Raw genomic sequence first — 70,624 nt, forward strand, 5'->3', positions numbered from 1 at the left:
CTGCTCTGAAGAGATCACTATTTCATTTAGTCTGTCCTATCATATAGCATTTATTTATTCTTAAGAGTTTTTGTGTTGTTATTTGTTTAAGTGAGGACCATAGTTTGAATTCAGGTCTCAGACATTGGGCTTTTTAGAGAACTCCTGAGGACTCCCCACAAGGCTCCTGAGGGCATCTGGGCATGGAGTCATCACTGATGAGCCCTCCAGAAGCAAATGGAAGGGGCAAGTGTACGCCACATGGTTGGGATGCTGAGTCAGGTGAATGTCTCTCTAGGGCCTGGCTCACAGGGACAATGTCTAAATTGAGAGTGGAGTCAGTCAATATTCAAGGGTAAGGATGTGGCAACTTGTCTACCTGGAAACCCTTTATTACAGGGAGGTACAGGAAATGATAGCTGAATTCAGGCTCGTCCTGAGTCTTAGCAAATAAGCCTCCCTCCTTGAAGCTTGCCTGGAAACCGAGGAAACAGTTCTTGGATTAGATCTGACCACTGTAATGTCAACACAATTGGTGTGCTGGCTCACTGAGCTGAGGCCTTGAGAGTATTAGAGCAGTATTAGGGCAATGAGTGTTTGCCATAATAGATCAAAGAGACATAAGATGTCCTGATCCACACTTGAGATATTAAGTCTACTTCTGGGACTGAGCTACTTACCCATTTCTCTGGGGAGTGGAATGATCTGAGAGTAACTAGAAAACAGTTGAAGCATCACTTCAGTTTGAATCAAAGATGCTCATATTGCCCACTTCCATTTTATCTTTAATTTCATTTTGAAAAATCTATGGCAGCAAAGGTGTCAACTACTCTTACCAAGAATTTATTATTAGAGATGGGGTATAAGTAAATGTAAGACACATTTTCACAGAACTGACAATTTTTTTAAAGTAATCATGCAAGCAAACAAAAAACCTAAGCTTGAGAGTTAGCCTGTAGATGAACAGAGAATGAGTTCACGATGAACCTTTTAGGTTTATCCCACCAGTTCATCCAAATTATATAACATGGCAACACTCGAATGAGGAGATATAAACAAAAGCGGCAATGAACTGAAATTACCAAGTGTTGGAGCTCAGATTCTGGATGTGCAGATGGGTAGCTTCTTTTTTCCTTATCAAAACTGTCTGAGGTGTACAATGAATCAAAATGTATTCTGCTATTATATATACCTAATTAAAATAAATAAAATAATTAAAAACTGTCCAAGTAAAGCAGTAACACTTTTTTTTTGGGGTAAGAATCCATAATTATTCATCTGATTACAACAGTATTTACTTAATTCAACTCCTGGAATCACGACTGAAAAGACCTAGACATGTATCTTAAAATAGCAATTATGCAATAAATTTATCTTAGATGAAATAGCTTATGTTTTGTTGACTATGTTGTATGCAGGTTTGTTGTATATTATACTTCACCAATACCACAGAGTGAAATAAATATGATATGACTGTATCCTTTCTTATACCACTTTTTAGATGAATGGAAAAGCATTCTCACCTGTGATGCTGGGGCCACCCTACAACCACACAGTGGAAACCCCTGCCACCTTCTTCCTTGTGGGCATTCCAGGCTTGCAGTCTTCACACCTTTGGCTGGCTGTCTCACTGAGTGTCATGTACACCACAGCCCTGGTAGGAAACAGCATCATCATGATGGTAATTTGCATGGATTCCACTCTACGAGAGCCCATGTTTTGCTTCCTGTGTGTTCTGGCTGCTGTGGACATCGTCATGGCCTCCTCTGTGGTCCCCAAGATGGTGAGCATCTTCTCCTCAGGACACAGCTCCATCAGCTTCCAGGCCTGTTTCACTCAGATGTACTTTGTCCATGCAGCCACAGCTGTGGAGACAGGGCTGCTGCTGGCCATGGCTTTTGACCGCTATGTAGCCATCTGCAAGCCCCTACACTACAAGACCATTCTCACACCCAGAGTGATGCTGGGGATGAGTGTGACCATCACCATCAGGGCTGTCATATTCATGACCCCATTGAGTTGGATGATTAGTCATCTACCTTTTTGTGGCTCCCATGTGGTTCCCCATTCCTACTGTGAGCACATGGCTGTGGCCAAGTTAGCATGTGCTGACCCCATGGCCAGCTGTCTCTATAGTTTAATTGGTTCCTCCATTGTTGTAGGCGCTGATGTAGTTTTAATTGCTGCCTCCTATATCCTGATTCTCAGGGCAGTATTTGGTCTCTCCTCAAAGAATGCTCAGTGGAAGGCATTAAGCACATGTGGCTCCCATGTGGTGGTCATGGCTTTGTACTACCTACCTGGGATGGTGTCAGTCTATATATCCTGGCTAGGACAGGACTCAGTCCCTCTGCACACTCAGGTGCTGTTATCTGACTTTTATTTGGTCATTCCACCCACCTTGAACCCCATCATCTATGGCCTGAGGACTAAACAACTAAGGGAGAGAATATGGAGTTTGCTTATCTGCCCTTTTCATCATTCCAGTCAGAGTTCATGAGCCCATGAGCTGTTCTGTCCTTGAGCGTTTATGTGAACTGCCTAGTTTTAGGGATCTTCGGAGCAAGACTTGTATACCTGGCACTATAGAAATTATAACAAGAAGTTGTGAAGAGTATTCTGATCTAATTTTTCAACTTATAAAAAGAAAATAAATGGGATGATTCACCATCTCTAATGGTTTCGCTGAATTTATCTCTGAACAAGAAATAAGTATGGGCAGAGAACATAGATTTGAATTTTTTTCCTTGGCTAATGACCCATATTTCTAACACTAATATCTACCTACCATGGAAATCACTTTATAAAAAATGTATATTTTCAATGCATATTTATATCTGCATTGACATATTTATTTATTCATACATAAGTTTACATATATGTTCACATACTTATTTGTGTATTCATGCCCTAAATTTTATCTAAATGGTAACTATGTATTTTGCTCCCATATTTTCATATATAGATACACATGTTAAAAATGTTTTTGTGTATATTTTCACATGTATGTTCATATAAATATTCATGCTTATGGATACGTATGTTCTAACCCTAATCAACCCTACAATCTTACTAGTTTCAAATTCTAACACTAACAGTAGCCATGAGACCATTTTTTTAAAATATCATGTATGTTTCTATGATTATTCATACTTATATAAATATCTACATGTTAAAGTCTGTAAACAAGTCTGGATGGCGCCTGGCAAAATGCCAGAGGGAGTGGTTTGTAAAGTAACAAAAGCGAGCCATTAAGTGTGGAGATTCCTGATTGGTTGACTGCTGTATCTAGTTTATGCTAATTAAGATAAGCTGTGCAAAATGTATAAATATCTCTGTTATCCTACAATAAACGGCTCCTATTCCTGCTGCATCAATGTACACAAGTTATTCGTCACCCCCCGGTTATTTTGCCCAGCCAGCCGGGCTGCGGCAGATGGTGGCCCGTACGGGGAGCCCCGGGACACTCGGGGGTAAGTGACGAAAAAAGCTGCCCGTCCATAGATAGGACGGGAGCAATCTGCTCGTCCCTAGGCAGATAGGGCGAGAGGAAAAATGGCCATTTCAAGAAAATGGAGAAGATTGATACAGTATGTTTGTGTCTTGTTTTGTCTTGAAATGTTGTATTGTCTTTGTGATGAAAATATGGAAGGGGTGAGAAGTAAGTTGATAAGGGAAGAAGGCACCCCAGTGGAACCAAGAATAGTTAGGGCATGTGTTGATAAAAGCCCAGAAACTCTAGTCAGAAAGAAAAAGAAAGTTCAGAAGAAGAAGGATTATCAAGAAAAAAGTTGCAGCAAAAGGCTATTACTAAATACTTTTCGTTACTGGAGGGTGCGTGAATCGACAAGGCGGCTGCCACCTGCCCAAGCTGATCATGGCGCAGCAAGAATTTTCCAAGCGGCAGTTGCCGGCTCTTCCCAGCCCCCCTGCCCGGGGGAGCAGAACGCCACTGCGAGTCCAAATCTAGACCTGACCTGGAGGCACAGTCTTGCAGGCTCTTGCTCCCTGTGCCCGGAAGCAGTTTGAGTATGGGACTCTCCCCAGGGCCATCTGGGGCTGCCCGGGATGCTACAGCTGGCAGAAGACGCTACTGGCATCCCTGAAGTTTGATCATTTCCAAGGCCAGTAACTACAATGGGTCTCCCACACCTGGAGGCTGATGAGTAATGAGTACTACTAAGGCTTATTTCAAATGTAAAAAACCTTGAAATAATGTATTAAATTGTTCAGAAGGTTGTTTTCTTAGTGAAATGCTACAGGATTTTCTTCAGCTATCTGGAGTTCCTGCCTGCGTTCCAGTGTCGGTGAAAACAAAGGTGAAAGAATTTACAGTGTTGCTGAGAACTGGAGGAAACTTCTTTGGCTGAGAACCCAACGAGACCTCGGAACTGTTGCTGTTTCTGCTGCTACAACTTAAGCTAGCTGCCTGCAGAACTTACCTGGACTGTGATTTACCTGGACTGTGAGTTAATCTATTGAGACACTGCTTTATCTGGACTGAGACAACAAACTATAGTTTACAACAAATTGTAACTCAATATCTTTGCTAATAGTGTCATTGCTGGTATAATTTTTCCAAGGGCTTCTTGCATGGAGCCATCAATTAGCTTGGAATTGTAACATTTTGTATCCTCCCTTTCTGTTTCTAGCAGGTTATTTATGGTGTTTGTGTAAAAACCACTATGGTCGTTATTTAAATTAAACAAAAGGGGGATATGTTAAAGTCTGTAAACAAGTCTGGATGGCGCCTGGCAAAATGCCAGAGGGAGTGGTTTGTAAAGTAACAAAAGCGAGCCATTAAGTGTGGAGATTCCTGATTGGTTGACTGCTGTATCTAGTTTATGCTAATTAAGATAAGCTGTGCAAAATGTATAAATACCTCTGTTATCCTACAATAAACGGCTCCTATTCCTGCTGCATCAACGTACACAAGTTATTCGTCACCCCCCGGTTATTTTGCCCAGCCAGCCAGGCTGCGGCATCTACATTTATATTGTCATACAAAATGACAAACATGTCCATAAACACTCATATGCCCATATTTATGCCCTTTGAGTAGGCCAAAGCATAATTATACACCAATCATGAAGTTCATTTGTACATGAAAACACTATGTATATATGTTTTTGATTATTTTTTGCCATGCATTTTCACCCAGAAATTCATGTTTGTGGCTATATGAGCATATATATTCTAACTGAAATGGTAATGCCAGTCTTAAAATTAGTTGTAAGCCTGAATAACTCTTACCATGGAAGACTTTAAATATATATATAAATTTAAAGCATTCTTATGCATGTGTTGACATAGTTATGTGTTGGAATAACTTTCGGGCTAGTAGCTATGAACAGCTCAGAGTGCTAGGAAAACCTATGCTCATACAGGCCTGACAGGAACACCTGCAGGATGGAGTGCTCTGCCCTAGACAGCCGTCTGTGAAACCACATCCTCAGCACTTGTGAGGAAACCGTGAGTCAAGTGCTTCAGGGCATGTAACCCCCCTTAGGGACGAAGACCCTTCCAGACTGCCTTCCATCATGACAGCAATATTTAGTGCTTCCTTGTAGTGCGGTTACATTAGACATAAGATGATTGGCTTATAGATGTTAAGGTGCTTATGTGTGATTGGCAGACACGCCCTACCTGAACCCTATAACAGCTGTATGCATTCCAAAAATAAATGAGCTTGCCTGGAGGTCGACTGAGGTTGTCACCTGCCAGCTCTCACCAGCTCCCAGCGTCTGTGTGTTGGTCTGACACTGCATCTCTATCCCCCTGCGACTGAGGTTGCCGGGTGACCATCCACCACACCAGGGATGTAGGAACACATACAATTTGGCGCCACCACATGGTCTCTCACACCCTCACACCTCGGGACTGATCACCCTGTTGATTTCAGGTAGGATTTTGGGTAGTAGACCCCGTTTGAGTTCTGTGTGCTCATGGTTCCTTGAAGGTGAGCAAGGAGCCCCCTCCTTTACCCCCTTTCCTTGTCCCTGTCATATCACTGGTACCCTGAGTTGAGGCACACACCATCATAAGGACCGGCGTCACCTTATGACCTCTCCTTTCCCCTGGTTCACCCAGCGAATTCACATAAGGGACTGGTCCTCCCAGAATTCAGAACCTCGGTTTTCTCTGTTAAAGAGAACTCCGCTCCGGAGACCCCGAGTGGGCACACGACCTTGATCTAACAAGTCAAAGAAGTCCCCCACGAAGCACAAGACACTGGACCCTAAACACATCTTTTGTTTGTCCTAGTCAAGGCCCTCCATGTCAATGTCTTGGGCCCCTGTATTAGGCATCTTGTGAAGTCAAGGACATTGCTTTAAGAAGTCTTAAAAATATCAACCCCCCCAAATATGAGGAATTGTTCAGAAATATGATCCAAGGCCCCCATGAATGGTTTCCTGATTTCTTATCTAGAGTAATTGAGGCACTCAGGAAGTTCATTCAACCTGTTCCTACTCAAGGTTCATTAGTCAAGCAATTGGCATAGGAAGGGGCAACCACTGAAACCAGAGTTGCAATAGCTCCTATGGGCAGTGAGTCACTTTCTAAATGGATCTCTGTCACTAAAGAGGTGGCCCCCTGTCGGGGCCCATTCAGGCTCTAACAGCTATCATTAACAAACTAGCAATTCACAAAAATGATGGGCCTTCCCAACCAAGATCTGATCCCATTTGCTAGGGCTATAATCAGCCAGGGCACATTGAACAGTACTGTCCTAAGAATGGCAGCCTCCCTGGCCCCAAGTCTCGCTGACCTAGATGCAAAAAAAGGTCATCTCCCATCTGCTTAAACATTTTAAAATTATGGATGTTCCCATGTCTATTAATTGACAAAGGGCCAACCTATACTAACAAGACATTTCAAGAAATTTGCAATGTTGGCATATACATCACTTAATTGGGATTCCCTATAGCCCTTAGACTCAAGGCATTATAGAAAGAACACACCAGAAACTATACCAAGTCCCCTCATGATGACTTGAAAACAATCTTGTTTGCTTTAAACTTTCTATTTCAAAATTTTCTACTGAAATAGCAGCCCATAAGCATTGGGCCCCCTTCTCTGGGTCTTCCCATCTAACTATGGTCTATGAAAGGATCCCATAACAAATGCATGGGATGTTCCGGGGCCCCTCTTAACCATGAGTGGACAGTTTATAAACCGACAAGAAATGTCACACCAGCCACCAACCAATTGCCAAGCTCTGGAAATTGAGCCTGGAAGAAAGAAAGAGACCACCATACTCTCCCCACTGGAGTGCACACAAAACAACCTGGGTTGATATCATAGCCCTATCAGATCAAGCTCAGACCATGTCATCTGCTGGAGACCAGAGCCTTGGTACTATCTTCTTGCTTATGTGTGTAATCATAACCAGCAACTCACAGGTAAGTGCACAACAGGTAAGTATGGAGGATGAAAGGCCTCTGCCTACCGGTCTGCCTAACTCTAGGCCCTGTGCTGGCCTGTTAGAGCAAAACGGACACATTTCAAAGCATGACCCATATGGGAAGAATTGCTTTGCAGATGGAGATCACTTATGAATGGCTGTCTGTGAGACAGTTCTCCTCTAGTAGAGAGCCTCTAATACCATCTAGTGGCAAAAACCCTTCAGTTCTGTGAGCAAAATACTCATGCCACTGCAATTAAAAAACATGAGAGCAATCCACGCTCAAACCCCAAAGATTAAGTTTAGGGTGAGCACTAGGGCTAGGGTAAGGGCTAGAATATCCATATCCATATATATAAGTCTGTATGTAAAAACACATGTGAAAATATATACAAAAACATGTATAGGTGTTTGTTTTTATATATGGATAAATTTCTTGATATGTGTATAGTAACCATTTGATTTACTCATAGGTTATGAATATGCAAATGAACATATGCATACATATGTCATTTTATACATAAAATGTAAGTGTAGATGTCAGTATATGTATGAATATTCATATAAATATATATAATTTTTAATTAAAATTGTCTCATGGTGACTATTAGTATTAGAATTATGACCCAGTTAGAGAGTTGTGTTAGGGTTAGGGTTAGAAAATATATATCCATAAGTATAAATATTTATATAAATATACATATGAAAATATGCAGGAAAATATTTATATCACATGTGGTTCTGTATATGGAAAAATTTAGGGTAAGATCTGTGTTATGGTTTGGATGTGAGATGTTCCCCAAAAGCTCATGTATGAGACAATATGAAAGGTTCAGGGGAGAAATAATTGGATTGTAAGATCTTAACCAATCAGTGATTCAATCCCCTTATAGGGATTAACTGAGTGGTAACTGAAGTGATAGGGTGTGGCTGGAGGAGGTGGGAATTGGGGTGTGGCTTTGGGTATATATATTTGTATCTAGCAAGTGGAGTCTCTGTTTCCTGGTCACCATGATGTGAGCTGCTTTCCTCCATCATCTTCTCCTGCCATGATTTCAGCTTCACCTTGAGCCCAGGGGAATGGAACTCACCTTCTATGGACTAAGGCCTCTGAAACCATGAGCCCTCAACTTTTCCTCCTCTACAATTGTTCTGGTCAGATCCTTTAGTCACAGCAGTGAAAAAGCTGACTAAAACAATCCATATCTACCATTTGGATAAAATTTAGGGCATGCATATTCCAAGGAATGTATATGAATATATATGTAAATTATATGAAAATATATATTTATGTCAATGCATTATGAATATGCATTGAAATATATGCATTTTTGTATAAAAAGGCTTCCATGGTAGGCATTGGGTCAAGCTTTGGTCTAAGTTTAGAGCTCGCAGTAGGGTTAGGATGGTTAGAACAATCATATCTACATACATGAAATTTTGTGTGAAAATGTATACAAACATATATACAAAAACATGTGTAAGTATTTAATACACAGATGAATTTTGTGATCCATGTACAGTTATAGTTGGTATATTCACAGAATTTGAATATGCAAATGATTGTATATGAACATATATGTCATAAATCATGGAAATGGAAATGTAGACAAATATCCAAATGACTATGCATAAACATAAATGCCATTTTATACATGAAAATGTAAATGTAGATGTCAATATAAGTATGAATATTTGTATAAACATACATGATATTTAATAAAAATTGTCTCATGGTGATTATAGTGTTAGGATTAAGACCTAGTTAGAATGTAGTGGTAGGGTTAGGGCAAGGATATGGATATTTATATGGTTTTGTATATTGAAAAACTTGGGGTAAGATGCATACTTACCGTTTGTATAAAATATAAGTCATGAATGTGCTATTGAATGTATGTGAACATATAGGTAAACTATAGGTGAATAGATCAATATTTCAATGCATATAAATATGCATTGAAAATGTACATTTTTATATAAAAAAGGCTTCCATTTTAGGGGTTGTATCAGGCTTAAGCACTAAGTTTAGGGGTAGCATTAGGTTTGGGGTTGGAAATACAAATTTTTGTGTGAAAATCTATACAAAAACATGTATTTGTTTTTACATACAGATAAATTTTGTGATAAGTGTATAGGTACTATTTGTTCTATTCAAAGGGTGTGAATATGCAAATAACTGTATATGAACATGTATGCCATTTTACTCATGAAAATGTAAATGTAGATGTCAATGTGAGTATAAATATTCATATAAACATGATTTTTATTAGAAGTCATCTCATGGCTACTGTGTGTTTGGGTTTGGACCTTGTTAAAGGGTGGGGTAGTGGTAGGTTTAAGGTTAGGGTGTAAACATATATATGCATAAATATGAGTATTTTTATGAATATACCTGTGAAAATAGACAAAAACATTTAAAATGTGTGGTTCTTTTAAAAAATATTTTATTAGTTGTAGGTGGACACAATACTTTTTTTTTAATAATTTTATTTATGTGGTGCTGAGGATGGAATCCAGGACCTCACACATGTGAGAGGAGAGCTCTACTGTGAGCCACAGCCCCATCTAAAATGTGTGGTACTGAATATGAAAAAATTTAGTATAAGATGCATAGCTACTCTTTGGATAAATTATAGGGCATGCTTATGCAGATGAATGTTTATGAACATATAGGTAAATTATGTGTGAGTATATAAATACTTATGTCAATACATGTATAAATCTGTATTGAAATATGTTTTTATATAAAAATTATTCCATGGTGAGGGTTGTGACAGGCTTAAGTACTAAGTTTTGAACTCATTAAGGTTAGGAGATAGTTTATTTGAGGAGATACAAACTTGAGAACAAACATATCCACATACTTGCATTTTTGTTTGAAAAATGTGAAAATCTATACAAAAACATGTGTAAGTATTTGTCTTATATATGGATGAATTTCATGATATATGCACAGTTACAGTTTTTGGCCTACTCATAGGGTATAAACATGCAAATGACTGTATGTGAACATATACCTCATTTATTTGTAGAAATGTAAATGTAGATGTCAATGTAAGTGAATATTCATATAAACATGTATGATATTTAATAAAAGTCATCTAATGACTACTCTGTTAGAATTTGGACCTAGTTAGAGGGTAGGATTAGGGTTAGAATATACATATCCATAAATATGAATATTTATATAAATATACATGTGAAAATATACACAAGAACATTTATAACATATGGTTCTGTATATTGAAAAAATTTGTGTATATATCCCTCTGCCCAACCACTATAAATTCACCTGCCTGATTTTTTCAGAACTGTCTCTCTCCTCATGTGATTATATGGGAGAATTTTTTTCAACATGACTCTCTTCTTGGAACCTGTGGTTGGGTCCACTCAAGTTGTGTCATATGCTCACACCTAGACAAAAATCAAGCTCCAGACAAATGGATTCCAGTTTATTTGAGGAGATACAAACTTGAGAATAATCACAGTGGCCATTTTCTAACAAATGTAATTGAAAAGAGAAACCCAGACCACAGCAAGTAAGATATTTATGTAGTTAGGATGATAAGAATGTTTCTCCGGTTCTCCGATTCCAGTTCACCCTGGATACCAAGGTACACTCCATCATCAAGTTTTGTAAAATACTCTTACATGTTTTTAACTTATCCCCTATTGTTAAACTAGTTTAAGTTAGGGTGCCAATGGTAATCTTTTTGTTTTTAAGCAACAGGAGCAAGTCTATGTATGTTTGACTTTGGACATTGTTATTTTTGCTTACTAGTCCTCCTCTCTGTAGCTCAATCTCAAAACTCCTAGGTGGAAATCAAATATAACAGAGGTACTTCTCATGGCACCACTCAGGTGTATGCACTTAGATAAAAAGGTTAGCATATAAGAATATAAAGAAATGGCACTTTTCTTTTTCTGGGTCCCTGAATCCACATATATTTCTATTTTTAATTTGCTCTTTAAGAATATGTTAAACTGAGTAATCTATATATTTTAGGGGGAAAAAAACCTCACATGCGAAAGAAACATATATTCAATTGTAGTGCATTTGAAAATATTAATAAAAATAATTTCTGGTAACGTTAAAATTCGAAGTGCAAGAAGAAACTGTGTTGAAAGCAAGTGGTTCTGTCATCATTAACTTTTTTTTCTAGTGATGGTGGAAACAAAGATAACTTATAGATGGTACTTAAAGTTCAGTGAAATTGTGAATAGAGAGCACATAACACAACATTTGACACAATACATGTACTTAAAAATGCACCCCAAACATTTATATTTCCACAGATTTAAGAGGCAGTTCTAGGTCCTATTACAACTGTAGTCCTATAAACTGGTACTAATATGTTCACTCTATTCAAATAGATCTGCTGCTTAATATCTTAGCATCCATTTACTAATATTTGACTTGTTTACCTACCAAGGATGTTTTCTATTTATTAATACCAACAGAGTAGAAGCCAGCCTCTTAAAAATCTTATAATGATGTACCAAAGAGCAATGAAAAGAAACTCTTTTCTTGCAACCCATAAACAAGAATGAAACAAGATTATAAATTTATTCCATAGTTAAGATTTTTATTTTGAAAGTCATACTATTCTTTCTGCATAAGCAACCTGAAGAATTGAATATATTTATTAGATCAAAGAATATGTGATGGATTAAATGATATGATGTAAAGCAACAAAGTTCCAGTCCCACTTGCAAGTAAAACAGAAATTTCTACCCAGCATTTCCATCTGGACAGTTGCCCTAACAGCTTTGTGTTTCATTCGGGTTGGCATTCTCTGAAATTATGGTGACCCATGTGACTACTCAAATATTTTCTGAACTATGCACTTCTCAAAGTGTACTGGTTTCTTGCTCTGGCTACCTCCAAACAGAATATCCTGTGCTTCTTACAGTACATGCAGACACTGCCTTGTCCCATTGCATGAAGTGATGTGTCCCCATTTAACTAGTATCTGGGACCCATAGTAAACACTGTTTGGATTTTAAGAGATTATCAATCTTATTTGAAAAAAAGGTAGACTGCATTTACTGTGGAGAGTTTGAAACCCAAGAATTTGTCCTGGTGTCTCCTCCTTTTGTAGGACTCAAACATTTTTACATTTTTAACAACTATCTCCTCAAAGCTCAGCTATGGCATCCCTGTCTATTAGTAAAACAAGGCTGGGAAAAGCAGGCCATGCATTATAGGGATTGAACACACTGAGCTGGAAGTGTCAACCTAGGCATAACAGGGAGCAGTGCAGGCACTTTACCCCCATTACAACTACTTGTCTCTTTCCAGTTGAAGTCACTTTTGAGAATTACAATGAAAGAAATTATCCATCAAATTAGTATTGAACAGAAGTATCATTATCATCTAGTTTTACTTTTCCTTGGAGTACTATCTAGCTTTTATTACCTCTTTGAGGCAGGAAGAACTTATTTTTATTAAATTTTAGGCACTTGAATAAAAATTCCCTCACTTAGATATTTAAATATTTAACACGCACATGTGTAAACACAGGTGCATGCGCACGCATGTGTACACGCATACACACACAGTACTAGACTGATTTGTAATGCTAAACCAAACAAATAAGGTTCTCATCTTTATGGAATACTTAAAAAGGAAGTATAAGCAAATACCCTATAGAGAAGGGTTTTCATGCATGAAAAAATTTATCTTTTTGTCTGGTCTTAAAAATTAGACAATGTGAGATAACAATGTTATTTAATTCATTTAACAAATAGCCAATGCATACAAATCAATGTTAAATTGTAGCAAACAACCAACAAACCCCAGATAGTAAATTACACTTGAGGTCATTTCATTTCTTAATTTACTCTAGGTTTGAATAAATTTATCACCTAATCATCCTTTTTATTTCTAGGAACCTTCTAAGCAACGTTGATTTGCCCCCATCTTCTTTTGCTAAGTGTCCTTGGATATAACTGGAAGCACTTTCTAAGAACCTATTTCTCAATTCTATTTCCCAGGGAGTCCCCACACAAACACACATGATCCTTCTAATGTAACTCGGCTCAACCTTTTGTCAGGATCAGGTCTTTGACTTACCAGATCATTTCCTGATATTAATATCCACCCCTCACCCCTTTTTCCCCTTAATTCCTGAGAAGCAACTTGGACACATGGTGGTAGAATGAGTTTATTTCTTTACTGTGGCCTGTTTGACCTTCTTCATATGTAAACAACCAATACAATTAACACAGAAAGGCGATTTTTATTATTCCTTATTATGACCAATTGGAAGCAGCTATGTGTCTGTGTACACCAAATGTAGTATCAATTTTACTCTCCAATCCTAAATTAACCCTATAGATAAGGGTTTTCATGCAAGGATAAACTGTGCCAGAGGTTGTGTTATATTGCCTCACAGAGACAACATGCAATTTTGTAAACATTGTAGCATTCACAATAGGGCCAATAATTCTCAAATACTTGGCTTGCCTTGAAATTTGTTTCTAGCCATAGTTACTTCCACATCATAATATTATGACTTGTAGTGAACTATTTTTGTACAACCTTTCCCGCTAAAGTCAACCTTTCTCTCTAAGGCTAACAATAATCTCTCTAAGGTCTAAGACCAATATGTGGTCTTAATTCCCTTTCATTATAATATCTGATCTCAAACTCACTTTTTGTGTCTAGTCCTGTTCTTTCTCTGCACATTTCCCTCCCCTATAGATCCAGAGAAAAGAAAGAATACAATAGAAGTAAAAAGAAGAATGAAGATTCCCTTGATGACATCGAAAGATCCAAATTTTAGCCTAACTCGCAGGTAGATGAGGTTTCCTTCCTGTTTTCTTGTTTTGTTTCCTTTTTCTTTTCATTATCTTTTTTTTGGAATAGAGTAGGGTCTGCGACCTCAGCTTACAAAGATAAACACAGACATGGTACCTTTCTGTCTAAATGGCTACAGAGTGTCACAAGAAGTCCTCAGAAACAAAGGCACTGCTATGTAGATGCTGACTGCACCATAGGCAGGTGAGAAGGTCACCATATGCCAAATCCATGGTTTGCCTTCCTTTATCCCTGAGAAAGGAACAATGGCATGACTGGGATCTGGGATCTTTACAGCTACCCTATGGAGTAGGCAAATAAGTTGTTTTGAGCCAAATTATGCCCATTTTTCCAATGAGGACACTTAATACTTCTCAAATATGTGAGAATTTTCAGACCCAAATGTAGTGAATGATATGATGACAAGTGACCTTAGAAGTGAGTTTGTCACTTGTTTCATTTGTATGTGAAAAATAACTTTATAATTTTTAAAGTGATTTAAAAATTATTTGTAGGGCTGGGGCTGTAGCTCAGTGGTAAAGTGCTTGCTTCTCATGTGTGAGGCACTGGGTTCAATCCTCAGCACCACATAAAAATAAATAAAAATACTGTGTTTCCATCTAAAAAAATATTTTAAATAAATTATTTATAGCTTTGTAAGAAATAACTTGCTTCAAGGCCATTTCAGTTTTCTCATCCACAAAGTGAAAATAAAACACTAAGGCTCATAGGTTTTCTGATACTGCCATTTAGAGAAAAAGGCAGGTCTAAGAATCTGAGGGACAATGATTTGCTCAGCTCATGCTCGGGAGGGGGATGGCAATTCTTTAGGCTCAATGGTAAACCCTGTTTAAAAGGTTTCCTGAGATTGGAACCACTTTGTCATGCTCACTGACTTAACTATGGCATTAAACAGAGACCAGGCAAGCGGGTTGTGAGCTACAGAATCGACAAAGTCCTGATCCTTACACCAACAAAGTATCTGAGCACTGCTGAGCCTCACCATTGGCCATGCTACTTTTCCCTCATGGATCACAGTGATCATCTGACTGACACTCCACTCTTTCACATGAGTGGTTTAGTGCTCAACTTTGGCCCAGTACCAAGAGACCACAGGGTTGGGCAGAGGAGTCCTTGGATTCTAGGCTTGGTTCAAGAGGACACTTCTCAGTGGCAGGATCCTCCAACACCCCTGTGGGCCGGGCCAAATTCCAAGGGCTCTAGGGTAGACAGTGGCTCTACTAGTCCTCACCATCCAGGGAGCAGATGGTCAGAGGAGCAGTGTTGTTTGCACCAATGCTGTAGCAAGGACTAAAATAGGGCAGGAGGCGTCCAGGGAAGGGATGAGGGGGGAAAGTGAAAATGTGGGAGCCATTGTCAGTCACATTATAGAAGGAGATATCATGGGCCTCATAATCTAGGAAGACCCCCACGCGCCGAGGAGGAACTGGCAAGGACAGAAGCAGGTAGTTATTAGCGCCTGCCCGGTACTCAGTTCCCTTCCTCAGCCTTATCACCCAGAATCCAAACTGGGGGGATAAACAGACTACCTCCTTCCGGTCTACATTTTCTGTACACACTCCAAGACCCCATTCAGACCTGTCTCCCACCTCTACCTCCCAGTAGTGCCGGCCTGAGGAGATGCACTGGCTGCCAAGGACAATATTATAGAGGTAAAATCTTTCAGGATTGTCAGGGAGTTCCTGTTGAATGTCTCCATAGTGCACACATTTTCTGTCCTCTGACACGATCAGTCGGGAGTAAGCAGTATCTGGATCCAGGCGCACATCAGCTAGGGAAAAAGATCCTGGTTGGTAACACTAATATAGAGCAAGGGCCACCAGGGAGATTTCTCTGATAAATCCAGCCACAGATTTCTCACTGATGGGCATCTAGAGGGCAATGAGTTATTTCACTTCTGTAGGAGGGAGGGATCCCTCAAACTGCTATTGCAATCATCCCAGCATCCATTACCTGCAAATGTCTTCAGGATCTCTCTCAGCCCCAGGACACGGCAATCTGTCTTCAGTTCCAGGCAGACTGGTTCTGGCTGCTGCAGGCTCCAAGACTTGCTCCTGGTAGAGGAGGGCTAATGTTGGGGCCAAGAATTCTGGCTCTGCCATATAAGCCTTTCCTTAGAATATGGAAGAAGGGCATGGCCAGGGACAGTCAGCAAGGTGCCCCTCCTTAGCAAAGCAGAGATGTGATGATGATTTGGCTGAGTCTCAAACTATGACATAGAAATGAGAACTCTCAGATCTCCATGCTGTGGAAAAGTTTAGGTATGTATTTGGCACCAGAAGAGGAAAAAGTGTCCTGCAAAGGAGAAAGGCTGGAACCTCTATGCAGTCTTTCCCTGCCCTTGGGTAATTTACTGGAAACCACCTATTTTATAAACTTTACCTAAAATTCTCATTGGTAATACCTGAAATGAATTCAATCAAGTACCAAGAAGAAAAAGGAAATATCAACAATTTTTCTTTAGCCAATATAAGGGAAGAGGGAAGAGATTATGGATCAGTGTCTACTTTCTGTTGCATCATTTTCTTTTCCCATTTGTGGGTCTGGCTTCTCTTTCCCCTACAAGGCTGCCTAGAGGCTCCAAGGATGGGAACATACCTGTTTAAGACTTCCTGAATACCCTAGAAGGAGAAAAAAAAATGCAGCACATGAGTGCTTTGGAGGGAACAGACAAAACACTGAACTCTGGAAGGGGTTTCTCAGAGTGAAATGGAGAAAAGCTGAGCAGTGCTACAGCAGGAGAACCTGTGAGAGGGCAGCAGAGCAGAGTTGGCTGCATTGGCCAACATTAGGCTCCATCCAAGATTCCCAGTGTGGAGGGCAGGAACTGGAATGATGCCAGGCTGCCTGAGTACCTGCTGACCTATTCCTGGTTTGGAGAATGAGCTGGTCTATGGTCTAACCAGGGAAAGGAGAACAGCATGTATTAGTTAGGGACACACAGGGTCCCTAACTGGCAGGCAGAGTGCTGACAGGCTGCAAGGAAGATCAGCTAATCCTCTCTCCTGGAATCTCAGTCTATCTTCTGCTCTCACTTAGGCCTCCCAAGAAAAGGTGGTACTCACCTGCAGCATCCAACGGACAGGTCTCTGATACCTCTCTTCCAACTCTGCAACCATCTTCCATAAGACCTGGCTCTGCTGTCTGAGTTCCTTGTAACTCAACTTCAGCTTATGTACAGTCTCTCCTTTCTCCTGTTCTAGGCTGGCCAGAGCTGCAGCTTCCTCCACCTCTAGCTGCCGACCTGGTGGCTGTTGATTATTTAGTAATTGACGATACTTCTCAAACTCCCACATGATACTTCGCTTTCGGATTTCCACCTGTATCTATGGAGCCAAGATTGGAATCAGCACTGCTATTTTTTTGGTATAAGGGTCACTCTGAATTGGGGACACTGACAGGTATGTATGCATATACTGTGGAATGTTTGGTACAACCATATACTAGGCACCGTAGAGACAAAGATAAAGGATACTAACTGTTCCTACCTTTATGCTTCCCTAACCCTAACCCTAACCCTAACCCTAACCCTAACCCTAACCCTAACCTTCAGGGCATTCTTCTGGGTCTCTTTTATATGTTGAATATCCTTTATCTGAAATACCTGGTACCTGGTACAAAGGTGTTTTAGATTTGGGATCTTTTTGAGTTTTGGAGTATTTTCTTATATGCAAAGTGATATTTTGGGAATTGGACCCAAATTTAAACAAAAACATTCATTTATGTCTCATATATACCTTATACACATAACATGAAGGTAATTTTATATAATAATTTTTAATGTTCTTATATTTTGAATGCAATCTATCATGTTGGTGTTCAAAAAATTTGGGATATTAGTACACTTTGGATTTCAGATTTTTTAGATAAGGGGTATTCAACCTGTACCACTATTATTGACCCCAGTAGGATCCATGATACTATACTAGTACCGTAAGAGCTAGAATATTTTCCATTTTCAGAATAATAACCAGATATACTTGCTAAAGCAGTGTAAATGAAATATATGGATAGATGGTGTTTCTTCTTGCTGGTGTTATACCTGTTCAATGTGCTACTTTAGATCACTTTCTTGATCAACATTTCGGACAGTTTCATATTTATCAGCTTCAAGTGTATGTCAGAGATTATTTTCTGATATTTTAATAATTAAACTCATAGCAACTATTCTTTAACTGGGAAAGTGAAATGGAAACTATGATTTACTAGCATTAGACAAGCCACACTACCATGAGCTACCATGTATATGAGGCACATACTTTTCCTTTCTAATATATGAGGGCATGAGATCAGAGGTATCCCTAACCATAATCAAGCAATGGGTGGAAAAGCCTATGGCCTGAGGTAAAAGGAAAGCTGGTATTGGGACTCCAGGCTCTCTGACTTCAAGCCCCACATTCTGCTACACAAAGATGAGAAGCTACCACAGCCAGCTCCAGAACAACATGGGGATGACAGCAACCTACCATCCAAAAGGCAGTTCGAATCTTCTGACTAACTGCCAGCTTCCAGGCCTCCTCTTGTTCTTTCCTCAGATGTTCCAGAGCCTCGTGGAGTTTCCACTGTAAGAGATAAATAAAGAAACTGTTAAAGCCACCTCACACTGATTTAAACAAAAAAATAAAAAAGCTTTTTAACACTGGAAGGTAATGGGAAAACTAGGGAACCTCAGACAACAAGAATCTGAATAGATGCTGGGAGGAAATGCAGTAGAAGGAGTGGACTTGGCCAGATGACATGCAGTGTAGCTCTCTGAGCTAAAAATCACTTCAATTCCCACAATGCCTAAGTGTCTGTAAAGCAGAAGAAAAGGCCCATTATAACTTTTCTAGAAAAAACATCCTGGATTTTCCTGTTCATGCCTAATTTTATTCTTATCTGTCTTGTTATTCTGTGGTATCCCAGAACCCTGCTACTCAAAGTGTGGTCCAGAGTCAACAATACTAGCATTCCTTGGATGGTTGTTAGAAATGCAGACTCTTGTGCTGCATCACATACCTTTCAAATGGGAATTTGAACTTCAGCAAGATCGCTGAGTGATTTGTATGCACATAAAGGGCAAGAAGCACTTTCTTAGAACAGTAATACAAGGGATTTCTACTGGAAAGAATTAAGTATTTTAATATGAGTTTAAATTCTGATGATTTTGTTAAAGATTTACCAAATGCCACATATGGCTTAAGCACCAAACATGCACTAATACTTTGGCATTATCCCCATTTTATAAATAAGAAAACTGAGGTTAATCCAAAGTCATCCAGCTAATAAATGGCTGGGCTGGGATTTAGCTCAGCTCTTAATTCCTATGTTATAATGTTATACCTCATCCTTATGCTAATATTCTCAAAAAGAAAGAAAAAGGAAAAGAAAGTATATACTTCTGATGTTTTAGAAATTCTTCCCAGATAGAAAAAAATAAATGGTTCTGATAAAGAATCATCAGCATAGGCCTGAGAGAAGAGCAAGGAGCAGCCTGAAGACTGGAAGCTGACGAGGGTGCCTACAAAAAAGGAGCAGATGTGACAGAGGTGACTCCAGCCCATACATAAGTAAACAATAGGAGCTGGGAAATGAGAAAGAATCCTGGCCAAAGAGCAAAAAACCTAAGACTAGCCTTTGATCTTCCTTTAACTAACTTAAAGTCAGAAAGGATCTGAAAACAGATGCTGTGAGCATTAATACATATTAAGTGCTTAAACCAAAACTGGCACTGGCAAATCCGTTCCAAGTGTCTTACCATGGTTCTTTTCAGCTCTAAAATCAACTATTAAGATCCTAAATTTCTAAGCTTCATTTTTGTCTATAAAATGAAGGAGTTAAAGTGATTCACTCAATTTCAAGTGATTTCTTATGGCACTGCTAGAAGTTTACAGATTCTGATAACTATAGCTGTGACTACTAAATAACAGCCTCCTATCTAAACTCACCCAAGCCACACAGAACTGAAGTTAAAGGTATCCTTCAAACTATCAGTATTGAAAATATACTTGTTTGGACATTAAGCCATGTTGGGCTTGGGGTAGGAAGTGGAAGAAGTGGGAGGGAAGAAAATCAAAGAAGTTCATGAATACAAGGAAAGTTCAATGTACCAGATTCTAAGGAAATGTGGATGGATGTCAGGAGCCAAAGGAATCGGCTCTCAGTCTCTTGGGCTGGCCCTCGTTGTGGAGATGGCCAAATGAGGGGCCAGTCAGATCTGTGATATGGAATGGCCAGGCTCTATCTCCCACCTTGTACTCCCAGGCAACATCCTCCATGGGCAGGACACAGTGGGCTTCATGCTCTGGGGACTGGCTGCAGGCCTCACATATCATCAGTCCATCCTCTTTGCAGAACATTTTTAACTCTTCCCTGTGGAGCTCACACACATCGCCTTTCAGCTCCATTCCTGGACAAAGCTGTAACAAACGAACTTTTTCTGCAACACTGGCCAGCTGCCAATTAGGACGTAGGTTTCTCGGCTGGACAGGAGCTCGACAAAGGGGACAGGTGTAACCCCAGTTCTCAGATTCTGCTTGGACATGCCAGAGTCCAAAGAGACAGCTATGGCAGAAGGTGTGGCCACAGTCAATGCTCACAGGCTCCTTCAGAAAGCTCATGCAGATGGGACAGGCCACTTCTTCCATAATGGCTTCCACCAAGGTTATGAGATCCATGGTTCCTTCTCATGTCCTCCTCAGAACATGAATAAAACTTGAATAAAACTAGGGAGAAGTACTGAAACCTACAAGAATAAAAGAAAAACAATTAAGAGAAAAAGGTAAAAGAACAGAGAGATCAATAAAAATGATAAGTGACCAAAAAAGATCTCTTTCCTTTGGATCCTTTACTGACTTTATTTAACTTCTCAGCTGAAGTTCTGACTAGGCCACATTACTCATATCACATTAGGGATAGGCAGGGATGTCTAAGCTGATGGAATTTGTGAGTTCTCAGTTTTCGTTCATTTGATCAACTTTGATTCTTCTCTGGGTTTTGTACTATTAGACCATCTCACTGCAGTCATGCTCTATACAGCAGCAGTTTCTCTTGAAGTTGGGTAAGAACACATAACATGTGGTATTTCAGTTGTCAGAGTAAGGTCATAAATACTTCCAGCCTCACTCTGGTCTGTGTGTACATTTATATACTTCAAGGTGCAAAAGGCCTATGTTGGAAGCCCATCGCTTTTATGCATAATTTGTTTTCTTATGCTGCACACTGTGAGAGGCCCTGGGTTTGACCTCAGCACCACATAAAAATAAATAAAATAAAGGTATTGTGTCCAACTACAATTTAAAAATAAATATTTAAAAAAAATATAAGAAAAACAGCAGTTCTTTCCTTCTGCCCTGTGAATCCCTGCACTAACATAACTTTTCATTCACTAACATGCCAAGACTCAACCTTTTGTTTTTTATAACTCTTTAATTTGTTTTAATTAGCTATACATGACAGTAGACTGATAAAGCCATCATTACAGGAAAAAACAAAACAAAACAAAACAACAAAACCCTGAGATTTTTGCCAGGGCCACATATGGATATGGAACTTGCATGGTCAATGGTAGGCTCTTGGCTCACTGGGCATTATTTATTTACTTTGCAAGTTTGTGTTATGCGATAAAGTCTGTAAAAGGAAGGATCATGCTGGTTTATGCACCTAAATGGTACCTGCCATGCAGATATTGCCCAATAAATATTTGTTGAATAAACCAGCTTGGCATAGAGTAGTTTTTTGGTTTTTTTTTTTTGGTACCAGGAATCGAACCCAAAGGAGCTTAACCACTGAGGCAAATTTCCAGCCCCTTTTATTTTGACACACAGTCTCACTAGGTTGTTTACACCTTTGCTAATAAGGCTGGCTTTGAACCTGTGATCCTCCAGCCTCAGCCTCCTGAGCTGCTGGGATTACAGGAGTGTGCCACCACATCTGGAAAAAAATAGTTTCTAAATGAAAAATGCTTTTATAATTATAGGTAATTGAGAGCATAAATTAATAATAATAGCAAGTACTCCTTGAACACTTACACTATGTTCCAGGTACTGTTCTGTGCACTTTACACAGATTAACTGTTTATTTCACAACTCTAGATAGAAATCATTATTGTTCTCATTTTACAGATGGTTGACCCAGGGTTCCACTATTCTATTTTAGGCAAATTACCTAACCTCTCTGATTTCAAGGTATAATACAAATTCAAGACAAAAGAGAGAAATCACTGTGGTTCAGGCTCATCCAGGAGGGCTTCCTGGATGAAGCAGGTTAGTAAATCATGCAGGACTCTGTTAGAAGATATCAGCAGGTCATATCTTCCTGCCTCCTGCTTTTTCTTCATCCACTATCGGTACCAAACTATGGAATCCAGTTTTGCTAAACTACTAACCAACTCAAGAGCTTCTCAGTTCCAGCTCAAAACAAGCTGTATCAAAGGGATCCTGTCAAAAATGCTCTTCCCTCAATCTTGAAACAGCACCAGTGGCAGGACAGCAAATGGATAAACTTCCATACTGTCCTGCAGATTCCATGTCCATTCATTATTAGTGTTTGGGTTCATGCTGTTCTCCTAGCTGGAATGATGTCTCCATGATCCTACTCTTAACATCATTGTCAAATATTTATTGATTGTCTTACTTTGTACACTAAAGGTTTTATGTGAATAGGGATATTGTCTGTTTTGTTCACTACTATTTTTCCAGTGCCAAGAACAGTGCTTAATATTGTTGAATGCATGAGAATTAAATGTAACTGTTGAAGTTCAGCTGATAGTAGGTTAGAAGTAGAGCAAATATTAAATCCTCATCTAAGCCAGTGGAGGGGGTGGCACTAAATGGCACTGCCTGAAGCTGACAGAACATGAAAAAGAGGTTGACATCTATTATCTAGAGCTAGAAAGGTTAACAGAAAAACTAAAATAGCAACTGAAAATTGAGAAGACAGTGACAGTAGGAAATTGAGGCAAATAAATATCAAAATAAATCAAGAAATGAGATGAGTGAAAGCATATTATTTTGACTTAAAGTCATAAAAAGATATAACCGTGGAAACATTAATAGTGGTGACCTCTGCAAAGATTTAGGGATGGATAATTATTGCTCTTCGGTAGAAGATTTTTTTTTTATTATTATAGGTAAAATACTTCGTCAAATTAAATAATTAAACGTTTAGTTGTTTCAATTGTGCCTCTGGCAGAGTAGGACACTGGTCTGAGAAGACATTTGAGGGGAGGGGACAGAGACTGGAAAAGACTTTGGAGGCAGAAGGCCAGTGGGAGAAGGGAGAGGGGAAGGCGGGAACCTCGGGGTTGAGGAGCAGTGGGGTACAGTAATCTTCTGGCTTTAGGGCGCTGGGCAGGTCCCGAGGGCAGCTGGCTGCTGGGGGCTGACTAAGGTGAGCTTGCAGGATTCCTGACTTCAAAAGGGGCACGGTTGTCTACCCACCTCCCTCCTTCACCTGGATTAGCGTTTCGCAGGATAAATCGAAAGTGGAAAAGTCCAGGTCCGGCGGTCCAGTGTCCTTTGCGTGACAAGGGACACGTCCCGCACCAGTGCAGGACTTACACTCAGTACTTACCCGCCCGTCCAGTGCCCTAGGTTCAGGGACTTGAACCCCGCGACCAAGCCCAGGCGATCCACAGCTCCCAGGTGGCACCCCACAGCGCAGTGGGCCCGACCCTGAATGCCAGCGCCAATGAGAGCAGGGAGGGTCCAGGCGCCGGCTCCGCCCGGCTGGTGACGCTTCCTCAGGAGCAACCAATCACAGACAGGAATCTGAGAATCCTAGCCTATCGGAGCGGGGAACCGGAGTTCTGGCCGCCTCTAGGCGTGTCTATCTCCACAGTTTTCCTCACTCAGAGCCACTTCAAAGGTTTACTTAAAAAAAAAAAAAGAAAGAAAAAAGTCTTCCAGGACTCACATCATAGGATTGAGATCATCCAAGGAAGGTTCAGGTTCTGCATTAAGAGACGCCCAGTTCATTTGCCGGTTTTTCATGTTAAACTGAGCAGCCTATGAGATCAGCCAGATCTGGTTTTGTGACTCAATCTAGCACAGGGCTGGGCACACATATTTAGTGGACTCTGAAGTTCCCTGCAAGATCTGCAACCTCTCATAGCTCCGGAGTCACGTGCTGGGTTCTTCATTTAAAAACCCTCCCGTTTTCCCTGGCAAACTCTTATCCTTGAATGTTTACAAAGGAAGTTTCTCATCACAATTTCAATAATCCAGCTCAGGAATTAGGAGCAAATATTGGGAAATTATATTTCCCAATATAATGGAGTAGGAGAAGTGGAATCTTTGGTTACAAACTTCCATTTTAAAAACTTTCCCCGCCCACACACAACAGATACCCCCTTCCTCACCTAAACACACACACAACATACTACTTGAGACAATGACCTGGGTTTTTCTTTGTATTTCTAGGGCTTTGTCTTTTTTAAAACTACTTAGGTCCATACCAAATAAACAAGTGAAGGTACGTCCAATATGGACGTAACCAGGAAATCCTTTAATTGAAGCCCAGTTCCAAATGATATCTCACTAAGACTGACACTCTTTGAATCCTCATGCCATTGTTGGAGCTCAGGCCATGATTGAAATTCTGAAAGGTGAGACCCAGAAAATTCCTGAAACAAATGGAATTATTAACAAAAAGAAGAAAAGAGGTAACTGAGGTCTGAGATGGATTGTCACCTGGTCTGGATAAATGGCTACCCTAATGGAATAGTGAGTGAATTAATTGAAACCAGCCATTTATTTGTTTTTATTAATTAATTAATTAATTTTTGAAAACAGTCATTTAAAACACTTATTGAGCATCACTTAGGTAGAGGAAAGAGATTGAGGATGGAGGTGAGTTTAGAGCTGAGACTTAGGATTTCCATCTAAAGGAGGTAGAGAACCTTTCCAAAAGTGCTTCTGGGTTGGGGGGCGGTCACCAAGAGTGTGTATTAGGCTGTAAGAGTCCCAATAGTCAGAGAGTAGAAAGGAGAGGACCTTTACAAGAATGTGCTGGGAAGTTTCAGTGTGAGATGCCACAGATGGGAATATAGTAGCATATGTGTATGTTGTGTTTGATGTAACAATAAATAAATTATAAATATGTATTGGAACATAGTCAAATATTACAATAGCAACTATTACTAATTATAGATTACTAACAGCAAGATATTTGGAGGGTTGGCTTCAGAACAAGCCAGAAAAATCCTGTTACTAGTTTTGATATCAATGTTATATCAGATTAAAGCAAGAAAAAAATAGCTTCAGGATTCATTGTATTAATGTTTAGTTATATTTATTTTAACTTTAAATCTGTTTCAGTAAGCTATTTTTTCTTCAAGTGCCAATGTCTCCATCAATAATGATTGAATTACACAAAGTAGTACCTTTATTTTCATTTCCCTTGATTTCTGAGTGTTTTTTTTTCTTTCTGGATTTTAGTCCCAATATTATGTGTCTGCCAACATTTTATTATATTTTTCTGAAAGAATTATCTTTTTCCCCCCAGAGATCTATTTGATTGTCCCATTTAAAAACTCTGTTAATTGTTTATTATTTTAACTTATTCATTCCAATTTTATCTTTATTATTTGCGTTTGATACATTTTACTTATGTTAATTGTCTTATTTTTTTGGCTTCTTGTAGTGTTTTTTAATTTCTCTACTGGGGAGTATAAAATTTTCTTTAAATATGTCAGGCTACCTTCCATAAATCACATTGGTACTTTTATTTCAATAGTTACTAAAAGAACCATAAGAATTACAGGCATGTGCCACTGTGCCTGGCTAAATATCATTTAATTGAATTTTTAAATATACAATTTTTTAGGTTTGCTATATGACCACAATGCAAAAAATTAAAAAAAAACTTTAAAAATGTCATTATAAATTCTACTGTGAGAATATGTTATGTACCAACAATGTAATTGCGTTATATAATTATTCACAAGGTGTGGACAAAAAACATAGGCTCTATAGTGTTAAAGACTATATAGTGCCCTCATACCAGTATAGTGTGTGATTTTATTGACCCATTGCTATGGATGTGGACAGCTGAAAATTGAGGCAGGAGGCAAGGGACTGAAGCCAACCAAAATGCTGACCAAAAATAACAATAAAATGTGACAGGAACCTGTTTTAAATAGGAAAATGACATATTAAAAAATATTTAGTGCTGGGAGCCACATGATGATACAGCCAGCAACATCATCAAACTACCCTGCAGTTCCACTCCAGTGGAGTTTTTCACTCCAACTTCAGATCTTACTCCCAAACCTGCCACTAGAAGCTAACTAGAAGCTAACTCTAGAATCTCTACCTTTGCTATGTTTGTTATCAGACCTCTTCATCATAATGATTCAGTGTGGCATCTCTTCTTTATATTCCTATTCCTAGTATCTGAATTGGCATCCTAAATCTAAGAAGGATATTTAAACAGATAAATGAAAGTAAGAATGAATCAGAACAAGGAAGAGATGAGTGTTCTTACCATGAGGAGAATGTACATGAAGGCAGAGGATGACAGAGTATGCCATATTTAGGTGGTTGGACTTTTTTGGTACATCTTGGACTTAGCATACAAAAAAGGAGGTAGAATGGTTAGAGATGGGGATGAGTAATTTGCACTAAGATAGCTCATGGAGTTCTAATGAGCTGGGTTATGGAGTATGAACTTCCAGCTTCCATTCCTAAAGCAGTGGGAAATTTCTATGAACTGAATTTGTGTTTGGAAACTTTCGCTGCCATAGTATAGACAAAGGATTGGTAGGAAAGCTCTTCTGGGAGACTGACCAGTGAATAAACTGTTCTGATGATTTAGGCAACAGATTATCTTGTCTTGGACTGGAGAAAAGTTGAAGGAGATAGAGAAAAATAATCTGATTCACAATATTTCTAGTACATAAAAAAAGAGGACTTAATGACTAATTGGATATGGTGGGGAGGGAGGTGAGAGAGAGGGAGCATGCCAGAATGATGACTTGAACATTTCTGGCTTGGGCAACTGTGTTAGTCAAGTTTGTGTTGCTGCAACAAAACGCCTGAAAAAAAATCAACTTACAGGAGGAAAGATTTATTTTGGCTCATGGTTTTATAAGTTTATGTGAATGGTCACTCAATTCCATTGGTTCTTGGGGTGAGGCCGAATGTCATAGGGGAGGGAAAGGCCTGGCACAGCAAAATCGCTCACCTCATGGCATCTGGAAAGAGGAGAAGAAGAGAAGGAAAAGACAGGAAACAGAGAACAAGGTTCAGACTGGGGCATCAGAAATAATAAGCTTAGTTGATAATGAGAAGGAGCTTAGAGATAAGGAGTTAAGTATTGAGTTTAAAGTGCTTGAGGGACTTCAATGTCCAACACACACTATTATATCTTAAGTTTAAGGGAGTGGTCTGGCCTGTTTGGGTGATGGAAACTATGGGATCAAGTAGAATTGCTCATGGTTGCTATACAGAGGGTCTACCTGGGTCATAGCCTAGAAGAACCCCACCAATAGTGTGAAATGTGAAGGACAGGTGACCTCCCTATTAACTCCATTCTGCTGACATTTACTTGTGTTCAACCTCTGTGGAGCTATTAATTCTTCAAGTCTTGCCCATTTCACTTCCTTCTGTTCACATACAAATGTCTTAAAGAGTCATCTTCAACTACTTTCTCCATTTGCTCCCAACCCACTCACTCTGCTGCCTTCAAGCCTCTGTCCCCACCCAACACTTGTTAAGGGAACCAGGGACCTTTTGACCTTTTGTTCTCTGGCCTCACACTCCTCCTTCTTAACTTCAGGCAGTTGTAACACTATCTCAATGGGTTTCCTCTGACTCCTTTAGCAGTTGTTTCAACTGATAATAAACAAAAACATTCACTGGAGAATTGCTATTATCTTATTTTTCACATCAAACTGAGCTTTAGGGTGGCCATATCATTCATGAGTGTTTTAGCCCCATATTCAAACCACACACTACACTGTCTCTTTTTGGAGGGACAGGTGAGCAATGAATGGTGACCCAAAAAAGAAAAGGTTGGCATGAGAGGTAAGGGAGGAAGAGCTGAAGTGCAAGGTAGTGCTGGGAGGAGGAGCTCAGACTCCCAAGTCCTTGAGTCTTGAGTCTTGGCCCTTGAGGTTTCATCCTAAGAGGCCTTGCCCAGAGTCAGCTACGAGATTGTAACTCCCCCCTGTGACCATAAGAGGGCAGCATCAAGACGCGCGAGAGTCCCTGTTGCAGCTTGGTATCCCCTTGGATAGTGCCTTCAAAGCCAAGCGCGGGATCCCCGTTGCGCTTTCTGGTGCGTCCACATTCCCATTCCATTAACTCCTCTCTTCCATCCTGACCATTCCTCCTCTCCCCGCTCCCCCCATCCTACGCAACTACTACTCCCCTTAGTCTCCTACACTGGCCTCAGAAGAATTAGGTTAGGAGTCAGGGCTCAGCTGCCCTTAGGCGTCTGTCGGTCCCAGTTCACTCCTCATCATTGCTTGCACTCTTGAGGGTCCCCAGAGAAGCTATATATACGTGGCGCCCTTGGGCAGAGAGACATTGATGGTGAATGTGCCAGGCTTAGACCAGATGGAGGAGGCAAGGCGAGGCTTGCTTGGCTTTGGGAAATATGCGCAGATTGAGCACTGCACAGAGGTCTCATTACATGAAGGAGCCCGACCTCTGAGCAGTCTGGCTGCTCTGCTTGGCAAGGTCTGACAGTAAGCAGCCTTTCCAGATTACAGTAGCCCAGACCCTACCCTGTGTTCAGTGACCTAGCCAAAGAAGAATTTCTTCAAACCTCTGTGAGGCCAGTTCCAAGCTTTGAACAGGACTCTGAGTTGCCTCCTACCCTTCACTTAAGAAGCAAGGCAAGGGGAATTAATTTCCAGGGAAAATGTCAAGTGTTCTCTGTGTGTGTGTGGGGGGGGAGGGGGTTGTGTTGTTGTTGTTGTTTGCATTGGTAATTGGTAACAAAGAAGGAAACCCAGAAGCCGTGCTGCAAAGTTAAGTTGGAGCCACACTGGGAAGAGGTTTGTGTGCAGACTATGGAATTCCCACTTTGTCTCAAAGTCTCCGGAATCACTCAATATGTTGTCCTGCTGTTTAGAGGCAGTGGTGTGGAAGGAGGATTGCAATAGGCTGGTTTGGAGGCAGGGAGGTGAGTTAGAAGGCTCTTTTCATAATCAGGACAAAGGGATTGATTTAATGAGATTGGAAGCAGGAAACTTATGTCAAACAAGAGGAAAAGCCCTAACAGATTAATTGCAAAAGTAAAGTCACATGTAGGAGTGAAAGGACAGGTAAGTGGAGATGGGGCTAGCTGCCTTGACCTTGGTGACTTGGGTGCTGGGTGGTCTACTCACTGAGCTCAGGACCAGAGCTGAGGCACTGGTTTGAAAATGATCTTATTGGGGGCAAATGAGCATGAGACCAATTAGGTTATTTGGGAAGAAAGCAGGTGTTAGGTTATATGGCTGAATCTCAGGACAGAGGCTTAGAACAGAGTGGTCTGTGTAGAAAGAGAAGTTGAGCCTGGGTGATGCAAGATCACCATGCAGAGAGGGAGAAAGATAGGGTGTGCCTGTGACCTCCAGATGATAATGGCAGCAGCAGTGAAAGATTCTCTTTCTGGGTCCAGGCTGCATCTAGTTTCCATGTCATACCCCAGCCAAGTACAATTTTTGACTTGAGAGATCTCAATGGCAGATTCTGTTCTCTTGTTTGTTAGGGCTGGAATTACAATTCCTTTTTACCCCTACCTTACCACTCTCCAGAGAGAAAAACTTCCCCCAATTTTCTCTGATTGAAAAAATAATCATGTAGGGGAAAGGAACTAAATGTTTTTTCCAAACATATTTCTGGGCCCTTCCCCTGGAAATTCTGTTTCTCTTGGAGCAAGTCCTTGGGGGGAACGGTGTTTGCTGCTACTTTTGATGATTCTATCAGAGAAGCTTGAGAAAAAACACACAGAGGTAAACATAAGTCCATCTTTAAATACTGCCCTAAATCTGGTTATAGTGGGTCTTAGAGGCAATCACAAACTGGACTCTCAGACTTCGGACCTAAACCCACCTTAACACTGACATGCCCCAGAAGTGGAAGGTTAGTGGAAACCTTTTAACTCTCTTGGGGAGTGGACAAGAGCAATGGCCTGGTGAGACACATCAGCTTTGAAAATGAAAATTGTTTTATATGTCTTATGAGTGGACGTTCACATGCTGAGACTAATAGGACAGGATTAAAATTTGCTTGTGCAGTGCTGGGACCTTGGAGGGTAAAGATAAGGTTTGGAATGTTCAGGGAAGCTTGTATAAGGAGAGTCAGAGCAGAGAGAGGCAGAGGTATAGAATTGCTAGATGTACTGAGTCCTGTTTGCAACTGTCACTGCTCCAATGCCTTTTGTGTACAAGTTTTTTCTCTTCTTTGAGCCATGACTGAACCATGTTTTTCCATTTTTTTTTAAATTTTATTTCCTAGACTCTGAAGTTAGGATGCAGAAGGCATAGCTCTTGGTCCCTTGGTCCCTGTCATGGCTTTCTCAAATGGAACTCTGGTCCACCCAGCCTACTTCCTACTGGTGGGAATTCCTGGTGTGGGGCCTGATGTACACTTTTGGCTGGCTTTCCCACTGTGTTTTATGTATGCCTTGGCTACTGTGGGCAACCTGACCATCATCCTCATCATTCGCATGGAGAGGCGTCTGCATCAGCCCATGTATCTCTTCCTGGCCATGCTTTCCACCATCGACCTTGTTCTCTCCTCTGTCACCATGCCCAAGATGACCATCCTTTTCCTGATGGGCATTCAGGAGATTGAGTTCAGTGTTTGCCTGGCCCAGATGTTTCTTATCCATGCTCTGTCAGCCATGGAATCAGCTGTCTTGCTGGCCATGGCTTTTGACCGCTTTGTGGCCATCTGCCACCCATTGCGACATGCTTCTGTGCTGACAGGGCCTACTGTGGCCAAGATTGGATTAGCTGCCCTAACCAGGGGATTCGTTTTCTTCTTCCCACTGCCCTTCATCCTGAAGCGGTTGTCATACTGCAGAACGCATACTGTCACACACTCCTTCTGTCTGCACCAAGACATTATGAAGCTGTCCTGTACTGACACCACCGTCAATGTGGTTTATGGACTCTTCATCATCCTTTCAGTCATGGGTGTGGACTCCCTCTTCATTGGCTTCTCCTACATCCTCATTCTGCGGGCTGTGTTGGAGCTGTCCTCTCAAGGGGCAGCACTCAAGGCTTTCAACACCTGTATCTCCCATCTCTGTGCTGTCCTGGTCTTCTATGTGCCCCTCATTGGGCTCTCAGTGGTTCACAGGCTGGGTGGTCCCACCACCCTACTTCATGTGGTTATGGCTAATATCTATCTACTGCTACCACCCGTAGTCAACCCCATTGTCTATGGAGCCAAGACCCAGGAGATCCGTTCAAGGGTCGTCCATATGTTCTCACAAGGTGGCAGATGAAAAAGAATCTCACCTGAGAGTCCAGAACACTACCAGAGAAGAGAGGATGAGAATCTGTAAAATGTCTTGGTGACTGGAGTAACCAACCCACTGGGATCACTGCTTCCAGTTACCTAAATAGACCTTATATTTCTGCCTCTAGGGATTTATCAATATAGAAGAATTTATGACCCAGTCTGGACAGGCTATTCTAGAAAATGACCGCTCTAATCTCTGTTATGATGACCTTGACTTCCCCCTCTTTTCCAACTAGAAAATACACATGGTTTTGGCTTGGAAAGACTATAAATGCTATATCTCATGATTCATTCTGGACTTGATATATGGTTTTTAATTTTGTTTGCCAAAATATATTCACATCAGCTAATCTGTGTTGGCTATAAAATTTATTGCTTGTACCCTGTAGTGGTTACACAGTCATAATTAAGAGTTAGTGAAGGTAATGGGGGGACAGTAATTGGAGGGAAACTGTATTAAGAGAGGAGGCAAGTTGACACAAAGTTTAAAGTTTTTTTTTTTTATGCATGTGTGTGTATGTGTTGAATCTGCCAATATTCATCTGTGTAAGTTCATAAGGACACCATGTATTCTGGTTGTGGGTGTGATTGTGTGGTATATATGGACATATGTATTTTGTGTTTGTGTGTGTGTTTGTGTGTGTGTGTGTACATGTGCATTCACAAGAGAGAGAAAGAAAGAAAGAGGGGAAAAGGAGAGAGAGAATATGTATTCTAGTGAGTGTAGTAGCTGTATCTTGGAATATAGGTTTCGTGAATAATGTCTCTGATTGTGCCTTTCCTGTGTTTATGTACTATATGGCAGTTGGTATGTGTTGTGTATTTATATGAGAATACTGATATATGCATCTGTATGGTGGGAAATGTCTTTATGTGTGCCTGGTGAGAATGTCACCTCTGTCTTTTCCTCATATTTGTAAAATGTGGGATGCGGTGCACAATCTTGTGGAATGTGTAGTGTTGGGATGGCTGTGCCTTTTAGCATGTGTGCTGTTTATCCTTGGGTATATGTGTGTTGTGCATAGCATTTTTGATATAAATTCATTTTATGACACACACAAATACATCACAAAAATATGGGTTTTTTTGATTTATTGCATTGACCAGGAATACCAGGACACAGAGAAGGTGACTATGAACTGCCTTTATTATTTATCATAGTAAGGGAAAAAAATTCAGTCTTTTACTATTAGGCATGTTCTATCAATTATTGAGAAAAGTATTGAAATTTCTTTACTATAATTTTGAATTTGTTTATTTTTTATTGTAATTATGTCACTTGTTTTTAGTTGTGTCACTATTCTTTGCTCTGAAATCTACTGTCTTGTATGAATAAAATCACTTCAGATGTCTTATGATTGGTGTAACCAAGATCTATCTTTTCTTATTTATTTTAATCTATTTGTGTTTTTATGTTTGAAGTATTTTTCTCATAGACAGCACATTGTTAGTCTTGTGGGTTTTTTTGTTTTTTGTTTTTTGGTTTTTTTGGTACCAAGGATTGAACTCAGGGGCACTTAATCACTGAGCTATATGTTCAGCCTTTTTTATTTTTTATTTTGAGGCAGGATCTCACTAAGTTGCTTAGGGCCTACTAAATTCCTAAGGCTGGCTTTGAACTTGCAATCCTCCTGCCTGAGCCTCCTGAGCTTCTGGGATTACAGTGGTACACCACTGTGCCTGGCAGTCTTACATTTTTATCTAAAATGATGATGCCTACTTTTAAGTTAGGTTTAAGATATCTTTCATGTCTGTTTTTAACTTTTTGAACCTATTTATTACAGTAATAAAAATCATCTTAATGTCTGTGTCTTCTAGTTTTAACATCTGTTTTAATTCTTGCTAGGTTTGGATGGGTAATTACTATCTTCATTATGGGTCATGTTTTTTGCATACCTAATAATTGATCCATTTACAGACACTGTAAATTTTACATCTAAATATTTTACTCTCCCTATAGATATTCTTGTGATTTTTTTCAAGAGGCTTTTAAGTAGCTTGGAACTAGTTTGGTTATTTTGGGTCTCATTCTGAGATTTGTTAGGTGGAACTTGGTTACCACTGAGGCATGATCCTTCTATATTCTCAGTACTGAAGTATGCCCTGTGATCTTGAGGTTTTTCTAGTGTGACAGGTAGAAAGTCACTACCCTTGAGCACTGGACAATGTTAGCACTGATCTTTTTATGAGATTCTTCCCCTCACTTTAGGTAACTCACTCACCTGATGAGGTGATTATTACTCAGATGAATTCTGAAGGAAGAGCCTCTGCTTATCTCTCTCTATGTATCTCTCTATGTGTTCTTTCTCTATGAAGATCTCTCATCTCTGATACTTTACCTTCAAATTCTAACTGGCTTGGTCTTAAACCCTTACTCCACCTTCCGTTCTCAGAGAGCCCTGTAGACAGCCTGGTTCCCTTTTTCTGATGCAGCATGAAAACTCTCTTAAGTTCATAAACAGGTAAGCTGTAGAGGTTACCTCACTCGATTACCTTGTCTCGTGTCCCACTGTCCTTTGTTGCCTGATGTTTAGTGTCTTGCAAACCATCGTTTTATGGTTATTCTATTCTTTTTCATTCCTTCAGGTGGATGAGATTCTTGTTTCTTCATCTTGGTTGGAAGTAGAGTCCCTAGGTCTTTTCACCATCTAAGCCTGGGGGGTGGTTAATGGAGGCAGCAGAGGTGGCTCTAGGGTGATGACAGGGGCTATCAGGCTACAAGTTCTGCAGACACTGGGAAGACTTTGTGATTGGTAATTTTGATAAAATCTGAGACAGAATGGCCTGGTTTCACATGATTTATTTTGGCATAGTTTGAGTTTACATGCCCTCTGTTGTGAATTAAAATGTTCAACTATGACATTGATCAGTGAAAAATAACGAGAAACAAAATAAAAAACATGTTGCTTTATTTATAAACAGTTTTAACTTACTTCAAAATTTAAGATATTATTTTCATATTCAAATTACTCTCTAACTTTCTAAAATATGTTCTTACTACTTTTGCCTTTAAGAGAGACACCAGAGGGCATTGGTCTTACATGGCTGGTATTGCAGGTAGGAGATGGTTAAAAAACCATATCTTCCTGCCTTGGCCAGTAGTTCAGTAGACCAAGGCCAGGGAGTGGTAGACAGAGGCACTGTCTCTGGGGATCCCTGGTATGAGTTAGTCAGACACAGAAGCCAGAACCTGGGAGACAAAGGAGTTCCTAGCACTTTGGGGAAGGGAGGATGGACCCCTTAGGTTCCATGGTCCACAAAAGGAAAGAAGGCAGAGGGTAAAGAAAGTTTCAGGGTGGAAATGGGTGTCAATCATAGGGTTTTCCTGCAAATTAATTTTGCCTTTCTTCTGGCTGAGTTTGATAAGCCTGTGAAGAAATTGGCAGAAGGATTCTCAAGACCACCCTGGGCATAAAAATGAGTTTCTTCTAACCTTTTCTTGCTTTCATTGCACACTGAGAGCTGACATAAGTATCCAAACTGGCAGAAGCCCATTTGGGGAGGACTCTAGAGACCCATTCTACACATTGCCCCTCCTTCTCTATACCCCCAGGCACATCCTCCTAGGACTTAGAAGCTGGGAAAGAAACTCACACCAAAACTGGCTAGTGAGGTGCATATGCTGATGGACCCTCTGGACATAACCTTGCACCCCCAGCAGGCAGGAGCAGAAGGAGGAAGGAGGGAAGAGAGAGAATAAATAATCCCTGCAAGAGAGGTCTAGAGGAGGAGGTGGAGACAGGGAGAGGGCAGGGCTTCAGTGCAATTTCCCAGACCTCTTTAGAAAGAGTTCCGGGGGGGAAAAGGCACACATTCCATCCCTTCAGGACAGCTGAGGTGAGTAGAGACCAGGGGCTGTAGGGGTGTGTGGGTTACTTGTGGCTAGAGATCATTTGTTAGTCCTTCCGAGAGACCGAGAAACCAGGCTGAAGAACCAGATGTACAAGGGTGGGGCTGGGGATGTGGGAAAAGCCATCCACTTCGAGGACAGACAGTAATTTCTTTTTGTGTGATGAAAGGAAGTAGGCAGGTGATAAATGTTGCCTAAGCATAGTTTTCAACCAATTTTTCAATAATCAGTGTACTGGTGTACCTGTCCAGAGGCTGGCAAGAGTATAAATGTCAGTAGGGACAAAGAACAGATTGGGGTGGGGTTAGATTGGGGTTGATTTGGGTTAGATTGTGTTTTGATGTGTGGACAGGGCCATCCCTAATTTTAAGAATGAAGTTCAGTGTGTGACTGGGGATCAGGCTGCAGCTAGGGGCATATGGGGAACTCTGAGTGGGAACAGGGCTCATTCTATACTCTGTACCAGGAGTCAGGCTGTGGCTGAAACTGATTTAATAATCTTTCTGGGGCTTCATTGCTGGCTCAGTCTGTGTCTAGGATCAGGGTTCATCTTTCAGTCCATTTAAAAAGCAGCTCAGCATCCACACTGCAACCTTCCCTGCCTTGCACTTTTACCCCAACCACACTAGAGCCTTGCAGCTTTCCAAACAAGGTCTGGTTTCTTTTACATTGAGTCTTCGCCTTTGCCAGAGGATGCTTTCAAAAACAAAGTAGACAAAGGCTGTTGCTTAAATTCCTTTCAGTCACTCATAATTAAGCTCCTTATCATGTCTTGCAAATCATAGTGACACAAGCTGGCCCCTGTCTCCTCTGGCTCCTCTTAAACTCTCCTGTGCTGTTGGTGTTCTGGCCATCTTGAGCTTCTCTCTGTTCCCCGAGCTCCCCAAGATATTCTGACCTTAATACCATTTTCTTCTATTGTCTCCTTTGCCTGGAAAATGCTTTCCCTAGATCTCAGAGTGGTGGGCATTTTCTCACCACAGGGCTCTCAGTCATTTGTCACCTCTTTAGAGAAGCTTTCTATTGTGTCTTGATCCTATCTTTCTCTATCCATCTCTCTGTCTGGTCCTTAATGCACTTTTTGATTGCTGACTAAATAATGTATATGAAATGTTCTTTCCGGTTTCTATATTTACTTTTAGTTGTTGTCCTCCTGGTATATGAGGTGCATGAGCATGATCTCATCTGTTGTATATGCTCTTTGATCTCCAGCTTCAACAGTATGTTTTTGTTAACTGAATCCTACTATCTCTGCCCTCCCCCACCCCAGCTCCCTGATTAAATGCAACCGGTCCTGCAAGCCATGGTTCAGTGTCACCTCTTTATGGAACCCTCTGAGCCTAAATATGGTGAGCCATGGTTGTCTTTGCTTCCAAGATCCTGATGCTTACCCTTGTCCTAGCACTTATCAGAATGTGTTGTGAGAACTGTATGTTTGCCTCAATCTCTCCCCACACCTAAAGGGCTGGAGCTGTGCTTTGTTTCCCCTGTACCTCAGTGTCCCCAGTGCTTAATGAGTTGCCTGGAACATAGTAGTTAGCAATCAAAAATTGCTGAAAACAATGTGTACTGACCCAAATCCCAAATCAGGTGCTTCTCCTGCTCCACATTTGCCTTCAGTTAGGCACAAGGTAGCCTAACTCCATGGGGCATTGATAGATAACTAGGTCAAACTTCGCAAGACTGATCCTACTTATGAGGAGAATGGAAATGGAAGGGGACCAGTTTGACTTGAGTGAGTAGGATAAGGTGGAAATTTCACTCAACTTTTTGTAGTTATCAGTTTCACTATTTCATCTTTCCAGTCTCATATTGGCTATTTAAAAAATAATGGCCTTGGGCTGGGGATGTGGCTCAAGCGGTAGCACGCTCGCCTGGCATGCGTGAAGCCCAGGTTCGATCCTCAGCACCACATACAAACAGGGATGTTGTGTCCGCCGAAAACTAAAAAATAAAATAAAATAAAATAAATATTAAAAAATTCTCTCTCTCTCTCTAAAAAAAAAAAATAAATAAATAATGGCCAAACTCCTTCAAGGGTTTATCTGCACCATCAAATCTAAGCAAGGTATGGAGCACATTGGGTGCAGATAATTTAGGTGGATGTGATCTGGCAAGACTGTCCTCATGAAGAGTTAGGATAAAGTCTCCTCCAATAATTGTGAAAAGACCCTGCAGTCTTTGCCAGCCACAGCATTGCTTCTGAGATCTGCCTTCCTTCCCTGGGTTGGAAGTGGGAATCAGAGGCTCCCAGGTATGTCTAAGATTCCCTCCAAAAAAATTTGCTTCCAAATATTCCCATTAAATCTGGAAGTAGCACCAGTGTCCCCATACTCTAGGCATGAGACATTGTGTATCCAGATAATGACAGACACCATAAACCCCCTCTCCCATTACCCCTTGTTTTCCTTTCACATTGAACCTAAGTGGGGAGAGCTAGCTGGAGGTCTTGAATTCTAGAAAGGCATCTGGACTCAAGGTCCTGAATTTTGGATTCAATGGAGAACATGAAATAGCTCTTACAAATCACCTATTTATTCTTTTTTTTTTTTTTAAACAATGCCTTTATTTTTAAGTGGAGATGAGGATTGAACCCGGGTCCCGCCCATGCTAGGCGAGTGCTCTACCTCTGAGGCACAATCCCAGCCCCCGTCTATTTATTCTTAAGGACACTGGGTTATGAGCAGGGCAGTAGCCTGGCATTTTGGAAAACATGTAGATTTGCCACTCTGTGCTCTAACCTTCAATGTTTTATCTGCCAAATGGGACTAATAATACTAACTTGATGGGTTGATGAGAAGTTCTAATTAGATAGCAAGGAGATACTTGGCGGAGGACAAATCTTTTAATCTCCTCTATGGTTCCTCCCTGTGTCACAGACAGTAGAGTTGGGGCTGGAAGAGGAGGATGCCGCCTCAAGTCCCTGTCCAGGAGAGTCCTCTTTCTGCCCTCCTGGTTTCCCTCTGAGATTATACCTGGGCCAGGTATTACACCTATCAAGTTATTCTTTTACCTAACCTCCTGGGAAGATTTTTTTAGCTTTCAGAGGGTGTAGCACAGTTAAAGGGAGCCTGGATCAGGCAACGTGTACAGGTCTTGGAGTTAGTCTAGGTCAAGTTTCTGCTTTACTAATCAACTGTTAAACCCTGAGAATGCTGTTTAACTCCTTGGAACCTCAGTTTTTTCATCTACAATGTAGAAAGGACACACAAAACTCCTCTCATGCAGAGTTGCTCTTGGATTAGAGATAATATTATACAGTAGGTACTGTATAGTGTCTGGCATTTTGTAGGTATATAATGAAATCTGCTCAAGTATTATTAAAAACAACAGAATCAGTGTTGTGGGTGATTTCATTGTTTCCTTGGGTCAGAAGAGAGGGTGAAGAGTGCCATCTTCCTCTCTGTGTGCTTTTCCATGGATCTATGAGAAGTGGTTGGATAGGGGATGAGTGCTAAGCTGGCTCTAGCTGGCAGAGTTCTGAAGGCCAGAGGGAAAGAAGGAAGGAAGAGAATTGAGGGCCTCAAAGTGAATCTCTACTCCGTAGCTGGGGACTCCCTTGTTCCCCATTCTGAGAAAGGGCTAAGATATTCTTCATGGTTCTCCAAGAAACATTCCTGGGACTTGCTAAGATAGTTTGACTTTTTAGAGAAGATTTCAAGGGCAGAGTTATTCCTTGGGGGTTAGGGCAGTGTGTGGGCTTTCTAAAAAAAGAAAGAAAGAAAAAGAAAAAAAAATGATTTCTTTGTTTATTTTTCCTTAATTCTGCTTTTTTTTTTCATAACAGAGTGATTTAGTTCCAACTTCCTTCTGAGCTCAAAGCATCTTTTGAGTGCATGCAAATGGTTTTAATTACTAACAGATGCTCAGGCTGGAAGGCTACCTGGGAGTTCTCTTTGCCCTCTGCTACCTCTTGGGGAGACTGTGAGATTGAGATGCTTTAGGGCTGGCAGCCTGAAGAGCACTACTTGGGCTCTCTGGCTGGCTCCCTCTCTGTTCTTCTTTTTCTATTGCTGTAGTCTTCTTGGGTCCAGATTGGTATTCAACTTCCAGCAATAGCAGCCCATTTTGTGCTACTTATGCATATCCCTCTTCAAGGTCAGCTGACTCTTCCCTTTTAGATTTTGGGCATCTGTACATCAGTGCCCATTCTTGCCATTGTGAGAGATTAACTGTTATCACTGTGTGTGTCTATTGGTGAAAAAATGAGTGTGCCAGAGGTTGAGTGGTAATTAAGATAACAAATTGGGCAAAATGAAAAATTCTTGGAAACTTCAAACATCTTCATAGATCTTGTTTTCCATTTTTTTTTGATGGAAAAAAGTGCTTGCACGCTGTGATTGTTTTTACAACACCTTTTGATATGCCATATAATATAATTTCATAGCAGCACTATGAGGTTATTATTATTCTCTGCATTCTTTAGGGAGAAGATTCTTAGCTCCAAGATTTTGCTTACCACATTACTCTACCCACCATGGTAATGGAGGGGAGGTGGTTATTGAATCCAAGGACACTCTACCATTGAACTGTACCCCCAGCCCTCATTATTTTTTACGTTGAGACAGAGTCTTGTTAAGTTTCCAGGGCTGGCCTCAAACTGTGATCCTCCTGCCTCAGCCTCCCAGTTAGCTTGGATTATAGGCATGAGCCACTGCACCAGACCACCAATACGTTTTTTTTAAAAAATTTCTTTTCTTTCTTTCTTTCTTTCTTTCTTTTTTGAGAGAGAGAGGGGGGGGGGAATCTTTTTTTTTTTTTTTTTTTGGTAGACGGACACAACACAATGCCTTTATTTTAGCATGGGTCCCGCCCATGCTAAGCAAGTGCTCTACCACTGAGCCACAATCCCAGCCCCACCAATACATTCCCCCCCCCCCATGTAAACAGCAAAGAGGTGTTTATTGCGAGCTAGCTCAGTCCTCCACACACACACACAGCAACTGGTGACGCTGAGAGGCCCCGAGTCCAGGGTTTGCAGAAGTTTTATACAATCTTTAGAGAAGGCAGGGATCCCCACATACATCATAGCATCTCTTAGCAAATCATCACACACCGCGGGGGAAAATCAAACAACAACTCTAAAACTTGATTAGCACATTCACTGGCGGGAACAAGTTGGGTAGGGGTGATTGGTTACTACAAGAGGGTGATTCATTTGAACTGATTGGTTTAAGCCAAGAGGGGGTGTTTATGCTGAACTACATGGTTTTCCAACACCATAAACTACTGGGAGGGTCATTTGGCATCCCAGGTATTTCCCTGTCTCATGCAGATTGTTGGCTGCTAGGGGATTGCTAGCCTGACTGAGTCAGGGACACCTGGTGCAGCAGATCTTTCCTGTTATTTGTAGATAAACAACTTAGCAGGGTGGAAATGTGCCTAGGCCCACCAATATGTTTTCAATGCAGCACATTTTTATTATGGGGATCTGTTTGCTCTACCATGTCTGTTCATGTGAAACTGGTGGATGGCATGGATACTTGGCCCTCTGGAGCATCAGAACCTTCTTGCTAATATTTTCAGGTGAGGGATCCTAGGTTTTCTATCAGGTGCAAACTATGCTTCATATCCTCTTTGCATTTATTAAAGCCAAGGCATTGCAGTTACTCTGTTTTCTGCATGTCCTCTTGTGCCCTCTGGCTCCCTGAGTAAGAAAGGCCTCTTCTGTTTGACCCTAAAGATTCTTGTTCTAAACTTAAGACCACCCTGCTCTGACCTTGCAAACATTCTTTCCTCCCTCTCAAAAGTTTCTAATGTTCCTACATTTGGCAGACCAATCTCCCTCTTAACCGTGTTAACCTCAGATGCTCATTGGGGGATTCTTTTGTTGATAAAATTTATTTTTATAGTCAATAAACACTGACTTAACACTAATAAATATAGTAGGATGCCTGCTTGGCATTCAGCAGTTTAAAATTCACGGAAAAATGAATATAGCAATAATTAGATTTCTTATTATCAGAAGGGTAAATGCATAAAAAGAGACCTAAGTAAAGTTCTTTTGGAGCACAGAGCAGGAAACATTTAATTATGCCCAGGGGAAAGAAGCTTAGGAAAAGTAACATAGGAGAGAGAAAGTAAGCTAGGACATAAAAAATGAGTGTGGGAAGTTGGAGGGAGGTCTGGGAGGAACCGTTTCTCTTGATCAAAGGATGAGAAATAAAACAGGCAAAATGAAACAGTCACGAGAATCAGTTTTACTTTTATGAAGCAGCATGTATTCCAATGTGGCTGGAGCACAGGGGCCATGGTGAGAGGCCTAAGGCCAGATTCTGAAAGGCAGTTCTTTAGCCACATCCTAAGGAGTTTTGTCTTTATTCTACAATCCATTTGGAATTTTCAAGCACATTTTTAAAATAATTGGCAGTTATATTACGAAGATTGTGCTGATGAGGAAGGCTATCCTAGAGGCAGGGAAGTCAGGATCAGAGTGTGTAGCTGGTGTGACTGGCGAGGCCACCACAATAGGAGAAAGACATACTGGAGGAAAACATTAAATAATAGTTATGCGTTTTTTTATGCTTCTTCTGTCATGTATTGAGTTAAATGCTTTTCACTCTTCTTCTCATTTAATTCTCACATTGACCCCATGAGGCAGGGGCTGTTATCATTTTAAAGATCAGGAAACTGAGACTTAGAAAGTTTAAATGACTTATTTGAGGTCACACAGGTCATGCCTGGGATTGGAATGTAGGATTGACTTCAAAGTTCATTCTCTGAATGGACATGGAAGAGGTTATTTTTGAACAGAAAGAGTTTGAAGTGCTTGAGAGATAGTCAGGTAGACACTTTTAATAAGACTTTGGAATTAGGAATTTGAACCACAAAAGAGAATTCAATACACACTGAATAGATTTTGGAATTCAGAGTTTATATATAGAAAAATGGATGTGTACAAAGTCCCTTCCCAACACTTAAGGGCCAAATCCTAAAGCTCTGACCACATGTATCATAGTCACACACACACACACACACACACACACACACACACCTGGCCCTCTGTGTCCATGAGTTCTACATCTGGGGACCTGACCAACTATGGATCAAAAATGATAGAAAATACTGAACTTTTGGGCCATTGAGTAAAATAAAGGTTTCCTGAGCACAAGCACTTTGAAGCCATGGTAGTAGAGGCAGTAGATCTGATAACCAAGAAGGCTACTAAGTGACTAATGGGTGAGTAAGATAAATAGTGTGGATACACCAGGTAAAAGGAAGATTCATGTCCCAGGTACACCAGAGTATGGTGGCACATTTCATCATAGTACTTTGTATCACATACAATGTAAAGCTTGTAAATTGCTTATTTCTGAAATTTTCCATTTAATATTTTTAGATCTCAGTTGACCATGAATGATTGAAATCATGGAAAGAGCAACTATGAATCATCGCATTGAGGGAAAGATGATGTGAAAAGCATGAGGAAAGCAGGATAGAGCAGGGAAGAAAGCTAAGTAAGGCTGAGGCTTCAGCTGCAGACCAGCCTCAGCCTGTTTCCAGGGGAACTGATGCACTAATTATGTTGAGTGTTGGTATACTAGAGGTGCTGTATTGTTTAATGACTCTTTACAGAGCAGTTACATTGTATTAGGTACTGTAAGTAATCTAGAGATTATTGAAAGTATTTGGCAGGATATGCAGAGGTTATATGCAAATATTAGGTCATTTTATATAAGTAGATTGATCGATCACTCATGGGTTTTCATACTTGTAGGGGTCTTGGAAACAATTTGCTGTGTGATGGCATTCTATCTATCTGTCTGTCTATCTATCTATCTATCTATCTATCTATCTCCGATGTGTGTGTGTAAATATATTTGAAAACTACAATGTATTTAGTCTAAATAATCTAATAAATAGTAAGTATACATGAATATTTGCTCTACAAAGAAGCGCAGGTTGGTTAACTTATTAGAGATGCAATCTGAGATAACCCAAGTGTCTGACATCTCCTCCCTCAGAAAAGTATCTATCTCTATCTCCACCTCTATCACCATCTCTCTTATCTCTACCTCTATATAACTTTGATAGCCAGGTTCAGTTCAGAGTCAGCCTGAACTCCACTATAAGATTGATTATCTAATGCCATCAGCTCTGGACTAGTGTTCTAATTGTGTCAATTCCTCTGTTTTAGACTGAGTGAGTCTACTGGAAACAGAAAAGGGGTTTCTGCTCAAATGACATACAGTAGTCCCCCTTTATATGTGGGCAATATAGTCAAAGACCACTAATGAATACCTGAAACTGAACCATACATATACTATGTCTTTTTGGACACATACATAACTAGTGTAAGCCTTTATCTTTTCACTTAAAGGGAGCCTTTGTGGATTCTGTTTGGCAATTCTAAATTACCAGCATCACTATCTTTACCACCTGGAGACAAGGAGGCTGACCTTTAGTACCCTTATGTCAGACAGTCACTGGCCTCTAGATAAGCCTCTTTTGGGCCTTGTGAAATCTTCTGGAGGAAGTGCCTCCCATTTGATCAAGGACAAGTCTGTGGATAAAGGGGGAATTGTGAGCCCTTAGCATTTAACATCCACTGCATATTGGAGCTGGTGCTTTGGCTTTGTAAATGGGATCTGATAAAATACCAGTGGTATCTACTGTAGATAATCTGAGTGGTCTGGACAAGTTTAAAACTTTGATTGAACATTTGGGCAAAGTTGAAATGCATAGTTAGAGTTCAGAGTAAAGTTAATTGGGGTATTTATTACAGTAGGATTTATCATAGTAAAATGGATGTTATTAATATTAGGCTAAAATTGAAACAGTTATTATGATTAAGTATTGGGTTAATGTTAACAGGGTTAAGGCTGGAATGGGGGATGTCATCAGATTAGTGATGAGGTTAAATTTTAATGTGATTCTTTGTTAATACTAATATTGCTACATTTGGTTTGGAATTTATTAGTCTAATGATATGGTAAGAATCACAGTCAGTATTAAGCATAAAAAAGCATAAGGCTGAACAGGATAGAGGAACTGATGGTATTTTTAAAAATCATCTGAGACCAATGTATGTATACTCAGTTAGTAACCTTTCTTTTAAAACTATTTAACTTAAAATATGATTAGAATTTTGTCCTAGTATTTTACTTGTTATTAAGATTGATTATATAGGTGAGGTTAGTAAGTAGGACTGGGTGAATTTGCATATAATTCTTTTCTATTGGATTGAGTTTAGAACGGGATCGAGTTTGGGTAGGCAATGGAATTAGAATTTGGTTCTAATAGGACATCAGGATTAAGGGAGGTGTGCCTTGGGATTCTGGAAGATCTGACGATGGCTTATCTTTGCATTCCAGCCTCTACCTGCCTGGCATTGGTCACTGCTCAGTTTCTTCACTATGGTGGTCTCCAATGGCAATGAATCTAGTGCCACATATTTCATCCTAATAGGCCTCCCGGGCTTGGAAGAGGCTCAGTTCTGGTTGGCCTTTCCGTTGTGCTCCCTCTACCTTATTGCTGTGCTAGGTAACTTGACCATCATCTACATTGTACGGACCGAGCACAGCCTACATGAGCCCATGTATATCTTTCTTTGCATGCTTTCTGGCCTTGACATCCTCATCTCCACCTCATCCATGCCCAAAATGATGGACATCTTCTGGTTCAATTCTACTACCATCCAGTTCGATGCTTGTCTGCTACAGATGTTTGCCATCCACTCCTTATCGGGCATGGAGTCCACAGTGCTGCTGGCCATGGCCTTTGACCGCTATGTAGCCATCTGTCATCCACTACGCCATGCCACTGTGCTTACATTGCCTCGTGTTGCCAAGATTGGCATGGCTGCTGTGGTACGGGGTGCTGCACTAATGGCACCCCTACCTGTCTTTATCAAACAGCTGCCCTTCTGCCACTCCAACAAACTTTCCCATTCCTACTGCCTACACCAGGATGTCATGAAGCTGGCCTGTGCTGATATCAGTGTCAATGTCATCTATGGCCTCATTGTCATCATCTCTGCCATTGGCTTGGATTCACTTCTCATCTCATTCTCATATCTGCTTATCCTTAAGACTGTGTTGGGCTTGACACGTGAAGCCCAGGCAAAGGCATTTAGCACATGTGTCTCTCATGTATGTGCTGTTTTCATCTTCTATGTGCCTTTCATCGGATTGTCTATGGTGCACCGTTTTAGCAAGCGGCGTGACTCTCTCCTGCCCGTCATCATGGCCAACATCTACCTGCTGGTCCCTCCTGTGCTCAACCCCATCGTGTATGGAGTGAAGACAAAGCAGATCCGACAGCGCATCCTTCGTCTTCTCCATGTGAACATGCATACTTCAGATCCCTAGGAGTCAGTGATCACATTTTTTTTTCATTCAAAATCCTCCAATTCTGATTTTAATAGAAATATTTTGAAAGACAGTATTAAGGAAAAAGATCTTCTTTAACAACAACAACAACAAAAAAATACAACTCAGATCCTTTGAAGATGAAACTGGTGGAGGAGTCTTCATGTGGAAAGAGATGACAGGACCATATATCGCCATTCCCCATTTTCCAATATTATCATCCTGTTTGTTTTTCACTTTATAATGAACACCCTGAGGTAGTCGTGAGCGAGTTATTACTTCCCATTTTGCCATCCAGCAAATTGCTTCCATTGATAGTCTGCTGCATCCTGAAACAAGGATAGTTCATCTAAAGAATACTTGCTAAAGGCTTAAGCCTGACAAAAGAAAATAAACCCAAGAATAAAATAAGGTTAGATAATTTGGCTCAAAAAGATGACTTCCTCTTCAGAATTCCCAATCATTTCACATGCAGGAAAAAGATATACCTGGATTTCCCTCTTCAAAACAAACTCCATGGAGAAGAAATAATTGCTTTTCTTTTGAGTATGAGGCTCTAAGGGGAATATTGAAAGTAAAACCTTGAAAAGACTACATTTGCCTATATTAAAGAGAGAGGACACACGTTGTTCTGAGAGTTTTCATTTTCTTTCTTTCAGCTTCTGATTCAGGCAGGGATATTATTAGTACTCTCATTGTATCAATGGGGAAATTGATGTTCTATGGGGACTGGAAAATTGCATAAGACACAAAAACTAAACTAAACTAAACTAAAATAAAATAAAAAAGGAATTTTCATGCCCAGTCCTACATTTTGTGAAAGGACTGTTTGACCAGTCGGACAAGGAGTAAGGTATTTCCAGAGTCTTGCATTTTCTAGAGGAAGTATTTATTCCTGTCTGTCACTAACCCCAATGATTTATGGAGGAAACTCCTGTCAATTGAGTTCATGGGTTTAATTCTAATAACTCTTGCTCACTGTCCTGGTCCAGTTGCCACTGTACCTGTGTGGGGGAAGCAGGAGTCTGTGTGGGGAGTTCCCAAAGAGTGGCTTATTTGGGAATGGTATGACTAACAATGGAGGCACTAGGATATCTGAGAGACGCTTTAGGAAGAGAAGCAGCTGAGAACATCCAGGAGCCTGTGACGTAACATCAGGATTTGTTACCACAGACCAGAGTCAAGAGCAAATGGGACCATGAGACTGAGTAGGGCCAGTGGCTCATATGGTGGGCCAGGAAGCAAGGTTAGGGGAAAAAATGAGTCCTCAGAGAGTGAGGAGAGCACATAGGTGGATACAACACATCCCTAGGACTTTGAGTTGTCCCGCAGGAGAAGTTTGTCAGATGATTATATAACACCACCATGAAAGAGGCCAGTAAAAATCCTACAGCTTGGATATGGCCTTGATGTCCACCCAAGAAGCCTACAAGCCAAGCACAGCAGTTCTAGAAATGGGTTGGGCACTGTACAGTTGCAATAGTGGCCTGGGCAGGATTTGAGATCAACACCTAAAGGGAGAGTCCTAGTCAGATCCAAAGAGGAGCAGGCAAGTTTGGGGGGCAGGGAGCATAGTGGGGAGCAGGGCACATGGCCACTCATAATTTTCTGGCTATATTGAGTAGCACAGAGGCCTACCTCATAGAGAGAGCATAGAGGCGGCATATCCAACTTCTTGTTCAAGAACTCAGAAGAATGAGGATTTGGGGCACTTTGGAATTAGCTAAGTCCAGGTGAGTGGTGGTTAATAGAAATGAGAGCATAAGCTGGGGTTATTGCAAGCTATGGTCACTTTGAACTGTATAGAGGATCAGCTGTTGTCCAGAAGGGCCTTGGCATTGGAGTTGAGAAAAAGAATGAAAAGAAGAGAAAAGAGATTTTTTTTTAAAATGAGAAAAACAATAAAAATCTCTGTAAACAAAAATTGTAGACACTCTGAAAATATAAAAGAAATAAAAATGTAATGAAAATCTTCAATAAAATTGTCACCTTTGAATATTTTAAAAACACTTTATTAGCACTTTGGTGTTAATTCTTCTGGATTTTTAGTATGCATTTGTGTGAGTGCTTCTCCATGGGCACATGATAACTGTATGTGTCTGTTTTGTATTTGGAATCCTTTTGGAGGCAAACATAGATGGATAATAGATGAATCAGACAGACACATTTAAAAACTTTTCTAAGGAATTCCTAGTCTATGATAGCGAATATGCCCACGACAAAGACTCATGGCTATGATCCTGAATGACTTTACTGTTCTGTGAATGTAAATATACCCACCACCACCACTCCCACCCCTTTCTCATTTTTCCCAACAAGTACTAAATTCCAGATACTGGCAAAACGAGACCAGATTTCTGGTGATTTACTTTATAAATACTTTCTGGGGTTCCTTGGAAGGGTCTGGAGAAAGAAGTAGGATGAAGGAGAATGTTGCTTCTTTTAGGAGATTTGGTTGGAAAGTTGGGATATGTTCTGGACAATTCTTCATTATATGCCTTTCCCATGGACATCCTTTTAACCTTCGCTGGGTCCTTTGTTCAGATCTTCCTGCCTCTGGCCCTATAATCTCAGAAATTTTGGGGTCCTGGAGAAGTCAGAATAATACTAAAACTTAGTATCTAAGTCATTTCTAGGATTTTTTTCAGGTTTAATCCAGAAATGATTCTTAAGGTGTCTTATGTTCTCCATTCTGACTGTCAACACTGGGGACAGATGCTCATCTTCTACAGTGGCAGTTGCCACAGCCTGCACACTGCTCTCCTGATCTTCAACATCTTTGCTTCAGTCCTAAATCCCATGTAGATTACACATGTTTTTCTAAACACATCTCTGATTATCTTACTGTCCTGTTTGGAATCCATTAAAGATTGCCTCTCAAATAGTATACAAATTTCTTAGAATAACAATAGGTTATCATACATACATAGTTCCTCTTCCTTTCCATATCTGTTCTTATCCTATTTTTTGGTATATTTTTTCAACATATCATGCATTCTGATACTTTACAATACTTGCTGTCTCTCAATGTTTCACATACTTTAAAGTCTCTGATTCACTGTTTCTTTGTCTGAATTGACTGCTGCTAATTTTCTTTTAGTAATACCAAAAATAAATAAATAAATAAATAAATAAATAAATAAATAAAATAAAGCTCTTGGTGATTCATTAGGACCCCAAAGCCTTCATACTATAGCGTTCCCAGATCTCTTTGTTCAACTTTACAACTGGACCATTTCTAGTTCACACGAATTGGAGAAAGCCTGTCATCGCTGAGTCTACTCAGGTTAATAAACTGCCTTATTCCACTCCTCAAATTGAAATAAGACCCCCTTGGATGTGATGAGCACACCTGAGGAGTGCTATCCCCCTCCATTGTATCTGGGTTTCTGGTTACAGGCAGACCTGAATTTGGGAAAGAGCTATGTTATACCATCGATTTAGGGTTTCAGTGCTGATGTGTGTGATCTCTCTCTTGCATATGAAACCCTCAAAGTTGGTCTTGCCTGGAATTGTACGGGTTTTTATTTTAGACTTGATTCAAAAAAGGTGAATCTGATACAGAATAAAATTGTGGTCTTGCCTTTTATACTGCAGGGTTTTCAACTCTAGGTAAGTTAAAGTGAATGATGTGGGTGTGGAGAATCTAGACATCTGAGATAAGGACCCATAAGAGAGAACAATCTTCAATATCAGCCTTCACTGTGGAAGCTGAAAGGCAAGGGAGTCTTTTGGAGAAATGGACATTCCCGAAAGAAATTTCAAGAAGAATCAGTGATAAGGGATATGAAACCATATCATCTGATCAACACATTTATTTATCCACTTATTCAATAAACATGTCTGGAAGAAAAAGCTAATAAGGTGAGGCAATGAGTCAGAGCGGCAAGGGCTAAGGAGCATAAGACAGAGAACCTAACCTTAGGAGAATTTTAGCTACTACATAGTCTCTTAATAGTAAATAGTAATCTTGTGAGCTAGCTTCCTGACTCCAAAGCATCTCTTAATTTCTTCCACTGAAGTTGTAGGGTGGAGTGGTGGTATTAGATAAAGATTGTTTCTCCTGGATCCAGTTTTGTGCATATGTCCAACAAACTTCTAATATACAAACTTCTTAATACAAAATACTAACTTATTTTACAATAAAATATCTGATAAGTGATTTTTTATGTACTAGGTACAAGCCAAATTATTTAACTTAGTCTGTGCAATTCTGTACAACCTGGTCACCTACCTTTCGGGCTTTACCTCCTTCCATAAGATTATAAGCTCTGGAGGTATTGTTTAGTCTTTAATCCTCCTTACTTCTTTGCAAAGTAAATGCTAGACATGGATTTATAACATAACTGAACTTTATAGTATTCCCACTGTCTTAGCATGGACTAGGTATTTTCAGTGCTTGCTGAGCCTAACAGGTTCCCATGAGTCTATAGGAGGGTCTTCTTAGTCTTTCTCTGTTATTGGTGCATATTAATTATAAATAATAGTAGGTTTCACTGTGTCATATTTGTATATGAGCATGTCATCATTTGATTAATTTTACTCCCTAGTACCTCCCCTTGCCTTCTTCCTTCCTCTGCCTAGTCTTCTTTCTCTACTTTCTACTTACTCTCCTAAGGGAACAAAAGCGTATACAGGGTTTTTAACTTTAGGTCTTTCTTCTATTTTCATGAGATCCTTTCCCCCCTTGCTCTAGCTTCCACATTTGAGAGAAAAGAGATGATACTTATCTGAGTCTGGTAATTTCACTTAATAAATTGTTCCATCCATTTTCTTGCAAATAACATAATTTCATCCTCCTTTATGCTGAGTAAAACTCCATTGTGTGTATATACCAGATTTTCTTTATCCATTCACTTGCTGACTGATGCATAGGTTAGTTCTATAACTTGGATATTGTGAATTGTGCTACTATAAACATGAAAATGCATGTATCTGCTATCTTTAATTATTTAGATAAATGTGGAGAAATGCAATAGCTGGATCATACGGTGGTTCTATTTTTAGTTTTTTTTGAGGAACTTCCATACTGATTTCTAAAGTGGCTATACTTTACATGCCCAACAAAATGGTGTAAGGATTCTTCCCTGCTCCCACATCCACAACAGTGTTTCTGGCTATTTGTGTTCTTGATGATTACCATTCTGATGGAATGAGATGGAACCTCAGTATAGTTTTGATTCCTGTTTCCCTAATGACTAAAGAGGTTCAATATTTTTTTTTCATATAATTCTTGGCCATTTGCACTTCTTTTTGAAAAGTGTCTGTTTATTTCATTTGCCCAGAAATTGAATGAGTTATTTGGTATGTGGGTGTGTGCTGAGTTTTTTGAGTTTTTTGAAAAATATATTTTAGAAGTTAATCCTCTGTTGGAAGAGTAGTTTGCAAAGATTTTCTCCCAATCAGCTCTAATTTCAGCCTATCATTTCCTTTGTATAATAGTCTTTCATTTAACAAAAAATCTATTATATCTTAAGTTTTATCACCCTTGGTCTTTCTTCCTCAGAACCCTGAGCATGGCCCCCCGGATGGGCTTGGACTTGACACTGTAGATGATGGGGTTGAGCACAGGAGGCACCACCAGGTACACATAGGCAACAAGAGCATGTACAATGGGGGGCAGGTGCCTCCCAAAACGGTGGATCATGGACACACCTATGACTGGGATGTAGAAAACCAATACGGCTAAGATATGAGAAACACAAGTGTTGAGGGCCCGGGCACGCTCCTTGGGAGAGGCCAGCCCCATCACTGTATGAAGAATAAGGGTGTAGGACAGGACAATAAGCAAGGAGTCCACACCCACTGTGGACAGAACCACGTAGAGCCCATACAGGATGTTGACAGTGATGTCATCACAGGCCCTTTTCATGACATCTGCATGGAAACAAAATGAGTGGGACAGAAGGATCTTGCCAGGGCAGTAGTTTAGTCTTTTCAGCAAGAAGGGGCCTGGGAAGAGGGACAGAGTGGCTCGAGCCACAATGGCCATCCCAATCCTGATGATGACATTATTTGTGAGGATAGCTGCATAGCGCAAGGGGTTAGAGATGGCCACAAAGCGGTCAAATGACATGGCCAGGAGCACTGAGGACTCCACTACAGAAAAGGAGTGCAGGAAGAACATCTGGACCAGACATGCATCGAAACCAATGAACCGATGGTCAAACCAGAGCACAGCCAGGGTTGTGGGCAGTGTGGACAAGGTGAGGCCCACATCAGTGAGAGCCAGCATGGACAGGAAGTAGTACATGGGCTGATGCAGGCTGGGTGTGCTTCTCACAGCCAGGAGGATGAGGCAGTTTCCAGTGAGTGCCACAGTGTACATGGAGGAGAAGGGGATGGAGATCCAACCATGAAAGTCCTCCAGTCCTGGGATGCCAATCATGAGGAAAGCAGGTGGCTGAAAGAAGGAGATGTTGCCATAGGACTGGGAAGGGAGCATCCTTAGAAGGCAGCTGAGGGCTCCTTAGAGATTGTGCCCTCTCCAATCTGAATAGACACTGAGATGATCTTAGATGACAAAAAAAGAACAAGCTAGTGCTAAATCTAAAGTTTAAAAAATCAAGTTTCAGAGCTGGTTCTACCATTTACTGATATGTGTAAGAAAGCATAATAATGATTCAAATCCTCGTAGACAATCTGATTTTATAAACTCTTATTTTGAAGATCTGGCTCCTTTCAAACACAAGATTGGGCCCTCATAGCCATGTCAATGCTACTTCCAAAATCTTATTTTGCAAGGATTATTATCTCTAAGGTTGACACTGGGTCTGAACTGGTGGGATGATATTCATTCTGCCAGAAATAGTAACTAGAGTTCAGAGAACGTAGTTGGTATGCACTTTTTGCTCAAATTGAGGATGCGTTATTTTCACATGCATAGATGGAAATGAGGAATTCCTGTTTGGAAAGAGACAAAGACAATTGATTCAAATCAATAGAGAGGAATGAAGAAGGGTAAGAATTCATGCAGGGTATAAGCAGAATCTGAGAGAGTGAGGGGTTGCCGTGCTTTTTCTAAAGTCAGTTATTCCTGAGATCATCTGTTTATCTTGCCCTTGTTTTTTCTATAATACACTTTTGATATGTAATAAGTTACATGATTTATTATTAAACATTTTGGGTCAAATTTCTTCATACTCAGAATCAACAGAGACTTTCTGTAAGGCAATTTTTTTTTAATGATATAAGGCTGTAGTGACTGACCAATGGTGAGTGACTCCTGTGTTATAGTCTTGGAGTTTGAATACATGTGTGTCTGATTCCAAATTTAATATTCTTTCCTCTGATGATGGCCTCTTCTGATGTTACAAAGTATGAGAAAAATCTCCTGGAGTGCAAAACATCCCAAACATGATTTTTTAAATTGTACTAACACTTTGTATTTCTCAAGTTCTTTCATTGCATATAATTCATTTAATTCTCACAGTTACTCTTAAATGCAGAACTGAAAGATTATTGTTCCTACTTCAGGGATGATGTAACTAAGGTTCAAGGAAACACTTGTCTGTGTTACTCCTCTACTTTAAATCCTTCAAGGGTTCCCTTGTGCTCTCTAGCAAAATGCTTAGGATATGACCCATACACTCCAATGATCTAGGGCCTGCCTAGTCTCCACTCTCGTTGTAAGCTAGACTCTCTTGCTCAGTAATCTTTAGCCATGCTGATCTTATTTCAGTTTTTTGGATAGGCCAAATTACTTCAGTTTGGAATTTTGTGCTATCTCTACTCACCTCTTGCTTTTGATGTGGCTGGCTCCTCATTCTTTTAGATCTTAAACATTGTCTTCTCAGAGCCATTTAGGTAACACCAAGTAGATGCTCTGAGCCATACACCCATTTATTATGTTCACTAAATATTCTTAATTTTCTTTATACCACTCAGTTCATTTTTAATTTTATGATTATTTCTTTCTGTAATGTTTTTCTACTTCTCTTACATTAGATTGTAAGATCCATGAATACAGGAACCATATGGTTTTGTTTGCTAACACATAATTCTTGTATAGTGCTGTACCTGGAACAAAGGAAATTCTCAGTCAACATTTGCTTGTTTGAATGAATAAATAATAGAACGAATAACCAATACTATAAACACATGAAGGAAAAGGAAGTCAGGATAAATTGTGAGTCCCTAGGCTTTAAATACTAGGTTCAGCGCTGGCTTAGAAGATGAGGGGAAATGAGGCCCTGTCTCTGAAGATCATGAGTTATTATACATTTGGGATGAAGCTTACATATGTTAAATTGATAGGTGATTTCACACAGAAGAAATTTCCAAAAATGGGCTTAGTTAAATTTCTGAAAAAATGGATTTTTATCAAGCAACAAGGAATCTCAAGTATTTGATGAAACCATACCCTACTCTGAGATGCCTGGTGGGGATGCCCACAATAAAAAGCATCCTTACATAAAAAAATTTTGGTATGTATACACAATGGAGTATTACTCAGCCATAAAGAAAAATGACATTATGACATTTGCTGGTAAATGGATGGATCTGGAGATTATCACAAAAGGTTGAATGTTTTCAAGTATATGTGGAAGCTAACCCAAAATAAGGGGGAGGGATAGAAGTTCAGTGGAGTAACAATGGGGATTGAAAGGAAGGGAGGGGGAAGCGGAAAGGAAAGACAGTGCAATGAATCTGACAGAACTTTCCAATGTACATACATGAATACACCATGGTGAGTTTCACCATCAAGTACATCCACAAGAAATTAATTAAAAAACAACTATAGGTAAATGGCAGAAAGATCAATAGAAGGAAGGGTGCTGAGGGTGGGGAAAGGGAAGAGGAAAGAGAGGTACTGGGGTCTGAAATAGATATGATATATTCCATGCTTTTATCATTATGCCAAGGTGAATTCTACTGTCATGCATAACTAAAAAGAACCAATTAAAAAGAGCTTCCTTAGGGCTTGCTATCAGATTATCTGTGTAGGGTTAAGGCTGATGGACATCTTCTTAGCAATTCATTTTCTCTGACCAATATGCCTTGCATCTATGCTCTCCTTCCCCTTGTTCAATCCCTAAGTAAAATGCTCATAATTTCATCGTTTCTTTCAGTTTCTTAAGCAGTTGCTTTACTGTTATAATTTTTATCATCAATTTCTATGCCAGGCCAACAGTGTCTTCAGTTGGAGCTCAGAACTGGCACTTGCATGCACTTCTTTGCATGACTCTGGAACTGGGATATTTGGGGTGACTGCAGCTGAAGAATCCCTGAGGCTTTCTCTTCATGTCTGACTATGGTTGAGAAACACTAACAGACAGTATGAAGCAGATGAAATGAAATTAACACTTTTTACAATGTTGAGAGAGAAGAGGCTGCTGATTCAGTACTCTATTGTAACATTGTTATGGTGGGTATATATATTAAGAATCCAGTCAAGCTTTGAGGAACAATAAATTCAGTGATGCTACTTTCTTTTCAGTGATTTTCATGTGCTACACATGTGCAACATACTGCTACAATAACTTCAATATACTGTCCCTCAGCTTCAACGCAGCACTGTATGGTAGATATATCTATGGTAGATATAACTTTCTTTATTTGCACATATGAAGACAAAGATATCAAATCTAGGGAATCAAATGTCTTATTGAATTTCAATCTTGGTTCTTTTTGATAAAAATTACCTTGTTTTTTCAAATGAACTGTACTGTTTGTTGCAGATGGTGCTAGATGCCAGGATCACTTTCTCCTTATGGTTCTCAATTTCCTTATCTGTAAAAATAGAACTAGGTTTTTCTTTCAAACCCTGGCATTTGGTGATTGCAATATCCTGTGTTCCTAAAATACAATTCTATTTTACTTTCCTACCTCTTCACTTAGCTCTTAATTTTATCCTCTGAGTCTCTTCCTCCTAAGATTTCTTTGCTCATTCATTCATTTATCCATTTTCTTTTCTGTTTATTTTGACACAAACATATGAGCATTTTTTCCCTTCTGTTCATCAGTTCATGACTTTAGAAAACCCTGCATATACATTTTCTCAATAATTTGTGATTTCTCTTTCTTCTCAACAGTTTGAATTTTCTAAAACTAGTATGTCTGTTTCTTATTGATAAAGCTCTGCTTAACAGCATATGGTACAGGTGATGATTGATTTTGTGTCAATTTGGCTAAGTGATGCTACCCAGCTTTTGGTCAAATACCAGTCTAGATGTTGTTGTGAAGTTCTTTTTAAATATGTGATTATCATATTGTCTCCATTTTTTAGCTTCTGTAGAAGGAACAATTGTGTTCATCCATAAAACAGAATAGTTTGGAAGGTAAATATTTTGTCTGGTAATGATAGTTGGTATTTCACTGGTATGTGGAGTGGTAGTCAGGAAGGGCCACACTTGTTCAATGTTCCCCATTTACCCTTCCCAAAGCCACACACTAATGGAGGGTAGGACCTTTCCTGGTGGGTAAAGGAATTGTTCTGTAATAAAAGTTAAATAAGGCCCTGTCCTTCTTTTTTAATTTTTTATTTATATATGACAGCAGAAGATGTTATAATTCTTATTATACATATAGAGCACAACAATACAAATACAGATTATGGATAATCTTAGTATATTTATTACTTGTTACAAATAATAACTAACACTTAACATATGCATATGGAATTTGCCAAGCATATATTTGTATGTATTCATTAACTGAATATTAAAAATAATAATTGTTTGTCTATTATATGCATACAAAATTTGCCAGATGCTTATCATCTGAAATTGGGATTATTATTATTATTGTATGAAAATCTACAGGAAGTTATCCAGTATGTTTTTCTTCAATAATTCAGCTCAAGTCAATGAGTTAAGGTTACTGTTCCCATTAGTTTGACTATACAGAGTCTACATGATGTGTGTATGTTTAAGATAATCAGAAAGAAACAGGGTCCCATGATTAAGGTGAGATAGTTGAAATAGGTCATATTTGTTAAAAGTGAAAAATAATTGTATAATTTTTCCCTGTCTCTATATAGAATTCACATAGTTAGGATGTGAATTTAATTTCAAAAAAATTAATTTAATTAAAAAAATCACAATAGTATTTGAACATAATTGGAAGACATAGAGTGGACAATTATAGACCTTGTTTGAACTATTGAATTCCTACAGAATCATACAACTCAACTTAGAAACTATTTCATAATTATTGACAATTGCAAATGAAAGAATTCATGGATGGACTTGAAAACATCATTAATGCCAAATAATTACCTTCTTCAAATAAGTCTTGCTATTTTTATTCATGGCAACTTTGTCCAGAAGCCACTGGACATATGCAGAATCACACAAACCTCTTTTCCCAATGTTGTGGCTTGTAAATATTTGTGGATGGATGAAGAGGAGGGAGAAGGAAGTGAAAAACTCTGTATTCTTCAGATGAATAATTTACTTGTTTGGGTTAAATAAAACACATTGAAGATTATGAAAAAATATGTGATTATCATACAGGCAATTACTCTCTCTAATGTGAGTGGACATCATCTAATCATTTAAGGGAAATTCTGCACCAAATTGCTTTCAGACTCCAGACTGTAACATCAACTCTTCTCTGAGTTTCTAGCCTGCCCAACATATTTAAGATGTCAGCCCACACAGCTGCACAAGCCAATTCATAAAAGCCCATTCAACCTCTCTCTCTGCACCATTTATTGGTTCTGTTTTTCTGGAGAGCTTTAATTAATACACCACACCTATCAAAAATTTAATCATTTAAATGAAAGCATAAAAAATCCATGGAGAAATCTATGGACCAAACTTATGTGTTGCCAATCATATACAATTATATTTTTTCTAGAACACAAGTCCATGTGTATAGACTTTGAGTAGCCCCTCAGCCTAACTACTTTGGGTCATCAACATAGGCATCTTGCTTTGAAGCATTGTCAGGGCTTCTGAGCACTTGCCTGAGCTACTTTATCCATGGGCCACAGAAAGGGAGCTAGTCTTCTTGGTATTTTTTATTTTTCTCTTATGCAAAGTATGTAACTGCAAACTGGAGATATTCAATACTTAGGTCTCTTTATATCCCTGATATTTCTGCTTTTTGGCTTTTCTTTTCCTGTGGCTATTCTTTTGAGGGAGGGGAAGAGGATCCCTCCAGCAATCTGGAAAGTAGAGAACAGCCTAAGTGTGGGCTGGGATTACTTACCCCAGCTGCTGGTCTAAGCTGTTCTGTTGTATCACATCTATAGAGGCCAAGGAACCCTGGACAGCTAAGATGCTATTTTATTCTGCAACAGGAAAATGCATCCAGTCTCCAGGGAAAACAGGCTTTGGGTCACAGAGAAATTGCTCTCTGCTCAGCTTTACTCTTGGGATGGCAATACTTGAGGAGAGGGTAAGGTGGCTTGAGGGAGCAGTGAGGAGAAAAGAAAGCTAAGAGGTATCAGAAATGAGAGCAATCAGAACTGTCTCGCCCAGCCTTCTCCAAGACACACTTCTTACAGGTTTTGATTCTTTGGTGGCCCAGTTACACTTCTTACCTTGGTTTTTAGAAAGTATATCTTTCTATTTACTGGAAGAAGGCAGACTTAGCTGACCCTAGAATCAGACTGCATAGGACTAACAATAGAATACAGATTCAATAGGAGTCTGAGGAAGGAAATAATGGATATGTCACAGATGGAAAAAACATGATGCACCAAAAGAGCTTCAAAACCCAAAGAAACATGATATATCAGTATGGACAGGGAGATTGCTGAACAAGGTGTCAGAAATCACTAAGTAGCAAATGTCTAAATGTCCCAGTAAGACACTGTTTTGAGGAACTCCTCGAAAATTCAGCAGCTTATCACATTAGTGAAGTTCTTATGGGTTCAGTGGTCTTTGTCCTGGTGGTGCACCTTCAACACCAGGGGTGGTGAAGGGGAGGTTATTGCTCCTTATACTTCTTACCATCAGGAAAGAGGCCAGGGAGGAGGCACTGGCACATACCTTTAAACCCAGCTACTCAGGAGGCTGAGGCAGGAAAATCATAAGTTTGAGGTCAGCCTGGGCAACTTAGCAAGCCCCTATCTCAAAATAAAAAGTATAAAACAAAAACCAATCAATCAACCAAACAACAACAACAACAACAACAACAAAACCAAACAAAACAAAGCAAAACAACAACAACAACAAAACTGAGAATGTAGTTCAGTGTTAGAACTACATTCTCAGTTTTGTACCCCTGGAGTACTGCAAGAAAAGAAAATGAAAGAAAAAAAAGAGGCTTAGCCCTTGATAGTTTGTAGTAAGCCATTGTTGTAAATTGTGGCCGCCATTAGAAGATGGCGCCGGCTTCCACTGTGGCCTGTGATAAATCAAATTCCTTTGTGGAGAGTTGGCACGCTATCTCTTGCCACCCTATAAGAAAGACCCACGCGGCAGCTTAAGATTGGTACGTGGGAGGCTTTATTAGGCTGTGCTTGGGCCCTCAGAGGGAGGAAGAAGAAAGAAAGTGAGTCACTATAAGATACTTAAATCAAGGCCTGAATAAACTGCTGAAAGAAGATTCCTGAGTTGCGTCTTCCTTGCGGGCAAGGGGTCGCGACAAGTGGTGCCGAGAGACCCGGGAACCAGAACTTTCAGCAGTCAAGGGTGGTGCACCGGTTAGTCCCAGGTAAGGCGGGACCTGCGGTTAAAGCAGAGATTAGTCCTAGGTAATTTAGGACCCGCTGTCAAGGCGGCAGCTCCTCTGTAAAGCCAGAGAGAGCATTAAATCTTATTGCAGCTGCATTGTGTACTTTTGCTCTTACTTTCACTCTTGTTTGTTGTGTGTCTTTTGTTGTGTCATGGGTGCCGTATCTTCAAGTCCGCTTCTCCTGGCCCTAGATAACCTGTTACATTCCAAGGGCCTAGAAGTGAAACGTAGTACTTTACAGAGATTTTTACAGAAGACAGATATTGCTGCATCGTGGTTTCCGTTCTGGGGCAGCTTTACTCTGCCTAGCTGGGATAAGTTAGGCACAGACCTTGACTTTGCTTCTGAGCAGGGCATATTAGAGGGTGGGGTGATACCCCTTTGGAAGATGATTCGTAGTTGCCTCACAGATAGCAGATGTCAGGAAGCACTTACTAAAGGACAAGAAATTTTAGAGCAATTACATGAAGAAAAATCAGAAATGGCAGGCAGTGAGGTATTTCAGGAGGGTGGGAGTGTGCGGAGAGAGAAACAGGGGAGGAAACAATTATCTCCGGCAGGCAGTGACGTATTTCAGGAGGATGGCAGTGTGCGAAGCGAGAAACAGGGGAGGAGGCGATTGTCTCTGGCACGGAGTGAAATATTTCAGGAGGAAAGGAATGTGCAGAGCGAGAAACGGGGGAGGAAACGCTTGTATCCAGATCTCAGTACACTGCACACACTCCCATGCAAAAGTGGGTCAGAAGAGGAGGAGGAAGAACAGGAGGAGCTCGGGAGACTGTCTCGGCAGCTAGGGAATTTAACTATGGGAGAAGGGAATAAAAATAAACAGGAGCTCAAGAAAAATGATCCTCCGGACCCGCCACCATACGGTGAGGGTGTTTCGAGGAGAGCTTTCCATGCCCAAACATGGAGGGCTGTTAATGCTGAGATGGGTCTTGCTTATCCAGTTTTCCAGGATGACAATAGGGGAAGATTCCATGAGCCCTTAGATTTCAAAATTGTGAAGACCCTGGCAGAGTCTGTGCGTACTTATGGGGTGGATGCCGCCTTCACATTAACTCAGGTGGAGAGTCTGTCTAGATACTGTATGACTCCCTCTGATTGGGCTAGCCTTGTTCGGGCTTGTGTTTCTCCAGGCAAATATTTGGACTGGAGAGCCTTTGTGCTAGAGGGTGCTGTAGAGCAGGCTGCCCAAAACTATGCGGCGGGACACCCCCATTGGGACAAGGAAATGCTTTTGGGACAAGGCAGATATGCTAATCAACAAACAGGATATCCCCCTGAGGTATATGAACAGATCAATAACATTTGTATCCGTGCATGGAAATCACTCCCAAATAGAGGAGAAGTGTCTGGCAATTTAACAAAAATCATGCAAGGCCCCACAGAACCTTTCTCGGACTTTGTTGCTAGGATGGTGGATGCCGCAGGAAAAATCTTTGGTGACCCTGATAGAGCAATGCCCTTGATTAAACAACTTGTTTTTGAGCAATGCACCAAAGAATGTAAAGCAGCAATCGCTCCTTATAAAAACAAGGGCATAGAATCTTGGATGAAAGTGTGTAGAGAGCTTGGAGGACCTTTAACTAATGCAGGTCTTGCAGCTGCTGTCCTTCGGATTGCAAAAGGGGGCGGTCCTGGTGCCGGAACATGCTTCCATTGTGGTCAATCCGGCCATTTCAAACGTGACTGTCCCAAAAAAGGCAATTTTACTGGACCTCCTCGCGGTGGCCCTTCTAATGGCCCTCGTCAACCGGGGCTGTGTCCAAAATGCAAAAAGGGGAAGCATTGGGCAAGGGAGTGTAGATCAGTGAGGGACACCCATGGACAGCCTACTTCAGCTGGGCCAAAAAACGGCCAAAGGGGCCCCCGACCCCAGGGCCCACGAATATATGGGGCAATGGAGAATGTCACACCCGAACCCGAAACATGGCCTTCTCTGCGCCATCCCACGAGATGCGGAGAGCCACTACAGGTGCCGCGGGATTGGACCTCTGTTCCACCTCCAGACTCGTATTAACACCTAAGATGGGAGTCCAATTGGTGGAAACTGAGTTCAAAGGGCCTTTACCCCCTGGCACTGTAGGTTTGTTAATTGGACGTGCATCCTCTATCCTACAAGGTCTTCATGTTTTCCCCGGAGTTGTAAACCCTGATACTGTAGGGGCAGTAAAGGTTATGGTGGAAGCCCCAAGGGGCATTGTGTCTATCTCCCCAGGGGATCGGATTGCTCAATTGCTAATTTTGCCTAGTTTGCATAATCACTTCCCTGCTAACTCAAGGTCACGGGCAGGAAATCAGATTGGTACCACCGGAGGAAATTGTGCCTATTTGTCACTGGATATGAGCAATCGCCCCACTTTGGAATTAAGCATAGAGGGTAAATCTATTGTGGGACTGCTGGACACAGGAGCAGATCGTAGTATCATAGCCCTTAAGGACTGGTCTAGGGGATGGCCAGTGCAGGCTTCTGATCAATCCTTAAGAGGACTTGGATATGCCCAAGCCCTTCAAATCAGCTGTAGACATCTATCTTGGAAGGACTCGGAAGGACACGATGGTACCTTTCAGCCTTATGTACTTGATTTACCTATTTCTTTATGGGGCCGTGATCTGATGAAAGACATGGGGTTCACTCTTAGTAATGACTATTCCCCAGTGTCTCAACATATCATGCAAGATATGGGGTATAAGCCAGGTCTAGGACTAGGAAGGCACCTACAGGGACGTAAGCATCCTGTGCAAGGTCATCAAAAGCTTAACAGGTTTGGTCTGGGTTTTTCCTAGGGGCCACTGGGGCTCAAATACCCATAACATGGCTCACCGAGGAGCCTGTTTGGGTGCCTCAGTGGCCTCTTCCCTCGGTTAAGCTGGCAGCAGCCCATGATCTAGTCAAAGAACAACTTGATTTGGGTCACATCCAACCTTCTACTTCTCCATGGAATACTCCCATATTTGTCATTAAGAAAAAATCAGGGAAGTGGCGCCTACTGCATGATCTACGAGCAGTTAATGCTCAGATGCAGCTTATGGGGCCCATTCAAAGAGGGCTGCCTCTACTCTCTTCTGTTCCTCAAGGCTGGCATATAATTGTTATTGACATTAAAGACTGTTTCTTTTCCATTCCTTTGCATCCTAAAGATTCCCAACGTTTTGCTTTCACCCTTCCCTCGTGTAATCATGAGGAACCAGATCAAAGGTTTGAGTGGGTGGTGTTGCCACAGGGGATGGCTAACAGTCCCACGATGTGCCAGATGTATGTGGGAAAGGCACTCGCACCTCTCAGACATAAGTATTCCTCCACCAAGATCATTCACTATATGGATGATGTGTTATTGGCCGCAAAATTAGAACAGACAGTTTATGAGGCTTATAAAGAACTCGTGATGCTGTTGGCTCAACATGGACTGCACATCGCACCTGAAAAGGTTCAAACGGGGGATTCTATCAGGTTTTTGGGAGCAACAATTGGGTATGACAAATTAAAACCACAAAAAATTACCATCAGGACTCAAGATCTCCGAACTTTAAATGATTTTCAAAAATTGCTGGGAGATATTAATTGGATAAGAGGATATTTACATATTCCTAATATTGTGCTCCAGCCTTTGTATGCTACTCTTAAGGGTGATCCAGATCTTGCTTCCCCTTGTAGCCTCACTACTGAGGCTAGAGCGGCCCTTATAAAAGTAGAACAAGCTATACAGCATGCCACTCTATGCAGGCTCCAGAGTGATAAACCTTTCCAGTTATGTGTGCTTGCCACTATGCGGCAGCCTACTGGAGTACTGTGGCAAGATGGGCCTTTACTATGGATCCACCCACATGTATCCCCAGGAAAATCCTTAGAATATTATCCTGATGCTGTTGCAGCATTGGCACTTAAAGGGATTCAACAAAGCATTCAATTTTTCGGCCAATCACCTTCTTCTCTTATCATACCCTACACTAAAGCTCAACTTAATGTTTTATGTGCTACTCTAGACAACTGGGCTATTCTGTGTTGTTCGTTTCAAGGGAGTATTGATAATCACTACCCTTCTCATCCATTACTCCATTTTGTTAAAGAACATCCCATCATTTTCCCTAAGGTAACTTCATCCAGTCCAATTCCGGGGGCTGTTAACATTTTTACTGATGGTTCCAAGTCTGGAATGGGAGCCTACGTAATTAATGACTCTCCCCCTATCCAGCATCAATTTGCTCCTGGAAATCCACAATGGGTAGAACTACAAATTGTTATTGAAGTTTTTAAACAGTGTTCTTTTCCTTTTAATCTTATTTCGGACTCCAGTTATGTGGTACAAGCACTAAAAGTCCTGGAGGCCGTGGGAACTATTAGTGATGCCCACAATGTGTCTGTTTACTTTACTCAGCTTCAACAGCTTATCTCTAACCGCACTGCTTCTTTTTATCCAATGCACATCAGGGCTCACACCTCTCTTCCTGGTCCGTTATCCCAAGGTAATGCCTGTGCGGACTTAGCCACTAGAAGTCAATTGATATGCTTGGCTTCCTCCTTAGAGAGGGCTAAGTTGTTTCACCAAAACTTCCATGTTAATGCATTAACGCTGCGCAGGCGTTTTTCCATTTCAAGAGCGGATGCTCGGCAGATAGTATTGCAATGTCCCCATTGTGTCACATTTCTTCATCCCCCTAATTATGGAGTAAACCCACGGGGATTAAAGCCATTGGTTGTTTGGCAAATGGATGTGACACATATACCTGACTTTGGTAACCTTAAGTATGTGCATGTTTCCGTTGATACGTGCTCTGGAATTATCCATGCTTCTGCTTTATCAGGAGAAAAGGCACGTAATGTCATTACTCACTGTTTAGAGGCATGGGCAGCATGGGGTGCACCTGCATCCCTTAAGACTGATAATGGACCTGCTTATACTGGCAGACAATTTACAGCTTTTTGTTCTACTATGGGAGTGCAACTTACTCATGGTTTGCCTTATAATCCTCAAGGACAAGGCATTGTTGAGCGTGCTCATCGCACCTTAAAGGAAACTTTACAAAAACAAAAAGGGGGAATAGGAGCTGAACACACTCCTAAAGAACGCCTGTCCTTAGCTCTCTTTACCATTAATTTTTTGAATTTGGATATTCATGGTCGCTCTGCGGCCGATAGACATGTGTCCCCTCAGCCCTCTGTGATTGGCTATGTTAAGTGGAAGGATGTTCTTACGGGCCAATGGAATGGCCCTGACCCCGTGCTGACATGGGCACGAGGATCTGTATGTGTTTTTCCCCAGGATCGTACGGAACCGTTGTGGGTCCCTGAACGCTTGACAAGAAGAGTCTCGACATCAGCTGACCAGCAACAAGAGATACCACAACAATCCTGTGATGAGGATCTTCATTTGCTAAGTGCTCTGGCTCTGGTGCTGGTGCCGATGGCACAGGCGACACCAATGTGGTGGTGGGCAGTGGCACGGGCATGGCCAATGCCGATGCCGGTTCATGGTAATTCTAATGTCCTCCCCACTCTTTTTTCTACCTCATGTGAGATGTCTGCTCCCTGTGCCTCTCCTAGAGGGGACATGGAGAGAATTTTTAATCAATCTCAAGTTAATCTTACAGGAGTTTTTTGTTTCAGCCTTAAAAACGCTAATTGCATTAGCCTTAAGACCAAAAATTTGACTAACTGGGAGGAACCATTGCGGTCCAATCAGGTCTCAGGAAGCATTATCAGTGCTGTATTGAGCAAAGTAGCTTCGGGGAAGCAATCAGGCTCAGGGACCCCCGCAAACAGCAGCTCTGCTCTTAACATAACTACCTTGGCTATTATCTCCGAGGTACTAATCCCAGTGCCTCCTTCTTCTAGTAGTATTTATAAGGCCACTCATTTTAAGGCCTCTCCTTACTGTTCCCCTAATCTTGGTTTCCCCCCAACATTTACGCCTTGTCAGGATCATTCTTGGGAGAAACATCAAGTTGCTAAAGGTTTCTCCCTTTCCCCCTCTCTTAAGAGGTATCTTTATAACTTTAACAATAGTGCCAGCTCCTCTACAGGAGTAGGTTGGTCCTGGTTTCAGTGGCTGATTTCCAATGAAAAGGGGGCTTCAGCCGATATTTCTGCATTGGCTCAGTTGCTAGGAGCCAAAAGTTGGCTGGCTAATATTTCTGGTACTGTTAGGGAAAGTGAACAAGGTAATAGACTTACATCTGTTTCATTCAACTCTCTGTTGTATAATGCCGCATTGCCTCCTGCAATGGTCTGTGTCCAATCCCCTTTCTTATTCCTTTTGGCTGAGGCCACCTCATCGGAGATGCTGGATTGTTCTCATACTACCTGTCTCTTATCTGAGTGTTGGAATGGTTCCTGGACTATAGCAGTGGTTATGAAAATTCCAACTTTCGTCCCAATCCCGGTCACTGCGGATCCTGATAAATTCCCTATTGTTGAGCTACTTAGAGTCCGCAGAGATTTTGGGATCACAGCGGCTATAGTGACAGCCGTAGCGATATCTGCTGCTGCAGCGATTACAGCCGGAATGGCTATGGCCAATCAAGTACAAACTGCTGCCACCATTAATCAAGTTGTCCAACAAACTTCCACTATACTTGAATCCCAAAATACAATTAATCAACATATTTTGTCAGGGATTTTAGCTGCCAACCAAAGAATAGATTTACTCCAAGCTCAGGTAGAAGAATTGGCTGACTTAGTACTTTTGGGTTGTGTTGACCAACGTGCACATTTATGCATAACCTCTGTCAGATTTAATGATTCCAGGAATGCTTCCCGCATCATTGGCGAATATTTGGCTGGAAATTGGTCCATGGAAGCGGAAGACATGATCCAGTCTCAACTAACCCAGATAGCTGTCTTGAATAACACCCGTGTTGATCCCGTGACTTTGGGTCAATTCACCGATTGGATATCTTCTGCTTTTTCCTTTTTTAAAGAGTGGGTGGGGGTAGGCATTTTTGGTGCAATGTGTTGCTTTGGTATGTTTCTCTGTTTGTGGTTTCTCTGTCGCCTCAAGGCCCGCAATGCTCACGATAAGGCTATGATCATCCAAGCTCTTGCTGCTTTAGAAAATGGCAATTCACCTCAAGTCTGGCTTGCGCAGCTTAAACAGTAAATCTTTGACATGGCCGTTGCACCCCAAGTTGTTATAACATTGCACTGGGATCGGCATGTCTTTCCTCATTATTCTCTTGGTGTTGGAAAGCCCTTGCACTCTGCCGGTCTTGCTGCCATTGCACGCAGGTGGGTTTCCACACTAATACTTCTCTATCGCCTTGAAGTCCGTGCCTTTCTTTCAGGGTGCTGTCAACTCGTTTGTCATTGTGTACAGCCACAGAACAGCCTCAGCTGTCCCCCTTCGTCCACCTTCATCACGATGCAGGATGCGAGGCAAAGCACTGCACTTGAGTGATCCTTCAACGGACCTCAAGGAAAGCATGTCCTATTGCATGCGGGTTTGACGTCCACACCCCCGCCCTACGAAAAAAGGCGTCGGCTGATATGGGGTCAGGTCTGGGGAAGGGCCCTCCTTAGGACTGAACCATACATTGCAGCCACTTCTGCACAGTAGGATAGGACCTCTACTTTCGCCTGCATTGTTTTATAAATTAGAAGGGGGAACTGTAGTAAGCCATTGTTGTAAATTGTGGCCGCCATTAGAAGATGGCGCCGGCTTCCACTGTGGCCTGTGATAAATCAAATTCCTTTGTGGAGAGTTGGCACGCTATCTCTTGCCACCCTATAAGAAAGACCCACGCGGCAGCTTAAGATTGGTACGTGGGAGGCTTTATTAGGCTGTGCTTGGGCCCTCAGAGGGAGGAAGAAGAAAGAAAGTGAGTCACTATAAGATACTTAAATCAAGGCCTGAATAAACTGCTGAAAGAAGATTCCTGAGTTGCGTCTTCCTTGCGGGCAAGGGGTCGCGACAATAGTTTTCTTTGGATTTCAAAGATAGCATGTAATGCACTTAGAAATAATTCTGTGATTCATTTATCAGGTAATCAGCAGGCTGTTGGTTTTTTTTAAACATCAGAAATTTATTAGTTGCTCAAAACATTACATTGATCTTGACATATCATATATCATACATTAGTTTCAAATGGGGTATAAATTCTTACTATTCCCACGTGTACAGATTGCAGGATCACATTGGTTATACAGCCACGTTTATACATACTGCCATACTAGTGTCTGCTGTATTGTGCTACCCTTCCTATCCCCTTCCTATCCCCCCTCCCCTCCCCTCCCCTCCCCTCTCCTCTCTCTACCTCATCTACCATAACTCATTTTTTTCTCTCTCTCTCTTGTTTTTTTTTTTTTTTTGTTAGTTTTTAAAGGGCTGAGAACAAGAGAGGGCTGTATAGCAGATAAAGTCTGTGGTACAAGCAGTTTTGGTGTTAGTATTATATTTGGTGTTAGTCTGGTAAAACCATAGTTCCAGTTTTATCTGTGGTAGACAAAGACATTGTGTGGAGTCTCTATCAAGCCCAAATAAGATATAACTTGGAGGTATGTAGACACAAATAAGGAAAAAAAAACCTCTCTTATTTTGAAGTGGTTGTAAATTCATAATCACTAGAATATAGAGCAGATGATAGTAAGTGCTTTTTAAAAGAACAAGGATTCTTTTGGGATCCCATTTGCCTTTCAGATGGGATCTGACGGATGAAGCCAGACTGTAGCTCATGTTTAAGAACAGATCCAACTCTCTTGGCACAGCTTGACAAAGCTCTCCTTGAGCCAGTCTGGCCTTCCACTCCAGCCTCACCCTCTGCCACCTCACTGTCTTCTCTCCTTATACTTAACCACCCATGCAGGTAGGGTACTCACTCCTCAATTTGCAATATCTTCTTCCTCTACATTTCTCTACTTCTCCATACCACTTCATATCCCTTCATCAGCAAAGTATACCTTTTTTAAAAATTGTTGTTTCAAGTTGAATTAGAGCCTTCAGAACAGTTCTGAACTCCATGTTCCTGCTTGCCCCGCCCATTCTTCTGTTCTCACCCAGGATCATTATCTTGTCATTGTAGTTCCTTACTTATTTCTCTCTTTACTCCAATGGACTATGTGAGTCTCAAAAGCAAAAAACATTGTGTCTTACTCATTTCTGAAGCCTCAGAACCTTAAATAGGCACAAAGAAAGTATTTTTGATGAATGAACAATGAATACAATAAAAAGAATAGAATATCTTTATATTTACTATATGTTATAGGTCACTTAATATACAATGATCCTCACAAACACTAGAAGATCGGTGCTGTAATTGTTTCCATTTAATCATAGAAGGAACTAAATAACTTGGTAAATAACTTGTTCTTGTGCTTATCTAGCACTGTAACATTGTGTCTATTACACTGTATTAAACATGTACCCATATGTATGTTTTGGATGTACAATCAGATTTGAGCTTTTGAGGGGCAAAGTAATGAAGAAATCATTCCCTTACCTAGCATGGGGCAAGAAAATAGTTGTCACAAAAAAATGCATGTGAAATAGATAATATAATAAAGAAAAATATTTTTTCAGGGCTAGGAGGGTAGCTCAGTGGTATAGCACTTGTCTGGAATGTATAAATCCCTGAATTGGATCCCCAGCACATATAACCATGTAAATCATAGTGCCAGTTGTATCTGATTAGACCAAAGCATTGCATCACACAAACAAAAAAATAACAATAATAAATTTTCACCACAATCTAACACCTTTCCTCTCATGTACATATAATGAAGTCATGGGTAGAATTTGATCTAACCAGGAGTTGGCTGCTTCATTTTTATTTTTTGCAGAGGTGAGGGTGGGAGGGGATTAGCAACTTCTTTACAGGGCTCCAAGTCCTGTACGCATCCTACATCATCATCTCTGGCCTGTCTTCCTCAACACCCTGAACATGGCCCCCCGGATGGGCTTGGACTTGACACTGTAGATGATGGGGTTGAGCACAGGAGGCACCACCAGGTACACATAGGCAACAAGAGCATGTACAATGGGGGGAAGGTGCCTCCCAAAACGGTGGATCATGGACACACCTATGACTGGGATGTAGAAAACCAACACGGCTAAGATATGAGAGACACAAGTGTTGAGGGCCCGGGCACGCTCCTTGGGAGAGGCCAGCCCCATCACTGTATGAAGAATAAGGGTGTAGGACAGGACAATAAGCAAGGAGTCCACACCCACTGTGGACAGAACCACGTAGAGCCCATACAGGATGTTGACAGTGATGTCATCACAGGCCCTTTTCATGACATCTGCATGGAAACAAAATGAGTGGGACAGAAGGATCTTGCCAGGGCAGAAGTTTAGTCTTTTTAGCAAGAAAGGGACTGGGAAGAGGGACAGAGTGGCTCGAGCCACAATGGCCATCCCAATTCTGATGATGACATTATTTGTGAAGATAGCTGCATAGCGCAAGGGGTTAGAGATGGCCACAAAGCGGTCAAATGACATGGCCAGGAGCACTGAGGACTCCACTACAGAAAAGGAGTGCAGGAAGAACATCTGGACCAGACATGCATCGAAACCAATGAACCGATGGTCAAACCAGAGCACAGCCAGGGTTGTGGGCAGTGTGGACAAGGTGAGGCCCACATCAGTAAAGGCCAGCATGGACAGGAAGTAGTACATGGGTTGATGCAGGCTGAGTGTGCTTCTCACAGCCAGGAGGATGAGGCAGTTTCCAGTGAGTGCCACAGTATACATGGAGGAGAAGGGGATGGAGATCCAACCATGAAAGTCCTCCAGTCCTGGGATGCCAATCATGAGGAAAGCAGGTGGCTGAAAGAAGGAGATGTTGCCATAGGACTGGGAAGGGAGCATCCTTGGAAGGTAGCTGAGGGCTCCAGACAGATGTGACCTCTCCAATTTGGGAAGAAATGTAAGGAGATAAAATAAGTTATTGACAAAAATAATTCGCATACAAATGTGCTATAAACCCAAATACTACAAAGTATCACATCATTGTGTGGCATACAGTTCTCTCCACAATTGAACAAAGCAACATTTTCTTTATATACATGCAAACTAATTCTTAGGAGCCCAATGAATAACACTGTATTTTGAATAGCAAGTAGTGACTTCATGGAAATAAACTGCAAACATATGTGGACATCCAAAGGGTAGATATTAGGGACTTATTTTTCTTTTCCTGGATTGCTTTTTAAATTTCAAACAAGAAACAAGTAAAGAAGAATATCAA

The 70,624-nt window shown here is 40.8% G+C and overlaps 6 protein-coding genes across 8 annotated transcripts; 3 read left to right on the forward strand and 3 right to left on the reverse strand.

Moving 5' to 3' along the window:
- Positions 1-1,507: 1,507 nt before the first annotated feature.
- Positions 1,508-2,479, forward strand: LOC143388429 (olfactory receptor 52I2-like). Its single transcript, XM_076842196.2, has one exon. The coding sequence runs from the start codon at positions 1,508-1,510 to the stop codon at positions 2,477-2,479; it is 972 nt and encodes a 323-aa protein (XP_076698311.2).
- A 9,378-nt stretch (positions 2,480-11,857) lies between these two features.
- On the reverse strand, positions 11,858-23,860 carry Trim68 (tripartite motif containing 68). Of its 3 annotated transcripts, XM_076844032.2 has the most exons (7): positions 23,760-23,860; positions 20,438-20,931; positions 18,674-18,769; positions 17,273-17,533; positions 16,806-16,828; positions 16,161-16,261; positions 11,858-15,978 (listed from the first exon to the last, which is right to left on the reverse strand). In XM_076844032.2, the coding sequence occupies exons 2-7, from the start codon at positions 20,861-20,863 to the stop codon at positions 15,428-15,430; spliced, it is 1,458 nt and encodes a 485-aa protein (XP_076700147.1). In that variant the 5' UTR covers positions 20,864-20,931; positions 23,760-23,860; the 3' UTR covers positions 11,858-15,427. The 3 variants fall into 3 exon arrangements, with proteins under 3 accessions (XP_076700147.1, XP_076964810.1, XP_076700148.1); XM_077108695.1 differs by lacking the exons at positions 20,438-20,931; positions 23,760-23,860 and adding an exon at positions 20,297-20,418; XM_076844033.2 differs by lacking the exon at positions 16,806-16,828 and having other exon boundaries at positions 15,896-15,978.
- A 4,860-nt stretch (positions 23,861-28,720) lies between these two features.
- On the forward strand, positions 28,721-31,634 carry Or51d1 (olfactory receptor family 51 subfamily D member 1). Its single transcript, XM_076842199.2, has 2 exons — positions 28,721-28,870; positions 30,651-31,634. Exons 1-2 carry the CDS (start codon positions 28,721-28,723, stop codon positions 31,632-31,634), a joined length of 1,134 nt encoding a protein of 377 aa, XP_076698314.2.
- Positions 31,635-35,466: 3,832 nt separating this feature from the next.
- Or51e1 (olfactory receptor family 51 subfamily E member 1) lies at positions 35,467-45,811 on the forward strand. Its single transcript, XM_076844034.1, has 2 exons — positions 35,467-35,488; positions 44,816-45,811. The coding sequence occupies exon 2, from the start codon at positions 44,858-44,860 to the stop codon at positions 45,809-45,811; it is 954 nt and encodes a 317-aa protein (XP_076700149.1). The 5' UTR covers positions 35,467-35,488; positions 44,816-44,857.
- Positions 45,812-51,293: 5,482 nt separating this feature from the next.
- Positions 51,294-52,256, reverse strand: LOC143391339 (olfactory receptor 51I2-like). The gene has a single exon (XM_076844035.1). It carries the CDS (start codon positions 52,254-52,256, stop codon positions 51,294-51,296), a length of 963 nt encoding a protein of 320 aa, XP_076700150.1.
- Positions 52,257-69,282: 17,026 nt separating this feature from the next.
- Positions 69,283-70,245, reverse strand: LOC143388451 (olfactory receptor 51I2-like). Its single transcript, XM_076842205.1, has one exon. The coding sequence runs from the start codon at positions 70,243-70,245 to the stop codon at positions 69,283-69,285; it is 963 nt and encodes a 320-aa protein (XP_076698320.1).
- Between the last annotated feature and the right edge of the window lie 379 nt (positions 70,246-70,624).

The sequence above is a fragment of the Callospermophilus lateralis genome, chromosome 2 (assembly GCF_048772815.1).
Source record: "Callospermophilus lateralis isolate mCalLat2 chromosome 2, mCalLat2.hap1, whole genome shotgun sequence".
NCBI lineage: Eukaryota > Metazoa > Chordata > Mammalia > Rodentia > Sciuridae > Callospermophilus > Callospermophilus lateralis.

Coding starts and splice junctions, on each gene's coding strand:
- LOC143388429 (XM_076842196.2), top strand. CDS start 1,508: ATGCTGGGGCCACCCTACAACCACACAGTGGAAACCCCTGCCACCTTC.
- Trim68 (XM_076844032.2), bottom strand. CDS start 20,863: ATGGATCTCATAACCTTGGTGGAAGCCATTATGGAAGAAGTGGCCTGT. Junction 17,534..18,673: donor TTCGAACTGCCTTTTGGATG/GTAGGTTGCTGT, acceptor TTGGCTCCATAG/ATACAGGTGGAAATCCGAAA. Junction 16,829..17,272: donor CTGTCCGTTGGATGCTGCAG/GTGAGTACCACC, acceptor TTCTCCTTCTAG/GGTATTCAGGAAGTCTTAAA.
- Or51d1 (XM_076842199.2), top strand. CDS start 28,721: ATGGTGAATGTGCCAGGCTTAGACCAGATGGAGGAGGCAAGGCGAGGC. Junction 28,871..30,650: donor TGGCTGCTCTGCTTGGCAAG/GTCTGACAGTAA, acceptor CTCTGAAGTTAG/GATGCAGAAGGCATAGCTCT.
- Or51e1 (XM_076844034.1), top strand. CDS start 44,858: ATGGTGGTCTCCAATGGCAATGAATCTAGTGCCACATATTTCATCCTA.
- LOC143391339 (XM_076844035.1), bottom strand. CDS start 52,256: ATGCTCCCTTCCCAGTCCTATGGCAACATCTCCTTCTTTCAGCCACCT.
- LOC143388451 (XM_076842205.1), bottom strand. CDS start 70,245: ATGCTCCCTTCCCAGTCCTATGGCAACATCTCCTTCTTTCAGCCACCT.